The 58768-nt window shown below is 35.9% G+C and overlaps 4 protein-coding genes and 1 long non-coding RNA gene across 5 annotated transcripts in view; all 5 read left to right on the forward strand.

The window, feature by feature from the left end:
* LOC121406086 (macrophage mannose receptor 1-like) overlaps positions 1-6670 on the forward strand; it is a 13848-nt gene extending 7178 nt beyond the window's left edge. Inside the window, exons 4-8 of the mRNA XM_041597096.1 lie at positions 2330-2454; positions 3594-3730; positions 4513-4628; positions 5438-5589; positions 6398-6670. Coding sequence (XP_041453030.1) covers positions 2330-2454; positions 3594-3730; positions 4513-4628; positions 5438-5589; positions 6398-6564 — 697 coding nt within the window. The 3' untranslated portion in view covers positions 6565-6670. The remainder of the gene's footprint in view (positions 1-2329; positions 2455-3593; positions 3731-4512; positions 4629-5437; positions 5590-6397) is intronic.
* A 1829-nt stretch (positions 6671-8499) lies between these two features.
* Positions 8500-19087, forward strand: LOC121406253. The gene is made up of 7 exons (XM_041597272.1): positions 8500-8901; positions 11382-11540; positions 12932-13164; positions 13492-13628; positions 15669-15762; positions 17613-17957; positions 18785-19087. Exons 1-7 carry the CDS (start codon positions 8805-8807, stop codon positions 19085-19087), a joined length of 1368 nt encoding a protein of 455 aa, XP_041453206.1. The 5' UTR covers positions 8500-8804.
* A 2580-nt stretch (positions 19088-21667) lies between these two features.
* On the forward strand, positions 21668-26782 carry LOC121405958. Its single transcript, XM_041596957.1, has 2 exons — positions 21668-21783; positions 22520-26782. Exon 2 carries the CDS (start codon positions 22892-22894, stop codon positions 25376-25378), a length of 2487 nt encoding a protein of 828 aa, XP_041452891.1. The 5' UTR covers positions 21668-21783; positions 22520-22891; the 3' UTR covers positions 25379-26782.
* Positions 26783-29292: 2510 nt separating this feature from the next.
* On the forward strand, positions 29293-31866 carry LOC121405960. The gene is made up of 3 exons (XR_005968734.1): positions 29293-29509; positions 30476-30542; positions 31452-31866. It is a non-coding gene; the product is annotated as an uncharacterized LOC121405960 (long non-coding RNA).
* Positions 31867-44691: 12825 nt separating this feature from the next.
* On the forward strand, positions 44692-52959 carry LOC121406254. Its single transcript, XM_041597273.1, has 3 exons — positions 44692-44803; positions 47772-47908; positions 52613-52959. Exons 1-3 carry the CDS (start codon positions 44712-44714, stop codon positions 52957-52959), a joined length of 576 nt encoding a protein of 191 aa, XP_041453207.1. The 5' UTR covers positions 44692-44711.
* The last annotated feature ends 5809 nt before the right edge of the window (positions 52960-58768 follow it).

The following is a 58768-nucleotide window of genomic DNA, read 5'->3' on the forward strand; positions in this document are numbered from 1 at the left end:
ATGGAAATAATTAATAAAGCGCGGTGTTCAAATACGCGATTGCCGCCCAAATGCTGCCTTTCTACTAATATCAGAGTCTGCACTGTAAGGGTGTTTTCAGTGGTGGTGGTGGTGGTGGTGATAGGAGATATGGTTTTCGTGCCCCTACGTATTATATGTAACGTATACACGTGATCAGATGTATACGTTGCATAATTATAGTACGTAAGGGGCACGAGATTTTCACATTCCCAAAACACAATGAATCTAAACATTGAATTATAAATAAGAATCTTTTCGAAGTTCGTGTAAATCTACAACCCCCCCCCCAAAAAAAAAAGATATCGTAGTATTTTGCATGGATTTTTAAAGCATATCTTGTTTGAATGTTGGTCAAAGGCCTGCACATTTTGGTAAATTTACCAACTTGTGTCGTAACATAGTTATGGCACATTTTTGCAACTTTAACAAAATTTACAAATTACTAAAATGTACCACAACAAGCTTTAAAATAAATCGCCATTCCTCCGCAAATAACAAAATTAGCGTTCGGCTCTTTCCCTGCCCCTCCCGTCCTCTGTAGAATTCCTGGTCACACGCCGGACCTTAGTCGTTAGTATATTTGTTAATGAATGAATGTACTTATAACTAGAATTTCAATTCGTCATGAGGACGAATTAGGTGATCTGTCTCTGATTTTAATGATCATGAATACAATCACCATGTTAAATGAGATCAATACGATGCTCATATTTAAAACTAAACTTTTATTACGAAAAGAATATGTTGAATACTCTAAAAAAAGAGGGAAATGAGGATATGTGAAATACATTTAGCTGTAGGCGATACACATTGTACATGTTATAGGCCTATTAAAAACGATTTTAACCTACTTTATTGTGCGATATTTGAACTAATATACCTTGTAATGGTGATTAAGGAACATTTGCGAAATGTTGAAACGAAAAAAAAAGAAAAAAAATTATGTTCACTTTTGGGTTCGAACCCTCGACCTTAAGGATGCAAGTCTGGTGCCTTACCCATTGAGCTACACACCTCCCATAGACTTTACACATAAGCAAATCAAGAGGATCTGAAATCCAACTTCTGATCGGAAAACGAAGACCACATTTTCGATAGCTTACAATCTCAGCTACAACACACTCCAAGCTCAGAGAAAACCAACAAATAGAAATGGAGATATGGCTCGCGAAATAGAGGAATGTAAAATCCAGTTTTGAGAAAAAGTCATTTCCCATAGAGATTGCACACAAAATGAGCGAAAATGACATGCCTCTATAACTTGCCATTTTTCAGGTTGATTCGATCCTTAAAATGTTAATATACCCATCACAATAGAAAAATTATGTCCTCAGCTACAACGTAGAAAAAAAACTGAGCAAAAATTGACCAATATTAACAGAGTTAGCGTCAAATTTGCATAATTACGATGACGTCATAAGTAGCAAAATGGGAATTTTTAGTTCCGACGCCATTTTGATGACGTCATCATAAAATTTCGGGTAAAATGTGACATGAAATCACATCTCCCATCCATACTCTTTTCCAATATGAAAAAAAATGGGGGTCAACGGACTACCTTCAGAGCTATAATGAATTTTGTATAGGCATGTTTTTGCACATATATTGTCTATGGTTAGTGCGCGCGCGCGTGCTGTAAACTTTGATGGAGGCTAATTCCGTTATTTATTGTCGTAGAAGGTTGATCAAGGTATCAAATTGTACAGAATTATATTATCGGTGCATTGATATAAAAAAAATGGCAATCCTATGTTTTAAAGTACGGTTACGCGCGAGAACGCGCGCGTAACCGTGCGCGCGCGCAACTTTTTTAAATGATTAAAATAACCTGATTCGTACTCTGTGTTTGTCAAAAAGTGATTTTGAGCATTTTAAAATTTTGACGCGCGCGTACGCGCACGTCGTGACCTTTACATGACCTTTGATGACATGGGCAGTTGCCCCTTGACCTGAAGTTAATGTGATGTAAATATTGTTAATTTTTGATAATTGATAATAAAAATATGATTAATGATGTGATTTTACGAAATGGCGTCTAGATGACGTCATGATGACCTTTTGATCTTGAACTTGCTTTATACACATCACATGATAAGTCCCCATATCTGATGATATTTTGAAGATAATTGATGATGTAGATTTGGAGATTTTGTGCTCACAAGAAGAGGTGGGAAAATAAAAATAGATGATTAAAAAATAAAATTCGTACGAAATTAATAGTTGATTTGTCGATTGACAGATCACCTAAATATGTAATTATATCTAAAAAAAATTATCAGCTATACCGTTTTTGTTTACCTCTACACAGGTTTTCAAACTTAAGACCTCAGGGCGAACAAGGAGGATGTGTTCGGCTCACGACGACTCACTCAGGACAATGGGAGGGCAGCGACTGTGCAATATCACGTGTTCATATTTGCCAGCGTGATTCAGGTGATCTAACGTAAAAATGAATATTCTACACATAATCACGGTGGTAAGGGGTTTTCCTTTATTTTTTTTTGGGGGGGTGAGTTCAAAGCAATTTGAACTCAAATATTTTGAACTTGTGGTCGTCTTCGCCAGCCTGGGGAGTCCCCCCCCCCCCCTCCCAAGTCTCCGGCGCACTGCCCGTGGTCAAGAATGTCAACTATAACATTTCCCTTATAATTATATTATAATGACTGGCCATGAGGGCAACAACAAATATATTCCCCGCAATAGAAGCATATTAGCCTGAGTCTTTAGACGAGGGCAATATGATTCCTTTAACGGCAATACATTTGATGTTTCCCGAAAGAAGACCCAGTCATTATTTGTATTATTATCCAAATGAGACATCGACAGCAAAATCGTCAAAAATTTGACATTTTACCGATTAACAATGTGATTTCATTTTATTCATGTTGAGGATATTGTGCTTTTAAGCTAAATAATTGTGACTTATTTAAAATGTCGCTGTATCAATCAGATTTCATTTCATTTTCATTTAGGTTTTATTTCCACAAATCCGTTATGTTACAAAACTTTGATATCTTGCATAACTAAGCTGAACAACCATTACACACGTAGGTTATATAAGTATAAATAGCAAGCATTCTTAATCAATACATATTAATACATGTTTAAGTATACATAAAACGGAAAAGTGGAGGAAACCTTAGAAGCAGAATGCTTGTAGATAAGGTTCCCTTTTTATACATTATGACATTATGACGAATATTGTGCTTCGCGGATCAACATGACACGTATTTCTGTCTTCCCCAGATGCCCGGATGTAAGACACAGGTACAAAGGTATATTTTACGTAGTCCTTTCATGCAAAGTCAGTACGTGCAGACAGACCGAGGAAAATACGAATAATATACCTATCTCCTCCGATATTCATAAGATCTTGAGCAACAGGGTTTCGTGTGTGTCTGAGGTGTCTGATACGGTAAAATGAACTTTTATGTATTTCATAGTTTGTTTAATTGCTTGAGAAAACAATTTTAAGATATCGAAATATTTTGCTTAGATGCATAGATATTTTTTTTTTCTAATTCAATGGACAGGTTTCTCAGTTGAAATAAACATCAATTTTCGTTTTGCAGATCCTCGTTGTTCTTGGCACCAGTACGGGCAATCATTCTATCGCTTCATGGGAGATGGGAGGAGTTTTGATTCAGCACAGACTGAATGCGCGAATATCGGAGGAAGATTGGCGGTTATCAGATCAACAGAAATTAATGTAAGTGCGATGAAGGTTTTGACGGGGCATGATGTTCTATATAATCTATGATTTTCTTGAAACTATAATATTCGTGTTTGCCCTTTTAAATGAAATAAAGTTGCGTTATGTCAACTCAATTAAGTATTTATCCCAACACTGTCTAAAGAGCAGTCACATGTATTCAGTGAAATTTGTGAATGCCTTGGAGTTTACTCTGATAACGGGTCCTAAAAAATGACCAATAATAATAATAAATAACAAATATAGCGACTGGTGTTCTCACTTCCATTACTTTTGTTTACTTCACCGATAATCATGATAATATATCTCCCATATAAAAACGGAGATTGGTTAACATTCTATAATTATAATTATATTTTTTGTGAGACTTTTCTCTCATAGAAGTACGGGTGCATGTTGCATTATATTTTTATGCAGTACCGTGATTGTGGTGAAAAGGATATAAAGTAAAATAGTTACTGTACTTTATTAAAAATTACCAATTTTACATCTGAATTTTATTCGATAGCGTGCATGATCAGAATGAATATCTGCGCAATTTTGTCGTGTTTATATAACACTTTTTATCTCTGTCAGTAGCTTAATAATATCTAATTTATAAATATGTAAAGTAAGTGCTAAAACAGCCATTTAAAACATAAAGAAGAACATGACCAGGGATAATGTCTTGAAGGGTGATTTATTTTACAATTTAGACCAATATGTATTTATTTTACAATTTAGACCAATATGTATTTGTTTTCCTTGTTAATTACACAATTTGTTTCTTAATTTCTCAGACATTTCTAGAATCGTTTCTTACACCAGCTCTTTCCTCTCCTCATTGTTACTGGATTGGTTTAAGTCGAAGTTCAGATAGTGAGCCATTTAGCTGGAATGATGGTATTAACTTGAAGTGAGTGTATTCCTTTTATTTTTCCACATGATTACTAAATTCTTGACGTATGATTTGGAAAAGGGTCATCGTGTTGAGCTTAAATTGATCTGTACCAATGCTAAAATGTGGAAAATCTTGAGGATAGTACAAATGTATAACTTTAAAAGTGTAAACTTTTTGATACGCACTGTATAATCACCAGCAATATGAATCGTACACTGTTTTAGATAAACTCGCTGCTTGTAAACTTTCTAGGATCAAAGTTTGGTGTAGGCATGCCAATGCGCATCGTTTACATTAGAAAAAAAGCTTATGGAACTGTACACTGAATGGAGAACACTGTCTCATAATGGAATTCTTTATACTTTCAAAACATTGGAATGGGTTGATATAATTACGAATGTAAAATTCACCACACCCCGGTACATTCATGAGGCGTACGTATCTTATAGCATGTATAGGACAACTCCCTTTTTAGGACGAAACAGGCAAGGGGTATGTTTTGTGGTATTTCGATATATTATAATGGATCGGAAATTGGTAAGTCCTAATTTCTTCGAATTTAGAAGACAGTGCATAAGCCCACAGTGTATTTGTACGCTCTGCGTTTCATTCTGAGACTAACCATTAAGTTTATGATGCCGTAGCAAAGCGGAGTCCCCTCGCCTCTCGAAATGGGATACATTGTGCGGTGCATTTTAGATTGTTTCTGTTTGAAAAAAGTAGAAACACATTCAGATGTACTCTTCCATTTTTCCTTAGCCAGACAACCATCACCAAGATCTTTTTTTCAAAATCAATTCTGTTTTTCCTACCTTTATACTTAGTGACTCTCAATGGGCTCCTGGAGAGCCACTGAGTTCGACAGAACGGTCCTGTGGATGTTTATGGTCTGATGGAAACAATGCTGACAATAACGGTCGATGGGACAGTCGGACTTGTGGAGACACACTGCCTTACATCTGTGAAAGACCGCAAAGTAAATTATGATTTTTTTTTTCTTCGAGTACTGTATAATATAGTGTACAGTTAATACATACCATAATAAGGTTTAACTAAGAAATACACGCATGAGATACTTATGGAATAGTTCTAAGGATAACGGGTGTCTGTAATTGTTCTAATGGCAGAGAAGACTATAATTATGTCTTTTGAATTTCATAGGATAAGACGATCATCCTCATTTATAAACCATCCTCGTCTCAAAACCATGACCGATTGACAGAAAAATGTCGTCATTAAAAAAATGATAATACTATAGGATTTATATAGCGCACGTATCTACCTTGTAAGGTGATCAAGGCGCTCCTATATATTACCCCGGCTAAGCTAGTCTACATATTCCGGTGCTCACAGCTTTTTGCGGAATTACTCCCCGTCCGTCTGTACCCATTTTCCTCACCCGGGTGGAGTGCAGTACAATGTGAGTAAATTTCCTGCTGAAGGAAAAAACGTCATGGCTGGGAATCGAACCTACGTCCATCAGAATGAAAGACGAGAGCCTTAACCACAAGACCACAGGGCCACCGGTACCACTCATTTGTTATTTTTTCGGTAGGCTAAGATAAGAGACTGGTAGCTGATAGATTTTTGGAAAAGCATTTGAATAGGTGTATACATATTACCATTATATAAAAGAATGTCGAAAAATAAACTATGAACTCGCAGATCAATGATGAAATTAATGTTTAGACTGATATTTAATTCAATGAAGTTTCATGATGCAGCAAGACAACCAAAACGTTTTAAAATGAACCCCTCTCATAAAATATCATTCTCTTACGCAGTCCCACTTGATGGAAAATGGATAGAAATTGCAGCAGTGAATGATGTGCAGTATTACTTCTCAACATTTTCGTCGAATTATTTCACTGCAAACGAGTATTGTCAGCAAATAGGTGGACATCTGGCGCAAATGAAAACATCAACCATTTATGTAAGTTATTTCACATGAGTGTAATTAGAATAATTATATGAATCCAATATATTGCAAGACATTGCGTGGTAATTCTTATTTATCACGTGTTCTTCCTTCAAAGGGTCTGTTTTATGCATGCACTTTGGGCCCAATGAGAAAAAAAGTAGTTTAGATACTCAGTGACGGTAATAATGATAACGATGATGATGATGACGATAAGATTATTAATAATAATTATTTTATCGACTTAATTATCGTTTAATTTGTCAGAAACTGGATATAATTACATCGTGGAATATGACTTACAGTTGGCAACAGTAATGCACGTAAGCGCATGCATGCATGGCCAAATAATGAACGATGTGCGAGAAGAGCCAATGGATATACCGCACCGAGGTCCGCAGGACCGAGTGCGGTATATTCATTTGGCGAATCGAGCACAGTGTTCATTATTTAGGTCCTCTAGGCACAAGAATGAGTGCATTGTTTGTTTTATACAACTCCCCTTCTTCCCCATGTTACTGAATATTTTGATCTAAATTCTAGAAAATTCCAGACATCGCACTTTCCTGCACTCTGACGTAAAACAACATGAAAATCATATTAAAAATAAATTCATTAACGAAATTGTGTAACATAAAGACAATAACAGGTAAAGGTAAATGGGTACCCATGTGAGGTAAAAGGGTACCTGGCATTTATTTTATTCCTTGAAACGCAGCGCGCGTTACAGCTGCACTGCTAAGGCCAGGGTAATTATGTTGCATATACTGTAATAATTATACTTGCTTATATAGCGCTTAATACTTACTTTGTCAGAAGTCTCTAAGCGCTCTACATTATATGCAGCATAATTACCCTGGCTTTAAAAGTGCAGCTGTTACGCGTAGCGCGCTTAGAGACTTCTGACAAAGTAAGTATTAAGCGCTATATAAGCGGCCCCACCTCATCCCACCCTACAGTAAAAACAGAGTACCTAACCCCTCCCACCACCCACGCAAAAGTACCCCAAATTATATGTTTGAACTTTGGTTTAAAGGGAAATGGTATTCAAGATTTGGTCATTAAGTGTCCTAATGAATGTATTATAATTGGGAGATAATTTTATAGGAGATAAAGAATTAAATTGCCAGGCCCCAGGGTATGAAAACATTCGACGACACGATTCAGTACGTGGCTTAGGTAAAGATAAGTTTCCACTTGAGCGTAAGGAATAGTTGTAATAAATAGTATTAAATAATCTTTTAAGTAGGGGGCACTGAGATCATGAATGATTTTGAAAACCATGGAGTTTATATGTTTTTGTCGACGACATTCCAAAGATTCCCAATTTAACATTTGGTGAATATTACAGTTTGATATATGTTTGAATGGACTTATCCGAAGTATTATTCTTCCAGCTCGCTCTGTTTTGCAACTTTTGCTATTGTGTAACACATTTTTTGTTACTAGAATCGTACACTACATCAGCATAGTCAAAATACGAAGAATAATTGATTGGTAGATACATTTCAAGCTAGCCTCATTGAAACTGTGTCGAAGCCGGCCCCAAAAACATACGAGTTTGCTAACCTTTTCAGTCAGGTATTCAATATGTTTGTCCCATTTTAACTGCTGATCAATAACCACTCCAAGATATTTAGCACTTGTTTTCGGTTGAATCAACTTTCCCTGTATACTTATTTAAAGTGGGGAACACTTATTTAATATAGTGCGGGATCCAATCAACAAACATTCTGTTTTATCAAAGTTTAAATTCAACATATTAGAACACATCCATTTATAAATATGGTTTAACTGTGTGAGTTCAGTATATTTTCGATATTTCTTACATTTTTATTGGAAAAATAAAGGACAGTATAATCAGCGTAAAGATGGATAGTACATCGATCGACATTCTTTATGATGTCGTTTATATATACAGTAAAGAGAAATGGCCCTAACATTGAGCCCTGAGGCACACCTTACACTGCAAAAACTACGGTGTCAAATCGTTACACGAAACGGGTGTTAAACTACAGGTGTTAAACGTGGTGTTAGAACGGCACTGGCCGACACCAACTGGTGTAAGATCCACTTCACTTTTGTAATATTCGTTGGTGTTAACTGCGTGCTAATAAAATGAATCACTTTTTAACACCGGCTGGTGTCAATCCCATAAAAAAGAGATCACGTGTGTGCAATCCGATGTTCCAATTGGTTGAAAGTTTACAGAAAATTCTCGCGCGAATTTGATCGCGATCGCGTCGGATTCGCCATCTTGATTCTTGGACAACATGATTGTTCGTGTGGTAAAGCGTCACCCACCAGGGGTTAAAAATCAGAAAAAAATTGTTATTTTTGATGGCGACCACGACAAGTTCGTAAATAGTGGTAAGTATAGTTTAGAAGTGTTGCAATTGTGTATTTTTTCAGTCGTTGTTATGCAAGATGTTTGTGATTTTTAGTGATTTGATGCATCGCCTAAATCGTCTCACTGTAAAAAAAAAAAAAAAAGTTAGACTCTGACTATGTCATGTGTTACACACCGCTTTGCTAGCTAAGTTAGCTTGGGGTGTTTCACAAGTTTCAAGTTTATTTTATTCAAAACCTTCTAGAAACAAAGGTACATGAACTCAGGACAGCAACGAGTGACTCTTCTCCTTTGCAAGCATACCAAAAACAATAAATTTCATCAACACATAGACTCTAGACTAGAGTAGAAATGATTAAATGAAAAGAGGCACTTTGATCCGCTTCTGTAGCTCATTGGATATGCAGAGCTGCCTGAGCCATGCATATTGGTTGGATGAAAGAAACAGCTTTTTGAGCACTTGCCGGTTGACTGGTTCGTTTTACTTTTAGCAGTTTATTGTGTTTAATTTGCACATATTTTGGCCCAATTTTTGACCTAGGGAGTAGGGTCTAGATCTAGGCCTAGACTGTATGGCTCCAAAAGTGTAGGATCTAGAAACTTTATCAACAATAACAACACAGTTAAATGTCAGTCTATGTTAAATAGAGCTAAGAAAAGTTTGTCTAGGAACGAGCTTGGCTCCATCGCATAGATCTCTCAGTAACAACCATGCTTGCATGCCCGGGGCTGCCCCGGGACGCTATCCCGCTAGCGGGAGTGAGCGGGCTAGTACGTAGTAGTATGATGGGGGGACCTAAAGCTACGCACTTTGTTTACAAACGATAGAAACTATGCCAATTTTAATATTTGAACAAATTATCTGTCGCTAACTTGTGGCAAATATTCTAAAGATCATTAAGCAAGAACAAAATATCACAAAACTCACTAATACGAAAATCCCGCCGTGTTTTCCGAACACCTCTTGAATTCGCCGCCCGATGTTAGAAGGGGTCCTAAAGCTACGCACTCGATTTATCATGCAGAAAAATAGAATTTCCTGTGCCTCAATTTCTAAAATATGTTCATACTATCATAGGATAATATGAAATTAAAGAGAATATAGCTCAAAAATTCAAAACAGTTGTGGGTGTTCTCTGCATTTAGAGATTTACTGCAGCCTCTGTAGAAAAAATTGAATAGGAATCGTTCGTCACTCTGCAGTCACAATTCCACACAAAGTGCGCATTTGCCATTAAAAATTGCATGCGCGATGAGTGGTGCGTAGCTTTAGGACCCGCACAGCTTTAGGACCCCCTACCATACGTTGAGTTAGCAACTTAGCATGACATTAAAACCCACATGATGACTGTTTTAATATCAAAAGATTTCAAAGTCTAGATCTAGTCTAGATCTGCCCTCAAGCCTCAAGGTCGAAAATGTGTAGACTCTAGACTCATTCCATCCCTGCATTCAAACCTGAACCAGGGCCATATCATGGCATCTAGTTGTGACTAGACTGAAAAATCTGTCTGGAGGAGTTTACAACATTTTTGGACTTTCGAGGTTCTCCTCCAAAGACAGACGGAAGCCTACCCTATACGTAGTAGTGCTGCACGCGACGCTTAACAACTGACACTTGCTAAGCTATGGGAGAATCTGGTGAGGTACCTCACCCGGCACGATTATGACAAAAATTAGATAGGAAATGATCAAATCAGAGTCAGGATCTTTAAATAGATATCTAATAAATACGGTGGTCCTACCACATTTCTTCAATTTTGACTGGCCAAAACTGTCAGCTGTTTTCCACTTAAAATATGGCACAAAAGTGGACACAGTTTTTACGGCAAATGCATTTTTCGAATTGCGTTTAAAATGTGATCCCATTGACACTTCAAAATAAATTTGGTGTCATATGAAAAGCAATTTTCCACTTCATCTTTTGATGCTAAGGGGAATTTGTTTTATTAGCCCCTTCACTAAGAAAAATGACATGTCCCCCCTAGTTTTTTTTGCTGGGGGGACCGTTCCCCCCCCCCCCTCGTCAGCCTCGAATTTCAAAGCTTATTATTATTGTACTGTGTTTCAATGATTTTGATCATTCAAGGTAACTGTGATGGAGATACATGTAAATTATTATAACATGACTTTACATGCAAGCTAACTAATGGGAACAGTTTCAATTTGTTTTTACTGCCTTTTGTCTCTGTCTCCCCCCCCCCCCACTCGTTTCATGAAATCGCCACTCATGGAAGGTGTTAACGACTATTACTATCAGTTACTTGAGCAATTGCATGAAAATATGTAAAAACATTCTGGGATTCGTTCTAAAATGTTTGCGTTTGTTCAGCTGTGGGCTGTGAAAGATGAAGTCCTGCTAAATCCTGACATTCCTGACCACAGATTTCCATGAAATTTGATGGTTCATGTTCATTGAATGTTGAAGCAAGATTGATAGTTCTCCAGTATTGATTTTGTATCTTCTGTATTTTAATTCAATTCAATTTCTTTCTTGCAGTGCGTACTAAATTTGGATTTTCTTCAGACCAGTCTGTAAGATTTGTTGATAACAGTGATGGGGCAGAAGTAGAAGAAGATGTGATGGCAGAACTTCTTACGGCAACAGGAGGAACAGTTGAACTCATGGTCCTTTTAGAAAATGAAGATTGGGAAGTTGGTAAGTTGCCAAAAAATTATTTTTGTAAAATTACCAAATTATGCCACAACAATCTTAAATTTTATTATTGTGCAGTTCCGGAAAAGTATCAACCCAAGAGCAAATATTTCGAACTGCATAAGAAATTTGAAGGACAATACATACAAAGAGAAAACATCGGCATATGATATGTCTTTATTTTTATGTTTAATACAATACATATAGAGTATAATCATGAGTAAGATGTGAAGAAAATTATAACAGTTTTGTACTCCATATGTTTAATACATGTACGTCCATCACAGATAAATTGTACGTCCAACCGTGTACGTCCGTTACGACAATAAAAACATCTAATACCTAAACACAAAATATAAAAGCAACACTATTTTACTTGGCAATTAACTGTCATTTGACATCTACTTCATACGACCATTACTGAATTTGAAGAAAAATGTGCAAGAATTCACAGAGTTTTTATAATTTATATGAGACGTCAGAAAAAAAATAATATCCCTGCGTATGTCCATCTGGACAGTGTTTTTCATTATTTCAAGGTCACTGCAGTGTTGCCCAGTGGCGGCACCAGGATTGTTAAAGTGGGGGGGGGGGGCAAATGGAGGGCAAAAGAAAATGGTGGGGGGGGGGGCAGGGCCGGGCAGTCAATTTTTTTTGCGTCCTCTTACACACATTTTAACATCAATTTTGTGAGCGAGCGAACAAAAAATAGCCGCTTTTTCGGTTTTTAATCGCATTTTCGAATAAATATTTTGAAATATGACGAGCGAAGCGAGCGAGCCAAAATGGCTACTTTTCTTGTTTTTAATTGCATTTTAGAAAAGAAATTTTAGAATATGATGGGTGAGCGAAGCGAGCGAGCCAAAAATAACCACTTTTTTGTTTTCAATCGAAGTTTTGAAGAGCGGAGAATGGTATTTTAGAGCACTTCACAGCTTGAATATGATGTTTATGACAACATCTACTTATTTACAAATTACAGTATAATTTTTCTTTTCAGTCCTCAAAATTTCTGGGGGGGGGGGGCAAAGCTTCTGAGTGGGGGGGGCAAATGCCCCCCCTTGGTGCCGCCACTGGTGTTGCCCCTAATCATGTGTGATTGTTTTCTACTCACTGAAACACACTGCTTGGTTAAAAAAAAAATCAAATGATCAACCCAAATTTTTGTTTGTATGGCCTATTATAGTGTGTGAAATGTACGTCCAAATTTACGGAATCACCTTATTCGTAAATTATTGATCGACAGTTTTACAAAAAAAATGCATCCTGGATCATTGTTTATTGTTGGTAAAATTTATGTTACAAACAATTTTGCACCATAATGGATTGTGAGGAAGGGATGTGAAAAAATTGGTTGTAAATTGTGTTATACATTATTGACTTTCCCCTTTCAGAGACTGCAAATGCTAGAAGTGCAGTACCAGCATCTGCATTGCCTTCAGAGGCCCCGCCATCATCATTAGACGATCCATCAGTCTGTGCTTTAAGAAGTCTAGCACCTGGTGCATCGGCAGTATCACCCTCTGCACTACCTTCATCATTGGAGTGTCCTCCAGGGAGTCAAGCATCTGATGCCCCTGCAGTATCAGCCTCATCGTTAACTTCGTCCATGGAAGATTCAGCTACGGTATATATTCTCACTTATTAAATCCAAGTCCAACTCTTCCATACAATGTACATTTAAACAAGGTACAGCCGTATAGGGTTAATAGCTAGTGAAAACTTGGTGCCACTTACATGTATGTGAGAATTAACTTTATGCCACAAAGAGATGATCAGTATTAACTTTCTACCCGTTTGCTGTTGTCAGTGCTTGGAATATGGGTTATGGTAAAAACATGGCTGACCTCTAAATACTGTACTTAATTGGTTTGAAAAAAAGACTAAAGAGATGGCAAAATGTCCAGTTTTTGCTTACAGCTGTATAATTTTCACCTCATGTATTTTCTTTCAGTTAATAGAGAGAATCTTGCAAGCAACGCCAGCCGGTGAAGCAGTTCTTTCAGAATACAAAGCGAAAAACAAGTTCAGAGATACTACCCGAAAAATCCTGGTGAATCTGCTTGTGCACCACATGATGGAAATGCATGGGTAAGTTGCATCCTTTAAATTTTGCTGTTTTTGTGTTTTTCTACCTGGGCTTGGCTTTTGCCACGTATGGTTGAGGGGTCCAGATATCGCGCACCAAAATTTTTGTCTGGCTAATAAATGACAAAATATTCCACGATTTCACCTGTCTATCTCCACAAATTTGTTGAAAAAATTCAGAAGAATCAAGTCCCGCAATTTCACTATGATACGTGAACTGCGCGCTGCGTATCGCCATTCCAAAGAGCTTAGATATTATATTACTAGAGGCTCAACTCGCTGCGTCACTTCCGGGAAAATTGAAGCAAATTTTCGAGGGTCAAAAGTGCACGCTGCTCCATCATCGCCCATTAACTTTGTACACACAATGAAAAATTTGTCTGATGCAGCGAAAATGGCAATTTGGGGGCGCGCTGTCTGTACGCGCATTGCGCGTTGTTAAATTTTGTGCGCTTTATATGTTATTGTTCATGTCAATTCACTACAGAATGTGATTGGCCAAAGTAATCAATTTAACCGACGTCACTGTATTGATATGCAAATAAACCCTCGAAAAACGTCTTTAAAAATTCCAAGCTACCCATAGTCCTCAGCGTATTTTGCATGCAAAACTCCATAGGGATTTTTACGCGCATTTGGAGTTGAGGCCCCTTGCGCCATTCATGCGCGAGGTGATTTTTCTTGCTCCATTTTAGCTCGCGGGATGCAAACATTGCGCACCTGATATCTGTGTACAGTTTCAATGTGAATTCAATATATTTTTTGTTATCCATAATAATATGTACAAAAACATGTTCTGTCGAAGTCGGCTCTGTACAAAACAAACGGAGCGAAGAAGTGAGGTGAATTCAGGCTTGTTTATTCTATGTGCGCATTGGCAACTTTTGCGCTTAGTTCCACGCGTACTGTTGTTTGCTATACGCAGTTAGGCACCCGCGCGATAATTCAGTCCCTGTGCGATATCTAGGGTCATACCAAAATTCACGTATAGTCTAGTGACAAAATAAAAAAAAGACGTCTAGATAGTGAAATATGCAGCAAAAATTTGTAGAGCATAGCCATCCAGCGTCAGTCAGCCAGCGTGCGCCAGGCTGATAATGAATGAATTACGTGCTGCCGTTTCATTGGCTGGTGCACAGTTGCCTGCGTTCTCATGAGGCAAGTCATCTAGTCCCGGACTATGCGTTCACACCTCAAAGCTTAGCACCGAAATTGCGGGGTTAGCACACCAATTGGTGTGCTAACCCTGCTTTTGACCAGGACCAGGTAGTCCCGGACTAAATGCTGTGCTAACCCACCTCCGTAAAAAAAGGTGTGAATCCGAGAGATAGTCCTGGACTAAAATGTGGTGCTAACCCACCTTTTTAAAAAGAGGTGTGAATCCGAGGTGGGCTAGGATTTAGTCCCGGACTAATGGTGGTACTAAAAATGCCTTAGTACCACCAATTTTGAGGTGTGAAAAGCCTAATAATGTCATGATTTCTCTTCAAAGAAGAGCAGATGCACTTTTGCCTGCTCATATACATGTAGAAGTTATAACTTGTACAAATGTAAAGGTGGAAAAATGCTAACAAAAATGGGGATTGCGTTACCATTTGTAAACTCATGACAATACGAAAGGTAACAAAATCATGTTGTTTATTGGCATTATATCGCCTTTACGTTGCAATAAGTTACAAGTGGGAGAAACTGCATCCGTTCAGACTTTTCTGACATGGTTCCAACATGGAGGACTCAGTAGTAATGGTAATTTGTCTTGAATTAAAACAATCTAATTCAATATCCATGAAAAAAGTTGAAAACATAATCAAATATGTCAGAACTTAAACAAAAAACTTAGAAAGAATCGAAGCATATTTATATGCCTAAATTAACTACAATGCAAAATGTGCTTATTTACAAGTTTTACTCTAACAATCATTTCCAATGCCGGTAGAATTTTGGTTTATTTCATTCTACAAACGCAATTTTCAAGTGGGTAGGCAGTATCAGTAGTTATGTTTTGCCTATAATGCCATAATTTTTCTTTTAATTGGTAAACAGGAAAACACCCAGCTCTGAAGTAAAAACAAAGTATGCCCGTGGAGTCGTAAACTTGTTCCCGTCTCTTAAAGATCCACACACCATAGGAGGCCATGTAAGTACTTTATTCAAATTCAAGCAAATTTATATTTAAAACTAATTCACAGAAATGTCGGCCTTCAGGGAAAATAATGTCCTGATTACAATAATTCCCTCTCGGCTCCCTATAGTACTAAGGAAAATAAAAGTTTACATTTTCTGATATAAGGGAATTTTGTGGCTATTTTACGAATTTTAACTGGAAAAAGAGACTTGTCTTGAGGGAAACTTGACCCCAAGACTGTCGCATTAAGAGGTATGTATTCCTTGGGCACTCGATCATTATCATTATCATCATCATTATTATTATTATTATACCCCTGCCAAACAAAGTTTGAAGGGGGTATATGGGTCATTTCATGCTAAGTGTACACTTTTAGTCTCACTGGGGGTCAAAAATGAAAGTTGTAGCTGGAGAAACTTCACAGATTCTGAAACCTTAGGGTATATACCATTAATATCTAAAATTACAGAGCATCAAGTCCACCCCCATATTTTTTTTTTTCAAAAGTCAATATTACTTTTTGGCTAATTTCAAAATTAATGTATCTATTTAATACATTAGACAAAAGAGATTCACTCATGCACATAAATGTAGGCTTGTCTTGGCTGCTTATTATTTCATATTCATGAGAGCTAGTATACATTTACACAAATATCACAAACAGCTGAGTGGTTGTAAACTACATGTACTAGTTTTGCTGCAAGACAACAAGAAATTGTGTCGGTGTAAATTAATGGAATTCATGCTTAATATTGAATGAGGCAAATTCTTAAAACATTTGACTAGTGGGAGATAATTTTATTAGCCCTATTAACCGAATTTGACATTCGCTGTGTTTTGATAACTAAAGTTCAAGCTTTGATAAGAAATTAGCCATTTCCGTTTCAACTGCTAGCTAGTCAGGGCTTGGCAACGGATGCCGATGTTGCTATTTTTAGCATGGCCAGCACAACGTAGAAACGGTAGAATAGTGCATGTGGGGTATGGGTATTTTTTGGAAATGCCGTAATGCAGGGAAGTTTGCATTACGTGAGCTACCTGAGAAACTGGAATGGGCAGAACTTTTCCCCATTCAAAATGACCGCGCAAAATTACGTCATCTGAGTCAGCCAATCAGATGCCGAGTTGGGGCTGGGCATTCAGTAGACGAGAGAAGAGAATTTTTAGGTTTTGTGCACTTCATTCTGTGCCTAGTTTGAAAAGGGAACGGACTGTTTCTTTCTTGGCTGTACACTGTTGTACACCAGCTCTTGTTGTCTCTTGTTACATCAAAAGTAAAAGAATCTAATAAGGTTGTAAATTAATAGGATGAAGAGAATATAGCTACCAAAATGCCTTATTTATGTTACGTGTTTATATTATTTTTTAGGAGCGAAAATTAGATGTCAAAAACTTTTTTAATTTGATATTCTGTTAGTTTATTTTTGGGATCTGGCATAGCTACAATACACAGTAGCTGAGAAATAGTCCAATTCCAAACTAATTTTTCTGAGTTTGGAATAAGGAGTTGAAAAATACATTATTGCATTGTTTGAGATGAGCTATTTATGGAAATTTTTAGATTTGTATTTTTGTGTCTTGAAACATTGTGATTCTTCTTGATAATTTTGGTAAATCATATGATTTGTGGATATATGTCCTTAATTCTTAACATGTGTTATATGGTGCTGCTGCCCATGCCATACGTTATAGTCTTAGGGTGACTTTTGCATAAGCTGAGCGATTAGCCTACAAAAGAAAAGGGGAGCAATAAAACAAAATTGATTTTCCTACTTTTTTGTCATGAATTTGCTACTCTTATGAGTGGCGTGATTTCAAGGACACATTAAAATGGTTATGATCTGTATTGTAATTATTTGTAGGAAGCTTTCTATGATGAGAAAAGGAACATGGGCTTCCTGGTCTATCGAATCAAGAATTTGAACAGAGGAACGTCGCGTACATCAAAACGCAGTGCCAATGAAGGAGCAACAGGTGGTCCATTATGCAAGAGGGCAACACAGGTACCAGATGAAGACTTGCATGATAAAACAACAGATGTCAACTGGTTGAAGCACACTCCAGCAGCTGATGATCCAGCTGTCATGAAGCAGATAAAGGAGAAGTGGAAAACAACAGCTGCTTTAAGACGGCAAATGGTTGACGAATCAAAAACAGCTGGAAAGATCATCATGGAATTTCCAAAATTCTTGAAGGTACCTGGGTTGGTAAGTATTACTTTTTATCTCATCACATGAAAAAATGGAAAACAATTGGATGATAAAAAAAAATGCACAGAATTGAATTTATTGTCCATCCCCCGCTTTCGTGACAGCGAGGGGACATTAACAGAGATGCCAAACCTCCCGATGAAATCGGGAGGCTTCCGAAAATTCACCCCAACTCTCGCCCTTACGATCAGTTTTCTTATCCTCCCAAAATAGATTGCTTTCATATCTCGTATTTCTATGACTTGTAGCAAGATCTTTCACAGCTTACCAGAAAGCGGGGACCACAATACTCTGAATTTGCTTGTTACTGTACATCTTGATCTAGATATGTTCTCTAAACAATATCCTACTGGAGTAAAACGAAAGGGTGTGCTGCTAACTGCTGAATAACAGTTCTAGTCTCTTTGGATGGCTTAGGTGCGTGTTGTAGTGCCAGTAATGCTGTCTGGAATTTGGTAGAACATTTTATGGTAACTTTATTTCTAAATAATGATTATAGAATCATAATGTTGTGGTAGGCTGTACCAGTTTAGTGAATCGAGTGGGGAGAATGATGTAAGGAATGTGTCACATCTGTCATTGATTCTGGCGTAGGTTCTGCTGTAGTTGAGGCATGAGGAGGTGGGTGTTTGAACCAGGTACACAAAATAAAATAATAATAATAAAAACCTCTGTTAATGATCCACCTCCTCACAATCAAGTAAATGTTGTAAAAGTGATTTTGCCAGGATTTATCAAGGTTTGAAAAATTTAACTTTAAATAAATCCAAATTCCTGAAATGTTTTATTCATAGTGCATGATATGTGTTATTTTGCCACTGCAGGTGGAGATAGATTTTGGTCTCCTGCTGCCCAACAACACTAACAAGTTTCTGGAACAGTGGCCAAGCATGGTGAAGCCTATTGTTGAGTTAGCAAGAGAGGCACCAGCTGAAACTACAGCATCATTGTTGAAGTTAATGGATGGGAAGCTGAAAGAGATTGATTCAGAGGATTCAGACGAGGATCAGGTCATGGAATCAGAGGACGAGTTGGACGTAAAATCCAAATCCCCACTTGCTGATAGTCAAGGTACATGCATGTTAATGTACACTTTTCATTTAACCCAAATAGAGCCTGTTATTTAGACCCATCACAACTGGGAGGGGGGGGGGGATTCTGCCACCCAGATAGAATGCAGGATTGTAACAAAAATGGGCATGCACCTCGCTTGCCTCTTACTCTTGTCAAAATGTTAATTTCTCTGAAAAAATTAATATATTTTATATATATATGAAAATGTATGTATTATGCAAAGTTATGTGTAAAATAAGGGGATGGGGGCTTAGAATCACTAATTAAAGCTCCCATTAGGCTGATTTTTTTTTCAAATATTCCTTTTAATATTCTTGACAAATGTAAATTGAATAATTTGGTATCTAAATTAATTTCTTATATATTTTATTTTTTATGAATTTCCTATGAATTTTTATGCCTCCGCCCACCGTAGGTGGTTGCCGGAGGCATTATGTTTTCGGGTCGTCCGTCCGTCCCGTTTTCGTTCTCGCGATAATTTAAGAACCGTATGACGGATCAACTTCAAACTTGGCTCGTGTATGCATATGGGAGGGACAATGATCTGATTAGATTTTGGAGTCTCAAGGTCAAAGGTCAAGGTCATAGAGGTAATAATACACATAAAAATGGCTCGTTCTCGCGATAACTTAAGAACCATTTGACAGATTGGCTTCAAACTTGGCTCATGTATGCACATGGAAGGGACAATGATCTGATTAGATTTTGGGGTCACAAGGTCAAAGGTCAAAGGTCATAGAGGTCATTATGTACATAGAAATGGTTCGTTTTCACCATAACTCAACAACCATTTGACCGATCAACCTCAAACTTGGCACAGGTATGCACATGGGAGAGACAATTATCTGATTAGATTTTGGAGTCTCAAGGTCAAAGGTCAAGGTCATAGAGGTAATAATACACTTAAAAATGGCTCGTTCTCGCGATAACTTAAGAACCATTTGACAGATTGGCTTCAAACTTGGCTCATGTATGCACATGGAAGGGACAATGATCTGATTAGATTTTGGGGTCACAAGGTCAAAGGTCCAAGGTCATAGAGGTCATTATGTACATAGAAATGGTTCGTTATCACCATAACTCAACAACCATTTGACCGATCAACCTCAAACATGGCACAGGTATGCATATGGAAGGGACAATGATCTGATTAGATTTTGGGGTCTCAAGGTCAAAGGTCATAGAGGTCATTATGTGCATAGAAATGGTTCGTTCTTGTGATAACTCAGTAACCATTTGATGGTTGAACAAACTTGGCTCATGTATGCATATGGAAAGGGCAATACTCTCATTAGATTTGGGGGTCACAAGGTCAAAGGTCAAGGTCAAAGATGTCATTGTATAAATGAAAATAAAGCAACATGAAGTGCCATTTATTTCTGATCTGGTAATGGCGGAGGCATAAAGTTCGACCACGCGTGGTCGAAGATTCATCTAGTTTTTTTTTTTTTTTGGGGGGGGGCGGGGGGGGGGAATGTTTGAACTTTTGTTGTTTTTAATGCCTCTGCCCCAAAGGGTGCTAGAGGCATTATGTTTTCGGGGTTGTCCTCCGTACGCCCTACCTCGTTCCGGCAATATCTAAAGAACGCCCTAATGGATTTTCATCAAACTTGCCTCGGGGATACTCCATGACATGTAGATGAACTGATTAGATTTTAGACCAGATCAGCTTGGGGTCAAAGGTCAATGGTCAATAAACTACCAAAAAATGACATTTTTACCCATAACTCTAGCTAGGAGGGCCCAACATAAAATTTGGTAGGAAAGTTCAAAGTTATATGGCAACAAATTTGGCAAGGTAGAAGATGTCAGAGGTCAAAGCTCAGGGTCAGAGGTCAATGAACTTAGTCAAAATCCACACTTTCTAGTCCGTACACCCTACCTCATTACAGCGATTATAGTTATAATCTAAAGAATGCCCTAATGGATTTTCATCAAACCTGCCTCAGAGATACTCCATGACATATAAATGAACTGATTAGATTTTGGACCAGATTTGCCCAGGGTCAAAGGTCAATGAACTTTAAAAAAAAATGCAATTTTACCCATAACTCTACTTACTCTAGGAAGGAAGATCCAATTGTAATGAATTTTGACTGTGTGGCAGTCAAATTTCTCTAGTTTTATGATTTTTTGGTTTTTATTTTCATTTTGCTTAAATAAATCAATTTTAGCCATTTAAAGTAGAAATCTGAGATTTTCTTTGAATTAATTGAAAAACACAATTTTGATTAGATTTGTACCCAAAATGACATATTGGACTCTGGAACAATTTTGGCAATTGACAAATTCTTTTCAAGGGTTGGGCTGCAAAGTGATGCACATACAGTAGGCATGACAAATTTGGTCTCAAAAGTGGCGCGATACTTGAAAAAAAAAAGGTCATGAAACATCGTGTTGTGATTATATCGCATAAAAGGAGTTGGCGGATTCAAAGTAATGTGGGTTTGACTTATGGTTAAAGTTATCACATTAATGAGAATCCAAATTATACCATTTAATGTAGGCTCGATCGTAGGTCTGGATATAGGATTAAGTCCACAATTTGCAATGGGAACACTCCTTTATAATTGTGAGTTTTATTTGTTGTTACTCCATGCACTCTTTGATTTCTCAGACAGGTCCGTATGCCAGTACGCTAGAGATTCTCATACTGCTTTGTTTACTTCCACCAGTCAATCAGGGGAGGAAGGGCTTGTCAAAGGTTTCAGTGCTCTCAGCAATCGACCACCTACTACAATTCCAAAAGGTATGTAGTTGCTATTGAATTATTTTGACATGTTCCTTTAATTTATTACAGAGACTAAAATGCAGAGTGAATAAGCGGGCATGCCGGGCAGTGAATTCCTTGATTGTGACTGCAATGGATAATTTCTGAAATTGAAAATCTAATATTACCTTTTGGTTGGTCAGATTCATTGATGCATGCCCTTAATGGAGAAGTTCAATGTGCAGATACAGTATGCATGTTTAGTGAGGTCATTGTTAAAAAGAAGTCATCATGATGTGATTCAAATTAATTTGTTCAGATTGAGCATGAAGGTAGTCTTCTCTGTGTAGCAATTCAAATAATGCTGGTCCATTTGCTTGGAATATGCGGGGGAGGGGGTTTTGATTAACCTGTGTAACAGTAACACTAATAGAAATTCCACTATCTTGTTTCATGGTATGGTTGTGTTGGTATAGAACTTTCAGATTTTTCTTGGCTACTGATGATTCTTAATTACAACTCCAAAAGGGGTGCATTAGACATGTTTCATAAAGGCAGTAAGCACCTGCGATATTAAAGAGATGCCATAAACAGCCTTTTTGCTTTTGTTAAATTGTTAATTTGTACATGTATTTAGAATTTCACCCTAAATATTTCACCAGCATTTTTATCCTCAATGCAAAGGTTCACTTTTAGTGCCAATACCCAGCAGTCCATGGTTTGATACAGTATGATAAGACCCTTGTCTAATTTGTACATTTAATTCTTCTTTCAGAGTGGTGCCAGTCTTGAACATTTTCTGGAGAGTAGGAAGAATAAGCAGATGCAGCCATACTTGCTTGCAAGAGGAATGTCCCAGGAGAGGATAGATCAATTCTTTGTTATTGTGGATCACCTCGCAATTCCCTGCTCCGACATTAGCCCCATCAGTGCTTTTGACACGCTCTTCAAGACGCATTACGTATTCGGGTTACATTATGCAAGGCCACTGCATAATTTCTGGACCTTCATTCAAACCACTATCTACAATATCGACCCCAAGACCACCAATGAATCACCAAGGGTACGGGAGCTGAGGTCCAAATTATCAAACTTTGGCAAGTAGAAGAACAGAAGTGGAAGAAGGATCAACACTTAACCAAAGAAAATGTTGCGCTGCATTAATTGTAAAACTCGTAGTCAGTTTCCCAGCATACATCATCTTTTTCGCCATTTGCGGTATATACATGGAATAGCAGATCATAATGGAAAAACAATAATTTGTGGTCAAGGGGCTTGCGCAAGAACTTTTAACACATTCAGTGGGTTTAGAAAGCACTTGAAAAAATTTCATCAAGAAAATGAAAATGGCAATGATCAAGGAGTGGACTTGGCGAATGAGGAAGACGAGTCTTTTGATGTTAATGATACTAGTATTGAAGAAGGTTTTGTTGATAACATTGATCAAGATGACAATGACAACAATGATGAAGTGTTTGATATTTTAAGTCAAGAGGACATAGAACAACATGCTTTCACATTTATAGCAAATCTCTCTAGTAGACCTACTATATCTGGAGCATGTATGAATGAAATTGTAAATTCTGCAAGTGATATAATTGAAGGTGTAGTTAAAAGTGCATCTGCAGCAGTTAAATCAGCATTTTCACATCATGGACAGCCAGAATCACTTGTTTTAGCAGAGATACAGGAGCATTTGACAACTCTTAAACATCCATTTGAAAACTTAAATACTGAGTATAAACGTGAAAAAACATTCAGTAGGATGGGAATGGTTAAACCTTGTGAAATAGACTTGGGTGTTCCCCGACTTGAGAACCAACATAATCAGGCAGTACCAATAGAGGACAAATTTGTGTACATTGATATTAATAAGACTCTTGAAAAGCTTGTTCAGCATCCAGAGATTTTGTCCTATGTCAAACGCGATCACATCAGCAATGACGGCGTATTAAGGGATTTCTGTGATGGACAACTTTACAGGGAAACTGATCTTTTCAAGGAGGATCCTAATGCTTTGCAGCTACATTTTTTTTATGACGATTTCCAAACGGTGAATCCGTTAGGCTCCAAGACAGTTCACAAGTTAGGGGCATTTTATTTTGTATTAAAGAACCTTCCGCCAAAATTTAACTCGTCTCTTCGCAACATCAATCTTGTTGCATTGTGTTATGCACAAGATACAAAAACATATGGCTATGATGAAATACTGCAACACTTTGTTGCAGATATTAATAAACTGGCAACAGAGGGGATCTCTCTTCCAGATGGTGAAAGAAAGAAAGGAACATTAACCCAATTCAGCGCTGACAATTTGGGTGCAAACTCTCTGTTTGGTTTTGTTGAAAGTTTTTCAGCTGCCTTCTACTGCCGTCTTTGCTTAATAAGCAAAGATGATGCGCAAAACATTTTTCAGGACCCAGATACCTTACTGAGAACAAAAGATGACTACAATCTTCATGTACAACAGGCTGAAGCTGCAGGCCAGCATGTTTATGGAATAAAGAACAGTAGTGTGTTGAATGACTGCAAGTTCTTTCATATATTGTCAAACTTTTCTCTTGACATTATGCACGATATCTTGGAGGGTGTAGCACAATATGAAATGAAATTGGTGTTACAATATTTCATTTTCGAGTGTCGGCCTCCAGTACTGTCACTTGGAGAATTGAATAAGCACTTGGAAAGTCATGACTATGGTGTTACAGAAACGAAAAATAAACCATCTCCTGTAAAGCTAGACTCTCAAGGAAATGCACTTGGACAAAAAGCAATGCAAGCTTGGACTCTAATTAGGCATTTGCCATTTATCATTGGATCCAAAGTAGGAGCAAATGATGCAAAGTGGGAATTGTTGCTGAAGTTGTTGGATTGCATGGACATCATATTTTCGCCACAGCTGACTCCTGGCCTTATTGCAGAACTGTCAATATTGATTGCAGAGCATCATGCTTATTTCAAGGAAGTATTTCCTGAGCGCAGGTTGCTACCCAAACATCACTTCATGGTACATTATCCAAGATGCTTACGAATGATAGGCCCTCTTGTACATGTGTGGGGCATGAGGTACGAGGCCAAACATGAGTATTTTGGAAGAGTTGCAGACTGTGTTCGCAATTATAAGAATATATGCATTTCATTGGCAAAGCGGCATCAGTCAATGCATGCATACAATCTAATTGCAAAAGCACCTTTGGAAGCTAGGGAGATTGGACCTGGAAGAGAAGTGGAGGTGATAACTCTCACTGAAGACTGTATCCATCTTGTAATGGAGAAACTTCAAGTGAATGATTTCTCCACAAGATTATATGAAGCAAAGTGGATAAAACTTTGTGGTACGCTGTATCAACCATCATTATATGTGTGTCATGACATTGATGAACTTCCAGTATTTGGAAATATCATACACATTCTGGTATATGAAAGCCAGGTGTATTTTGTGCTGCATGTGTGCGAGACAAGTTATTACAATAAGCACTACCATGCATATGTTACAACAAGTAAAAGTCCAGACAGCTATGTTGTCGTAACTAAATCTGAACTGGTTGATTACCAGCCTCTGGATATAATCACTGATGTATCTGAGCACTCTCAAAACAGGTACATATCCCCAAGACATGTACTGTTCAAGTAAGGTGTACCCAAGAAGTTGCAGAATTGTTGTTTTGAAGAATGTTAACAGCAAAGTATTGTTACTGCTATCAAGTCTGACTTGATCACAGGAACAATATCATATTTGGCACTGTGGTCATATTTCTAAAATAATGACCCTCAGTTGACCAGACTGGAGAGTGTGCATTAGCTAAATTAGAAATTAGTAATTAATGTGCAGATTTGTTTTATGAGTGTTTCACCTCTAAATTGGTCTCGTACATCTGAATCAATTGGTGTCCTACAGCTGAATTAATTTTTCTCTTACAGCTGAATTAATTTGGTACAAAGAAAGCAATCTAGACGGGCAAAGCAAGGAAAGCAAACTAGACGTGTTAATTATTGATGGAACGAGAATGTGAAAAATATATACAAGGGGTATTGAAAAAAGTTCAAGACCTGACTAAGGAGGAATTCTGCTATAACAGTGAAACAACATGTATAGGCATACATTGAATTGGATAATCTTTTCTGATACTTAGTTCATTTTTTTCCTTTTCAAATGTATTTGCATTTTAAAACAAAGATCCAGAAACTACTGGGGTAGTTGGAGGGTGACAAAGTCTTGCAGTTGACTTTCCTGAACATTCAACTGCAAGACTTTGTCACCCAAAATACCAGAGGACTATTCGATAATTTTGGGGATTCTGCTGACTCTTTTTATCGTGATCCAGAAATCTTGACTAGCAGAGATGACTATATGAAATGGGAGGAAATAATCAAGAATATAAGAGTGACTAATGACCATTCAGAGCATGCATTAGCACTATTTCAGGAGTTACAGGCATATCACGCCTGTTGCAGTTCCTGTTGAAAGTTGCATCTGAATAGTAAACATCAATGTCAGTTTCCTGATAGCAAAAAGTCAACCTTGGCAGCAACTTTATGAGCTTTATTTGAGTCAGCAAATATGTATCTTTGGTAGATATTTTCAATGTCAAGACTCGGCATCAAGAGACAATGGGATTTTAACCAAATATTTTGGCTCGAAATTGGTACCAAAGAGCAGGTGCTATGCTAGGTGCTAGAATTTTATAGTTATCATGGCCCCAAATGCTATATTTGGTAGATTTTAAAGCCACAATGCAATTAAAGAAACGTAATCTCTTTTCATAAATGTACTAATCTCATTACTGTTATTGCCTTTTCAAACATATAGCATCCAGTAATGCTCGTTTTTTTTAAATGTATCCCTTTAAAGGCTGTTTTTGCCTAACTTTAGCACGTCCTCGAAATAATTCCTGAAACAATGATCTTCTATATACCCCACCTCTACTCATTTGTGTCAAATTTCATATTGTTTAGAATAAGCTGGTGTGTACACTGTAAGTTGAATTGAATTAGTTGATGCATTGTATACCTGTAAATTTCAATGTTTCAGAATTGATGGCTTTGTTTGGACTATCAAATTGAAATTAATGTAATTTCTAGAAAGATTGTTGCAAGTGTTTGTCAATTTTATATTCTGCAGAATAAGCTGGTGTTGTACACTATAAGTTGAATTGAATTTGCTACACAGTCCTAAACGGCATCCCCAAACAAACCAATGAGGATATTTACAAGACCACATCTTTTGCATTGGGCAAGTTACTGGAAATTCCCGTTGAGGAGGCAGACCAAATTCAAATCATCAATGCTCATCGTCTACCTACGAAGAGGACCCACAACGGAGCCAGCGGAACCCCGGCCCCCGAAGCTCCTGATCCCATTATAGTCCGTTTTGCAAAGATGTACGACCGGGACCGAATTCTTCGCGCCTTCGAGCAGCCAAGGCAACCCCGGGCTACTGACGGCAACCGTAGGGATGGCGACCGTGTAACCGTCCGAACTGACCTACCCCCATCTATGAAACGCGAGCGTGGTCATCTAGCATCAGTTGCATATAACATTCGCAGAACCAAGCAATTGAAAACCAGGATAAGGATTCAAGGAACCAAAGTACTGCTGCAGACTAAAAACCCTAATGCACCTTCTTCACAGTGGTCAACTTGGACTGAGTAGATTTACTTATCACATGCAACATCATGACTATGGTAATTATGAATATCATTGGAGACCGAGTCAAATTCAATCCCCATAACTTTGCAAGGACGAATGGAGTAGGCCTGATCCATCTTCTATACAGGTATTATATACCCCATCATGTTCTATCCCCATTTGGATAATTGCTAAATAATTAAATATTCCATTTTCATCCATTAAAATGACCCCTTCATGATGAATTGAAACTTGGAGAGATGCCTTTTGACTTCTAATTCTGACTGCAAGTTTGAACATATATTCTACATAATACTACATTTTGTTTGCAAAATGCAGAATTCTTCGAATAGTCGTGACTATAATTTGAGTTAAAACCTTCCACCCAAAAGGACTCTAGCCGTGGTAATCAATGTGCCAAAACACCTTCGCCAGTTCCCGTAACTGTTTCCAACAAGCCCCCCTAACTCGTGGCCAACCTGCCTACAGCCGTACCCCCCGGAGCCATGGCAGCCCATCAAGCTGACCCTCCTACTTCTACTCCCGCTTCAGACCCCTACACGCCTAAGGACCCTAAAGATGACTACTTGCTACTTGAAATGCGGAAAATGTTCACGGATTTCCAGCGTGATTTTGATATCAAATTGGATCACGTAATTTCGGATCTTAATGCTGTTAAATCAGACATCAGGATGGTGAATTCCGCTGTACATGACTTTGAAATTTCTTCAGCGGATACTTCAGCGAGAATATCTACCGTAGAAGCGGATAAACTACCTGGTATAGAACGTTTTATCGCCAAAGTTGGAGCTGATTTCGACGACAAGCTACTGAACCTAGAAATACACCACAAAAAAAAATTGTTGTTCTACGGCATCCCCAAACAAACCAATGAGGATATTTACAAGACCACATCTTTTGCATTGGACAAGTTACTGGAAATTCCCGTTGAAGAGGCAGACCAAATTCAAATCATCAATACAAATCGTCTACCTACGAAGAGGACCCACAACGGAGCCAGCGGAACCCCGGCCCCCGAAGCTCCTGATCCCATCATAGTCTGTTTTGTAAAGATGTACGACCGGGACCGAATTCTTCGCGCCTTCGAGCAGCCAAGGCAACCCCGGGCTACTGACGGCAACCGTAGGGATGGCGACCGTGTAACCGTCCGAACTGACCTACCCCCATCTATGAAACGCGAGCGTGGTCATCTAGCATCAGTTACATATAACATTCGCAGAACCAAGCAATTGAAAACCAGGATAAGGATTCAAGGAACCAAAGTACTGCTGCAGACTAAAAACCCTAATGCACCTTCTTCACAGTGGTCAACTTGGACTGAGTAGATTTGCTTATCACATGCAACATCATGACTATGGTAATTATGAATATCATTGGAGACCGAGTCAAATTCAATCCCCATAACTTTGCAAGGACGAATGGAGCAGGCCTGATCCATCTTCTATACAGGTATTATATACCCCATCATGTTCTATCCCCATTTGGATAATTGCTAAATAATTAATTATCCCATTTTCATCCATTAAAATGACCCCCTTCATTATGAATTGAAACTTTAGTAATTATGTAAGCCAAAATTAAAACAAATTTAAACGATTTATATTATCATGATTACTACATGTATGTCTATGTAATACAGTTAATACAACTGCATTTTCTCTGATTATTACTGGATCCTAGATTGTTGGATCCTAGATTGCACAACCCTTTCAAGGAATAATTGATGTCATTTTCATTTTTCATGCATAGTAATTTGAATTTTATGTTTTCTTAAAAGAATAGGCCTACATTATTTCCATTTTACAATTTGACTAGACTTTTGGGCATAGCCCTGAATCACCATAGGTTTTGTTGACTGGTAAATTGAAACAATAACCTCTATTGCTATGATTATAGACATGTTTAGCTAATCAATAACTGCATTTCTTTATTTTTACTGGATTCTAGATTGTTTGACCCTTTCCAATAATTAATGTCATTTCATTTTACAAATTGTTGGTAATTTTATGTCATTAATGAATACATTATTGCATTTCCCCTTTATATTTAGATTAAGATTTTGTGCTTAGTCCAGAAAGCCATAGTAGGTTACGTAGACTGTACTTTACAGCTACATGTAAGTAATATTGACTATTGAATGTATGTTCCTCTAGTCATGTCATGCATGCTTCCTTTATTTCAATTTTATTTTTTTCACCAATATCATCCAAATGGTAATGTTATTTAATTGGTACAGTAACTGTCGTTTATCATTACAATGCATGACTGTCTTGTCTTAATCCTTATTTTTTATTTACGACACCTTTTTTCACCACTATTTGCTATGCTAATCATTTCCTTGTTGGCATCACAAATTATTGAAGTGAATCAAACCAGAATGAAATGAAGCAAATCGAAGCAAAAAGACATACAATTATTATTCTATTTTTTCTTCATCAAAATGAGAGAAAACTATGCTATCACTATTCAGCCGATCATGGATACGACTTTGACTGGTACACTGATTGGACAGGTTTTATGATGGACCTATTCTAATAATGAAATTACTTGTCCTTTTCTTCATCCATTAAGATGAGTATAATGACCTCTTCATTATGAATTGAAACTTGATGTAATCATGTAAGCCAAAATTGAAACAAATTCAAACAATTTATATTGTCATGATTACTACGACTATGTAATACAGTCAATACAACTGCATTTTCTCTCATTATTACTGGATCCTATACTGTTTGACCCTTTCCAGTAATAATTAATGTCATTTTTTTTTTCATGCATAACAATTGGAATTTTATGTTTTCTGAAATGAATACATTATTTCCCTTTTACAATTTGACTATACTTATTGGGCATAGCACTGAAAGCCACAGTAGGTTATGTTGACTGATATATTGAAACAATAACCTCTATTGCTATGATTATAGTACATGTTTAGCTTGTCAATACAACTGCATTTCTTTATTTTTACTGAATTCTAGTTTCGTTTGACCCTCTCCAATAATTAATGTCATTTCATTTTACAAATTATTGGAATTTTATGTCTTTAATGAATACATTATTGCATTTCCCCTTTTATATTTAGATAAAGATTTTGTGCTTAGTCCAGAAAGCCATAGTAGGTTATGTAGACTGGTAGTTTACAGTTACATGTAAGTAATATTGACTATTCAATGTATGTTCCTCTGGTCATATCATGCATGCTTCCTTTATTTCATCATATTTATTTATCTATTTTCTCTTCAATATCATCCAAATGGTGATGTTGTTTAATGGTACAGTAACTGTTATTACGATGCATGGCTATTTAATTTGTTTTAATCCTTATTTTTAATTTATTACAACACCCTTTTATTCACCATTATTTGCTATGCTAATCATATGAAATACAATTATTTTTTTAGTTTTTCTTCATCAAAATGAGAGAAAACTTTGCTATCGCTATTGATTTTGACTTGATAACCGATTGGACAGGTTTTATGATGGAGCTATTCCAATAATGAAATTAAACTTGTCCCATTTTTCATCCATTAAGATGAGAATAATGACCCCTTCATTATGATTTGAAACTTGAGTAATCATGTCAGCCGAAATTGAAACAAATTCTAAAAATTTATGTTGTCATGATTACTATACATGTTTACCTACATGTATAAAACAGTCAATACAACTGCATTTCCTCTCATTATTACAGGATCCTAGATTGTTTGGCTCTTTCCAGTAATGATTGATGGGTTTTTTTTTTTTTTTTTCATTTTTCATGCATAATTGCTGGAATTTTGTTTTCTGAAATAAACACATTATTTCCCTACTAGGCATTGCTCTGAAAGCTATAGCAGGTTATGTTGACTGGTAAATTGTAAAACCTCTACTGCTATGATTTCAGTACATGTTTCGCTAGTCAATACAACTGCTTTTCTTTATTCTTACTGGATTCTAGATTTTTTGACCGGGGACCGTTTGACCCTTTCCAATAATTAATGTTTTTTCGTTTTGCAATTCATTGGAATTTTATGTCTGCTTTAATGAATATATTATTGCATTTCCCCTTTTATTTTTAGATAAGATTTTGTGCTTAGTCCAAAAAGCCATAGTAGGTTATGTAGACTGATACTTTACAGCTACATGTAAGTAATATTGACGATTTAATGTACTAGTACTAGTATGTTCCTCTGGCCATGTCATGCATACTTCCTTTATTTCATCAGATTTATTTATTTATTTTTTTTTCACCAATATTATCCAAATGGTAATGTTGTTTAATGGTACAGTAACTGCTTATTAATTATTATTATTATTATTACTATTACAATTCATGGCTATTTATTTTGTTTTAATCCTTATTTTCATTACAACACCCTTTTCTTCACCATTATTTGCTTCGCTAATTATATCCTGTTCGGCATCACAAATTATATATTGGTACCTTAATCTTTTGTCTAACGGACATTATGAAGCACCTTATACCATGCATACATTATTCTCTTTATTAGTTTTGCATTATCTTTTTTTATATACAAAATTACAATAATTCCTCAAATGGATAGGTAATAATGTGCTGGCTTTTGTACACTTTCATACAAGCATGCATTATTCTGAGTAGCTAGTGAATACAACAGCATTTTCTCATTATTACTGGATCCTAAATTGTTTGACCCTTTTCAGTAGGTAATTAGTGCCATTTTTATTGTTTTTTTTTTTTGTATTTTGTTAATTATCTCCATGAACACTTATTTCATTTTCCCTTTTACATTTAGATTAGATTTTGTGCATAGCTCTAATAGCCATAGTAAGTTATGGGACTGGTACATGTACATTTAGAGGTAAGCAACATTGACAAATTCATGTATGTTCCTCTGTCATGTCATGCATGCCCTTTTTATTTCATTTTATTCATTTTTTCCACCAATATCATTATCTAAATGGTAACGTTATTTGTAACTGTTATTACTCATTACAATGCTTGATTAAGTTTTTTATTATTTTATTTTCTTTTTAATTCTTATCTTATTTCAACACCCTTTTATTGACCATTTCTCGCTATGCTAATCATATCCTGGCTGGTATCACAAATTTTATATTGCTACCTTATTATTTTGTCCTAATTAACATAATGAATTTGTTCACACCATGCTTACATTCTTTTATTTTAGTATTTAGCATCATATTATTGAACGTTCAAATATCATTGCCTCAAACGGATGAATATCTTCATGCATCTATTATTCATCTATCTGTAATATCTAGTGATCTACTCTAGTTATTTACATAAGTTCCTCTTCGTGTGGCCGAAACCTGGCTTGGTATCATTGCATATATTTTTCACCTTCTCTTGAAAGTTGATTCTATCATGCATGCCCTTTTAGTAATTTGAAATCACTGTTTTTGTTTCGTTAATTCTTAATTCTTTTTTTTTCCTCACCTTCATATGCAATACCAATTTTTACCCAAGTTTAAAAACTAGTTTAAGTCCTGTGTTCAGTAGCTCTTGATCATGCCAAGCATGCTTGCATCATTATTTAACATTCCTTGTTCGCCCTTGCAATAACTACATTACCTAATTAGAGAATAAGTAAATATCTGTGTTTAGTTGTGAGCCCGTGGCCATGCTTGCAAAACATGCTCGCATCACTATTTGTCTGTTCTACTATAGATCTCAAGTTGAATAATCGACATCTTGTTTTATTTCTATCGTAATGACCACCCTTTTTTGATATTGGCTTCTAATGACTGGTTTTACCAGAATGGCATTTTTTGTGTTTAAACATTTGGGCATGATCCTTCTTTCAATTCGTTCACTGCCAACCTTTTGTTCGCTCTCGCCGCACCTATAAAATAATTACTGAGAATTTGGTGTTTGGTATTCCTGATTGTCAGAATACAAAAAGGACTTGTGCTTAATAATTATATTCACTTATCATGCCTCGCATGCCACATCCCTCACATATTTTAGTATCTTGCAAGATCATAAAAGAGCGCCAAAGATATGCAAATCATTAATTACAAATGTCTTCAGTTTCGATTAATGTCATTCTTGACTTCTTTATTCTTGTAACTTTAACAATACCCAATTGTTTGAGAGAAGATCTGTGTCATTAGCTCTTGACCATGTCAAGCATGCTGCCTCATTATTCGTCTATTTTACTATCGATTTCCAATTGAATAATTAACACTTTGTTTAAAAAAAATGCTTGATTATATAATGTCTGCCCTTTGTAATAACTTCCAATGGCTGGCTTCACCAAATGGCAATCTTCCTTTTATATTATCCATTTGGTGTTTGAACATGTTGACATGACCCCTTCTTTCAATTCGTTAAGTCCTAACTTTTTGTTAGCTCTTGCCACATCTATTAAATAATTACTGAGAATTTGGTGTTCGGTATTCCTGATTGTTTGTCAGAATACAAAAAGGACTTGTGCTTAAACAATTTTGTTCACTTATCATGCCACGCATGCCATTCCTCACATGTTTTAGTATCTTACAACATCATAAAAGAGCGCCAAAGATACGCAAATCATTTACTACAAATGTCTTCAGTTTCGATTAATGCCATGCTTGACTTACTCTTTTATTCTTGTAACATTAACATTACCCAATTTTATGAGTAAAGATCTGTGCTATTAGCTTTGACCATGTCAAGCATGCTGCCTCATTATTCGTCTATGTTACTATCGATTTCCAATTGAATAATCAACACTTTGTTTAAAAAATGCTTGGTAATTGTCTGCCCTTTGTGATAACTTCCAATGGCTGCTTCACCAAATGGCAATCTTCCTTTTATATTATCTATTTGGTATTTGAACATGTCGGACATGACCCCTTCTTTCAATTCGTTAAGTCCTTACTTTTTGTTAGCTCTTGCCATGCACATCTATTAAATAATTACTGAGTATTTGGTGTTTGGTATTCCTGATTGTTTATCAGAATACAAAAAGGACTTGTGCTTAAACAATTATGTTCACTTATCATGCCTCGCATGCCATTCCTCACATGTTTAGTATCTTGCAAGATCATATAAGATCGCCAAAGATAAACAAATCATTTACTACAAATGTCTTCAGTTTCGATTAATGCCATGCTTGACTTACTCTTTTATTCTTGTAACATTAACATTACCCAATTTTATGAGTAAAGATCTTTGTTATTTGCTCTTGACCATGTCAAGCATGCTGCCTCATTATTCGTCTATTATACTATCGTTTTCCAATTGAATAATCAACACCTTGTTTAAAAAAATGCTTGATTATTGTAATGTCTGCACTTTGTGATAATTTCCAATGGCTGTTTCACCAATGGCAATATTCCTTTAATATTATCCATTTGGTGTTTGAACATGCTGGGCATGACCTCTCCTTCAATTGTTATAACTCCATGGTCCCATCCACGGGGGATTTTTCTGTTTTTGCTTAGCATTGTCTCAGCGCCCCCCCCCCCCCCCCTCCCTCGTAGCAATGGATGATCCTGCGTGGATGGGTCCATGGTGAACTCCTAACTTTTTGTTCACTCTTGCCACATCTTTAAAATAATTACTGTGAATTTGGTATTCCTGATTGTTTCTCAGAATACATAAAGGACCTGTTTGATTACGTTAATTTATCATGCCATGCATGTTATATCCCTCACATGTTTCAGTATCTTGCAAGATCATAAAACAGCGTCTGAGTTATGCAAATCATGAACTACAATGTCTTCAGTCTCGATTAATGCCAATTTTGACTTCCATATTTTTGTAACATTAGCATTACCCAATTATATATATAAAAAAAATAATCTGTGTTTACTTGCTCTTGATCATGCCAGGCATGCTTGCATCACTTTTTGTTGTCGGTTTTACTATGGATTACAAGTTGAATAATCCACATTTTGTTTACACAATACTTGAAAAGGAAATATCTGCCTCTTGTTAATAATTACTTTATTAACATTAAATGACAATCTTCCTTTTCTATTATCCATTTGACATTTCAACATGTTGGGCATGTCCCCTTCTTTCAACTCATTGACTTTGTTTTTGTTCGCTCTTGCCACAACTATGAAATAATTTCTGAGTATTTGGTGATTGGTACTCTTGTTCAATTATTAGAATGCAAAGATTATTAGAAGACTTGTGCTCAAATATGTTCAATTATCATGCCATGTATGTCGTATTCCTTTATTCTTTACTCACTATACGTATTTGAAATTATATCTTGATATTTGAATGTACTATTTTATAGGTGTATCTCACTACATTTTATTTTATTTTGGAGCTTCTCACTTTATCTCCTCCGCCAATGTCTGTTTCGATAATCGTTCCGTTCTCACTGACTTTGCATCGTTCACACTTAGAGGTCTTTGCCCTACGTTCTCGTTTTTGCGTAAGAATCCTTTGTGTTGCGCCTTCTCGTCCTTCTTCATGTTCTATATGTGTTTTGTGTTCTTTGCCTTCTCCCCTCACTTTGTTACTTTGCTTTACTGCCTCTTATATGACCTTGACAGACACTTTATTGGACATAACACAACACTTTCGGATATGTACTGACTTCTTAGCATAGACAATACACCTCAGTTTCCATTTACATCATTGGATAATGATGACCTCTTCAGCGAATTGAGACCTCAGGATACTGTACTTAACAACCCAATGAATCCTTCATTTTATGATAATTTTGTTACTAATAATATAAATTTAGCTTCGGAAGAATTAGATCTCGATTTTGAACAGGATCATAACATATTGCAAAATCCTTCTTCTGAGTATATTACGCAACATCAGGTAAATAATCTTACAAAAAATTTTAACGACGATACATTCAGCATAATGCATGCTAATATAAGAAGTTTGAATAAACATTTTGATGAACTTCAGTTACTTTTGAATAACACTTCAAATTCTAAAAAATGCCCCTTTTCTTTAATTGGCCTTACTGAGACATGGATATCGTGTGATTCTAACCATCAATTTTCTCTTAACGGATATGATTTCGTAATGAATAACCGAGAAGACAGACCTGGGGGTGGGGTAGCGTTCTATATTTCACATGACTACGAGTATACGGTTTGTGATTATCTTAACTCCATGAACGCCACTGTAGAATCTCTATTTATTGAAATTAATATTCCTGGTAGTAAAAATATGATTATTGGTGTAGTTTATAGACCCCCAAACTCAAATACAAATGACTTTCTAACTTACCTTTCCCAAACAACAAATAATCCAGCTCTCGTTAATAAGGATGTAATATTTTTAGGTGATTTTAACATTGATTTATTGAAACACAACAATATATCTCAAGATTTTCTTGAAACTTTTTTTTCGGCCTCCTTGCCTCTGATTTCTAAACCAACTCGTGTAGTTAATGAAACTGCTACACTTATTGACAATATTTTCTGCAACATTCTCCCTCCTCCCGATTCTTTTATAATACTTTCTGACATGACGGACCATTTCCCGATTCTTACTCATTTTTCATTAAGACGACCAATTAGACCGATACACTCCCAACAACGAAGACGTAGACCTACGCACGAAAATACAGCCAGTCTAGGTGCTTCTTTGGATAATGTCGACTGGTCAGTTGTATACAATTCTGTAGATGTTAATGCGTCCTTTAACCTTTTTATGAATATAATAAATGAGAAATTAGACCTGCATATATACCCTTAAAAAAAGATAAGCGTAATACATACAAAACGATTTCTAAGTCACCATGGATATCGCCATCTATCTTACGTTCGATTAATAGAAAAAATAACTTATTTTATAAATTCAAAATGAAAGGTACAGAACAATCAAAAATAAAATACACATCTTATAAGAATACACTTACTAAAATATTACGCATTGAAAAGAAAAATTACTTTGCGAGGCAGTTGGCTCTATATAAACACGACATGCAAAACACATGGAAGGTTCTAAAACAGACCATGAATCTCTCCAATAATAAATCAAGTATTTCCAAAATTAGATTTAATAATGTCATTGTTGATGATGGTGACGACCTTTCAAATATTTTTAATAACCATTTCTCTTCCATTGGCGTGAATCTAGCTAAAGATATTCCTCCCGCGACGAAAAGTTTTTCGGACTTTCTCGGCCCGCCTAATCCAAATTCAATATTTTTTGCTCCAACATATAATCAAGAAGTTATTGATATAGTATCTGGTTTGAAAATTAAAAAAAGCCCTGGCTTTGATGAAATTAATAATTTTATTTTAAAATCCGTAATAGATTCTATTGTTTCCCCGCTGGTGCATATATTCAACCTTTCCTTAGAAAATGGTACAGTACCAAATCAAATGAAGATAGCCAAGGTAATTCCTTTATTTAAAAAAGGTGATAAGTTGGATGTTGGTAATTACCGACCTATTTCTCTTTTGTCCACATTTTCTAAGATCCTTGAAAGAATAGTATACGTCAGAACAGAAAAATTTTTGTCAATGCATAATATTTTATCTGATGTTCAATTTGGGTTTCGCGACAAGCACAACACCACTCATGCCCTGATGAATTTTGTCAACAAAGTAGTCAATGCTCTAGACAAATCTAGTCACCTTGTGGGTATTTTCCTGGACTACTCCAAGGCCTTCGATACCATTAATCATGAAATCCTACTTAAAAAAATATCTCACTATGGTGTGCGAGGGAAGGCCTTGGAGTGGTTCAGGAGCTACCTACTTAACAGACAACAATACGTGTTTGTTAAAGATCATTACTCCAATTTGAAATATGTTAACTGTGGAGTCCCCCAGGGTAGCTTAATGGGCCCACTTCTTTTCACAATTTATATAAATGATTTCTGTAGATCATCCAAAATATTATCCCTTATCTTGTTTGCAGATGATTCGACCTTATTTTTTTCTCATCAGAATCCACAAACTTTAGTTGATGTTATTAATTCTGAACTTAATAATGTTACTGAGTGGATAAGAGCCAATCGATTATCTTTGAACCTTAACAAAACAAAATACATGTTATTTAGTAATTCCATAGACAAGTTACCGATGAACATTATATTTGATAATACCCCATTAGAAATGGTACCTTACACCAAATTTCTTGGAATAACAGTTGACAGTAAACTTTCTTGGAAAAATCATATTGAAAATATATCCAAAATAATTTCACGAAATATTGGTATTATTAATAGGCTAAAATTTTGCATTCCCTCCACATCATTAATCATGCTCTACTCATCCTTAATCTTGCCTTATTTGAACTATGGGATTCTTATTTGGGGTGATACCCATCAATATTTATTAGATAAATTGTTGCTTTTGCAAAAGAAAGCACTTCGTATTATTCATAGTACATGTTTCCGTTCTCATACGGACCCACTTTTTCTAGAAAGTAAACTGTTGAAAGTCAAAGACCTGTATTTACTACAGTTAGGGCACTTCATGTATAGTTATAATAATAATGCACTTCCCCATATTTTTGATGCCATGTTCCCTAAAAATCAATTTTATCATAACTACCCCACGAGACACTCTGACGAACTTCACATCCCACTTTACAGAACTTTACTGGCCAAAAATACATTCTTATTCAACGGTCCTAAATTCTGGAACTCACTCGCTAATAATGTTAAAGACAGTGTCTCCTTGAATTCATTCAAACGTAAACTCAAACGTATCCTGCTTAATTCCTATAATTCTTCTCAACGGAACTAACACTTCATTATCTTGATTATAATCCTTACATTTTTCACTTTTATTTTATCTTTTTTCATCTATATTGTCCAGTCCTTTGTTATTTCACCAGATCAAGCTGGTTCATGGTCAGCCCTTTCCCATTCTTAGTTTTACTCCTTTTTAAAAACTAGTTGTCTTGTACTGTCCTGTCTCTTGTTTTGTCTTGTCTTCTACGTCTTGTCATCCCCTCTCTCTGTTTTTTCCTGTCTTGCGCAACATATCCTTTACAACGAAGACCTCTTTGTGTGAAAAGCTTTGCATTTGTTCAGTTTTTATGTTTCCGTCAATATGATTTCTTTTTCTCTTTTTCTTTCCTGTAATACATGCATGTACGCATATAGTAAGTCGACTATAATTTCTTCTTTTCCAAGGGGGATCCACAATTTTACAAGCTTTGCTTTTTAGTGGATCCCCCTCATTTCCATATCCATTTATGCTCTATATTATACTGTGTTTTTTTTTTACGAAGTAAGAATGCCCTTCTGTAAAATTGTATTTGATTTATATTGTTTTATATTACTTTGTATTATGTTTTGAATGGAAATGAAATAAAAAGAATTGAATTGAAAAAAATTGAATTGAATGCTGGGCGCTAGAATTGTATAGTATAACAATGCAATTAAAGAAAGATAATCTCTTTTCATAAATGTACTAATCTAATAACTGTTATTGCCTTTCCAAACTTATAGCATCCAGTAATGCTCGTTTTTTGAAAATGTACCCCTTTAGAGGCTGTTTTTGCATAACTTTAGCACGTCCTCAAAGAATCCCTGAAACAATGATCTTCTATACAGGGTGGCCCAGAAAGAACGGAACACCTACGATCCTAAATTTCAGCAACTAAGGTTATTGAAAAAATGTCATAATCGTTCATTTAGTGTGATAGACAATTCTTTTTCCAATAGAATGACACCAAGATCTTCAATTTTAGCTGATGCGTTGTGATTTTAGAGCTGTTTTTGAAAACCCTTGCAATTTTCAAAATGTGACCATTTTGCACTCTCAGAGGTACTGAAACCGGAGAGAATGCCTTGCCTTCCGGCCTGACATAGAACCCGTCGCATTCACAAAGTGTGGAATGTAGACAATTACGCAACCATGCGCTCTTAGCTCTTTACTGTGAATGGACGAGAGAGTGGGAGGGGCAAACGGAGTGATGGTCATTGTCCATTATCACTGTGAATTTTCTAGCTTTTGCATCTCAACAAGCCCAACAGGACGTCTCATTCACAGTGATAACGGACAATGACAATCACTCTGTCTGCCCCTCCCAACCTCTCGTCCATTCACAGTAAAGAGCTAAGAGCGCATGGTTGCGTAATTGTCTACATTCCACACATTGGGAACGCGACAGGTTCTATGGCAGGCTCGTAGGCGAGTAATTCTTGCTGGTTTCAGTATCTCTGAGAGTGCAAAATGATCACATTTTGGAAATTGAAAGGTTTTACAAAATGGTCCCAAAATCATAACGCATCAACCAAAATTAAAGATCGTGGTGTCATTCTCTTGGAAAAAGAATGGTCTATCCATGAGTAGGCAAGATAATCTCATATTGGCAGTAATATTGCTACTAAAAATTAAGGATCATAGGTGTTCCGTTCTTTCTGGGCCACCCTGTATAGCCCACCTCTACTAATTTGTGTCAAATTTCATATTGTGTAGAATAGGTCGGTGTTGTACACCATAAGTTGAATTGAATTAGTTAATGCATTGTATACCTGTAAATTTCAATGTTTCAGAATTGATGGCTTTGTTGGGACTATCAAATTGAAATTAATGTAATTCTAGAAAGATTGTTGCTAGTGTTTGTCAATTTTATATAAGCCAGTTCGCAGTTACAATTTGCGCATGAGCAGATAAAGGTCATTTGTACCAAAATGTATGCTTGATTTAAAAATTACTGAGATACGCGTTCATGATTAGAGAATTGAATTATTATTCATGTGTGCATATACAATACAAGAAAGGCTTTCACAAAGTTGTACTGATCAATACATTAAGTTACAATTGAATGGATGCTTCTCTAACTTAGTCTTGGAGACGGGTTATTGTAGTAAGGTTTAGTCAATCATATTTTTACTCAGGTTCAAATTCCAGGAATTGCTATGGCAGGCAAGCTTGCCCCGGTAAGCAAGCTTGCCCGGTAAGCAGTTGAGGCGCCTGTCAAAGTGAAAAACATGCGGGGTCAAACGTAGCAAGGTGCTCATGAGCTAACTACGAACTGGCTTATTCTGCAGAAGTGGCCGGTGTCGTACACTGTAAGTTAAGTTCAATTTGATGCATTGTATAAGTTTGAATATTTCAGAATTGATGGATTTGTTGGGACTATTGAATGGAAATTAATGTAAGTTATAGAAAGTTTGTTGCAAGTGCAGTATGTTACATTGTGCAGAATAGGCTGGTGTTGTACAATATAAGTTGAATAGAATTTGTTACATAGTGTTTAAATTAGAATACATGTATATTTGTGGGACTATTAAATTTGGAAGTTTCAAAAGAAGTTTATTTCTGTCTTTCCTCCTTTGTAAAATTGTATGCATGTAAGATATAACAGAAATTGCTTGTGTTTTCAAATAACATGTCTTTACCACAAAAGGTATATATTTTGAAACTGCATGAAGGTCGTGCTCGGTTCATGAAGAATTCCGGGTTTGCATTTGCTCCAGACTACCAGAGGAGTTTGCAGTCCAACCACAAAAAATCAAGCAGCCTACAGTTTTTGAATTGGAAACACCTTTTTCTGTTATCAACACTACTAAAAATGAAGATAACACTCACAGGTGTATAAAACTAACACCTGTGGGTGTTATTCTACATCACCTACAAATTTACAACCTATACGTGTAATTATAACACCTATAGGTGTTGTAAATTAACACCTGTGGGTGTGAATTAACATGCCCAGGTGTTAATTTACAACACCTATAGGTGTAATAATGACACCTGTGGGTGTAGTGTTCGATTATTGAATCCAGGATGGTGTTGTTTTAACACCAAATAGTGTAAACTGGTAACACTTTCCGAGGTGTTAAACCAACACTGCTCTGGTGTTGGCAAAGGATAACACCCAGTGGTGTTACATTTAACACCGATACTCTAACACCAGTGATGGTGTCGTTTTAACACCAGGTGGTGTGGACCTATAGTGAATCCAAGCTGGTGTTAAATTTAACACCCGTGGTGTTGAATTTAACACCATAGTTTTTGCAGTGTATTGTATATCTATTAAGTTAGAGACAGTATAATTTATACAAGTACATATTTTACGGTAGTTCATATAATTTCTAAATCATGTAAGACTAGACTCTGAATCTGCATGAGATTTGAGTTTATCAAACAGAATACAATGGTTAACGGTAACAAAGGCCTTACACTTATGCAGGTCTATGAAAACCACTCCAGTGAAGAGCGTGAAGCCATTCACCAGTGACTTTTATAAGACAAGTGATGGTTGAGTGCGTTTCTCTGAAGCCAGATTGATGTGAAGAAAGTTAAATTGTTCACTTTCAAGTGATAAGCAAGTTGAATTTGAACAAGTTTTTTTAATGATTTTGGAAGCCGATGAAAGAATCGCAATTGGCCGATAGTTCGAGGGATCTGTTTTGTTCACCTGATTTACAAATCGGCACAACTTTGGCCTGTTTCCAACGTGACGGCATTATCCCACTCGATAATGAATCATCTACTAGTATACTATGAGAGACGGTATTATTACTGGAGCAGACAATTTTAAGATGTACATATGTATTCCATCCGTGCCGATGGATTTCTCATTTTTCATACTACATAATACTTTAAGAACTTCATTTTCAGAGACTGGCTTAAGAGAAAAGGACTCAAAGTTCATGTTTCCATGAGCACAAGAAAGAGGAACATGAGGTATACTAGCTGCTAATTCTTCACCAATCTTTGCAAAATTGTTAAAATTTCCAGCTTTAAATTTGTCCTGCGAGGTTTCAGAACATTCTGACAGCATAGATTTGTTTATATACATAACAGATTTAATAACATCCCATACATCAGAGGATGAGTTCGCAGAAGATAGTTTATCAGAGTAATGTCTACGCTTACACTTTCTCACTTTAGACGTAATCCTATTTCGAAGTTTTTTGTAACGGGTCCGTAATTGATCATATAATTTTTCTTTTGAATTCATTAAAGATACATTCTTTTCTTCAAGTATTAATCTTGAAGAATTCCTTGTAGAATTATAATTATTCTTAACTTAAAGGGATGGTCCGGGCTGAAAATATTTATATCTGAATACATAGGGTAGAAATCACTGAACAAAATGCCGAAAATTTCATCAAAATCGCATAACAAATAATAAAGTTATTGAAGTTTAAAGTTTAGCAATATTTTGTGAAAACAGTCATCATGAATATCAATCAGGTGGGCTGATGGTGTTACATCTCCACTTTCCGTTTTCTTATGTAATTACATGAAATCATATTTTTCTCATTATTTCACACTTGTGTGAATAATACTGTATGTCTCCGTTATAATGACATAAGTTGCAGCAATAAATATAAAATGCACTATTACCAGTCGTCAATCCAATTTTTCTAGTTCTTGAAGGGAAAAATTTGAATAAACCTAATTTCATATTATACATTCAAAAGAACAGGTGCAGATGTGACATCATCAGTCCACCTAATGAATATTCATGACGACTTTTTCCACAAAATATTGCTTAACTTTAAAATTCAATAACTTTGTTATTTTTTATCCGATTTTGATGGAATTTTCGGCATTTTGCTCAGTGAATCTACTCTATGTATTAAGCTATGCATACTTTCAGCCCGGACCATCCATTTAAGGAATAAAGTTTAAAACCCTTTTCTTATTTTCGAAGAACCACTGATAAAAGTTTCAGTTCGTATTAAAAAATAGGAGAGTTTTGAAAAGTCTTTAAAAAAAACATGTTTCAAAATTATGATGTCTATATTTGATGTTCATAGAGATGCTCTGAAGTCTTTTTAACATACATGTACGCAATAGATTCCAGGGGGTGCTACATATGATGACTAATGCATGCATCACCCCCAGGGAAATCCAAGGGCCATGGTGCATGATAGGGCAATATCAATTCTTACAGGAAGAGATTAATGTCTTTCAAATGCAGCATAACCTTTGTAGCAAGGATTTGACGAAGAATATATATAACCTCTTCCAATGTTATGTAAATCCCTTTACCTGGGTTGAAAATAAATTATAATTCATGAAGGAATAGTAAAAAATATATATAACACAATTCAAGTGAATCAGTTATTTGTAAATGGATAATTAAAACCTAATTCAAAGACTGTTGCAAAGGTAAGGGCTTAGGAGGTCTGGAGATCTGTTGATTACCAAAATATCTGAACGTTATCTTTTCTCATTTTCTGCTATGTTTTAGCTCCTGACAAAGCGTTGCGTGTGCTCAAGTATGAACGAAATTATTTTTTTTTCAAATAGCAGTCAAAAGTTAGGACAAAGCAATATACATATCATATATGAAACAAAATTTTCATCAAAACTTTTCCACACTATCCTGGTTTTTTTTATACGCACTGTATACGGAACTGCTATCCTTCCAAAAAGGTAATATTGGTTGCTATTTCTGTTTAATACGATAGTCAGCAGTGAGAAGTCACTTTTCAAGTATGGAAGTCAACAGTTTTTTCTTCGGGCTTGATGATCTAATGAAGGAAGGTGAATTCCGATGGGCTGATGGCACGTTATTGAGCGAAACGGGGTAAGATAAATCATTTTTCTTCCTTAAATCTTCAAAAACTTCTCAATAATACATGTACTACATTATTAACAATAATGAAAGTTGTAGTGGCGGTAGTAGAAGCAGAAGGAGAAAAAGAACAAGTAGTAGTAATAGTGGAAGTTCAATATTTAGTAATAATTTCAAAAATAAAAGTGGTATTAGCACTTGTAGTAGTTGTAGTAGAAGAAGAAGTAGTAGTTGTTGTAGTAGTACCAGTAGTAGTAGTACCAGTAGTAGAAGTGATAGGAGTAGTAGTATAGTAGTAGTAGTAGTAGTAGTAGTAGTAGAAGTAGTAGTAGTAGTAGTAGTAGTGGTAGTAGTAATGGTAGTAAGGCGGTAGAGGGTCTATAAGCCAGTGAAAGTTTGTCCTGTTGGAAGACGACCTGCAGGCGAAATCTACTGTACACAACCTTTGTTACTCACGATAAGCAAATAATCACCGTTGGTGAAGGTGATGGGCAAACTATCACCTCAGAGGCAAGCTGGATATAGCAATCTTTTCGAAACGAAGCTGAGGAAAGATAGCGTAAACATCCAGCTCGACGAGGAGGTGATATTTTGCCTCGTCACCCAAAACCAAGAAATTACCATAAACTTTATATTCCACATCTATAATCCACATTTAAAACCTTTCAATAGGAGGGGAAACAATAATTTCATACAAAATCCAAGGTTTCCTTAAAAAATAAAATCATTCAATTCGTCTACGCTTGAGTGTGAGTATGATAGACGCAAAACAATTTAAGTGCGCGAGATATGCTGCGTGTGCCAAACTTGGCTAGTGTTGTCACAAATGTGATGAAGAAAAATGGGGAATGATGGACCAGGGGCGGATTCAGCATTTTCCAAAAGGAGGGGGCAACTTTTTCGGTCAGCAATTTTTACAAGCCTCCCCCCAAAAAAAAAAGTGTTTTTCAACCACAGATTAGGGATATTTCGTACCCGGAAAAAAATGACAAGCAAATTAAAAATTGTTTCTCAAAGGTGTGTGGGGGGCACGTGCCCCTGTGCCCCTCCCCTGGATGCTCGCCTGCGATGGACCAAAATGCTTAAATGGCTTATTCGGCCCCTACACATTTATTTTATTTCACGTATGCTACACAAGGCATATCGCACGAAAAATACATGTACATTGTGAACTGAGTTCGATTTAGATCTAAATCTCGTAGATAACTAGATCTGCTCGCTCTAGGTATTAATACCATAAATGTTCCTAATTCTGGCATTTATTTAGCCCCGAACTCTAACCTTACAGTTCCTCCATAGATCTAGATATTAAAATTATTTAGACATGATCGTTCTCAAGTTAGGTATTAGAGGTTCTTGTTCTAAAGTTAACGTGTCATGTTGAATGATCCAAAATCAAATTCATTAGAAAGCAAGATAATCCATTTGATTCAATGTAATCATAGCTTATGATCCAATTGGCAAAGATCCCCCAAAGACTAGTTTTATATGATCGCTCAAAGAGTCACTGCAATTAGTCTAACACGGTTAATTAGGTTACCAGTAAGCCTATACACTCGGAGATGAAGAAAAAATAACACATTCACAACAATACGTATAAGAACAAAATTCAAAACAACATATCTACAGAGAGGGCCTAATTGTAAATTTTGACCACACAATTATTAAACTGAAAAGTTGCACTTCTATGCGGACTGTGCACAAGGTCTACGTTTTTGTTTTCTATGGCGGAGGCTAGAGACGGAGGCTGAGCGACCGTCATTCGTTTGATTTGACTATTTGAAATGTCTATGAAGTCGTCAATGTCATCAACAAATTCAGTTTTTAGGCCAAGTGCATAGACAAATAAATACAGGTGAGGTGTACCGTTAGACTCATCAGAGATGGACCTGGCGTCGCTAGTGGCAGTAGATCTAGAGCCAATGGGTGAGATGGCTGTTCTAAATCTGGGTTTTTACTTTGCTGACCAAGACCAAGAGCAGAATAGATTGTTTCATTTATTTTCATCTTCTGCTGGTCATTCCTTTGTGCGTTATATTTAAGGTTTGTTTCTAATTTATGCCCCGAACACTATATAGTGCTGATACATCTCGCTCACCGAGCTGCGGCGCCCCTACAGGCCGGCCAAATGTTATCAACTCAAAGAGATTGTGACGTAAGGAATGAACATGGAAAATGAATGAACGAAAAAGCATGTGGCAATTTGTTGTTTTTTCGTGCGTACACAAAATAATTGAAAACGCATCAAAAAAGCTTCATTGACCGCTGAACAGATCAGCGAAACTCAAAAGTTCCATCACCACTAGTGATGGTTGATCATGGGGGAAACTACCATTTATCACGTGATTGGCTTTTGACCAATCCTTTTGCAAGATTCTTAGTATGTGGAGATACGAAAGTATTACAATGATCGTTGACTGCATTTTCTTGAAGGAATATGTTTTCATGCAAGTAATTTCAGTGTTGCATTGCATCAACACAATGACTTTCAGTCGAATCATGAAGAAACACCTATAATGTAAAAAGACATGTACCTATTGAAGTTATTCAAAACAAATTACCAATTCACGAGATAGCAGAACATATTTTCTTATTGCATTCTCTCCTGTGTCAGCATTTTCGAAACTGGTGATTGCATTTTTTTTAAATGAATTATAATATTTCATGTCAATCAATCATAACTGTCACTATGATGCAGATTATTTTGGGTATTTTTTGTTTTTTGTTTTTTTTAGGGGGGACACTTTGCTATATAGGCTCTATGCACAATGAAATATTGTTTTTTAGTATTCATTTTGAAAAAGGGAAATGGGGAAGAGAGATATTATCATCCAACTTGTCGCATATGCAGCAAACGTGCATATAAATGTTTCAAGAACTAGTATTATTTTGTTATTTTCAACTATCTATCCAAATGCTTAGGAGTAATCAATGTTATCATTAATCGAAATGATTTTATTATGATTGCATCAACTTTCAGATATTTTCAATGGATTCCCGGTAACCCGGATAATAATTTAGGGAGCGAACATTGTGTGGAAAGGAATGTTTACCATGATGATTGGAATGATCGATCTTGCAGCGTTAAACAGAGATTTGTCTGCGAGAAATCAAAAGGTAGGCCGACATTCATGATATTATTCAGGTATTAATGAAACAAACACATTTCTCTTCTTTATATTCTTAATACCTGCATGGATTATCAATTTATAATTTAACACCCCGATGGAGTGACATTTTTTCTCCGGGGGTGTGGGCACGTCCATTGACAAGGGAATACCATGCGTGACCATGGGGTTTCGAAAAGGGTAAATGCCAATTCGTCTACTGCCAACTCGTCCACTCACCACATGGTCTACCTTCATTTAGTCTAATGCCATTCAGTCCATCACAATTTCGTCTAACAACCATTTGGCCCAATCATCACTTTATCTAATCACCATTTCATCTGTTACCATTTCGTCTATTAACCAATTGGTCTAATACCCATTTTCTTTTCATTCATTTTGCACAATTAAAACTTTCAATTTAATGAGAGAAAATGGTATATGGACTAAATAGCTATTGGACCACTGGTCATTAGACGGAATGGCATGAGACTAAATGAAAGTAGACCACTTGGTGAATAGACGAACTGATGGTGGTGGTATACGAGTTGGCAATGGGACGAATTGGCATTGGACGAATTGGAAAGAGTATCTTAAACAAGTATATTCCATGTTCTCAACATGCAACCCTTAACAAGGATTGGCGAGTGAAACGCTACCCTTAAAGGTCAAGTCCACCCCAGAAAATGTTGATTTCAATCAATGGAGAAAAATCAAACAAGCATAACCCTGAACATTTCATCAAAATCAGATTAAAACAAGAAAGTTTCGCTTATTTTTCACAAAACAGATTCACAACTCGATGTCACGCGAATGAGAAAGTTCATGATGTCCATCACTCACTATTTCGGTTTTTTTTAATTATACAATATTTCATTTTTTTCATATAGATTTGACATTAAAAGGAATGAAACATTTGGAACAAGTAGGCTTGTGTCGAAACAGAAAAATCAAAGAATATGAACACACGAAGTTTGAGAAAATTGGACAAATAATGAGAAAGTTATGAGCATTTGAATATTGCAATCACTAATGCAATCGAGATGATGAGATCCTCCCATTGGCAATGCGACAAGGATGTGAGATGTCACGTGTTAACAACTTTCCCTTTGATGGACTTTAAAATACCCCCCCCCCCCTCATACCACGCGCCGTACGCGCGTTTCCGTTTTACACCCTGGCGAAGGCAATCTCTGTAAAAATAGCTATAAAGCGACTAGTGAAGAGTCTAGACACGTCGCTGGATAGATATGCAAGTCATAAAAGTACAACTGCACCGCATGCAATCTGCACAGCCACTGTGATAGCACAGAGTTCATGTACAGAGAGCAGTCATATGAATTAAATCCGGACATATTTTGCAGTGGCGTTTGTACATGTATCCCGATACACAAGGAGGTGAAAAATCCACAATTCGGGTAATTGATATCCTAAATTAATTCAATAAGCAGTAATGACTATGATAAGGCAAGAATGATAGCAATAGTACAAAACAAAGGAGAATCTACGGCATGCAGAAGTCCAGTGTTTCAAAATGATTCTAAACGATGAATTAAAATGTAGGTCTATACTATACTTCTGCTACTACTATACTACTACTACTTCTTCTACTACTACTTCTACTACTACTACTACTACTACTACTAATAATAATAATATTAGTAATCGTATATGTAAATGATAATAATGATAAGAAGAAGACTGAAGAAGAAGAAGAGGAAAGTCGGAGTTATAAATAACTTACAACTCTACTATACTACTACTTTACTACTACTACTACTACTACTACTACTACTGCTGCTGCTGCTACTTCTACTGCTACTAATACTAATACTGTTCATAACAATGACGCTAATAATAATGATGATAATGATAACAATAATAATAATGATAATAATAAATGATAGTGATAATAAAAATAGTAATCATGATAATGTTGACAACAAACTAAGTAATTCATAATCATATAACAATGATGCTAATGTAATGAAGTACTGAAATACTAATAATATTATCACCACTACAAAACAAAGTAAAAACTACTTGTAGCAATTTATGATCAACAAAGTATTGTCCATTTAGTTTCCCTTTAAAAATCTTTCTTTTTTAGTATTTTTTAATGATGTATATTACTTTGTATGGTAAATGTAGGACCCCAAGGAAGAACAGCAGTATTTTGCAAATACAACAAATAATGAAGTTCCTAGTTTCATCAATATAGCTGTTGTCGCGATAATGAGAACTGGTACAGATGGACAGACAAACGGTGCACAAACAGACGGAAAACATGATGCTTCCAGCAACTTAATTCACTGTGGTAATAGCAAGGATATTGAATATCGTATTGCCAAGAAAAATAATAAACTTACAAGCCATTTTCGGAAATAGAGATTTAAGTTGTAAGATATTCTATCATCAATTTTTGTAACTGAAGAAAATCTTAATATGCCTTCTGCGGAGGGAATTCTATTAATCTTTAATAAATGGGGATGAAGAATACATAGAAGAGACAAAGTGACTGCTTTTACTACAAGTTTATCAAGTATTATCTGTAGATAATGTGTATGCTGCCCTTTTTCTTCTCTTATTTATTTATTCTGTTATATTTTAAATTACTTTTAATAATGTGATTTGTTATACAAAATTATGAAATCCAAATAAAACTTTTAAAATAATTCACTGTGGTAAAAGATCCAATCACTGTTATTGCAGTAACATTTACGGTAAGACAGACAGACCTGATGACATGGTTATCAGGTGTTCGTGATAAAAAGCACTGCTTAATTTTAGCGGATATCTCCATTTTCTCAGATTTTTTTTTTTTATAATGGTTATGATATTCTGCTTATATATAAAATACTCTGATTGCTTTTCTTTCATCCAAAAATTAAAAAAAGGTCTATTTTACATCCTACCCCATCCTACTCATATAAGAATGCAATGTCATACCAACAACGGTTACAGAATATGTTATTCTTCCATGACAGTTAGAGGGCTAATTTCCATACCAGCAATTCGGCAAAGGCAAACATTCATGTTGGACATGCATTTTGCACATATGTTCTACAGATAGCTTCGGTACGGACTTTCAATTTTAGCGGATATCTCCATTTTCTCAGAATTTTTTTTATAATGGTTATGATATTCTACTTATATATAATACTCTGCATGATTGCTTTTCTTTCATCCAAAAATTAAAAAAGGTCTATTTTACATCCTACCCCATCCTACTCATATAAGAATGCAATGTCATGCCAACAACGGTTACAGAATATGTTATTCTTCCATGACAGTTAGAGGGCTAATTTCCATACCAGCAATTCGGCAAAGGCAAACATTCATGTTGGACATACATTTTGCACATGTTCTGCAGATAGCTTCGGTGCGGACTTTCACATCTCGCGCCCAGTTGATAATGTACACAAGCGTAGACTCTTCACTAGTCGCTTTTTAGCCAGTTTTGCGAAGATTGCCTTCACCAGGGTGTAAAACGGAAACGCGGCAGTCGCGCTGAGGAAGGGGAATCAAATGTTATTTATTGAAATTGCATGAACTCTTTCAGTGCCATTGACAGGTATAGTTGCCCATAACCGTGTCGTGCCATTGGCAGCTATAGTTGCCCAAATAACTTTTTAAAACCAATTTTACAGCCAGAAAATCAACACCATATTCTTTGTTTTTCATGTTATACTGCCAAGGAATCCACAATTGATTTATCATACAAAAAATAGTGGTTTACATAGACATTTTATTAGTAAATGGTATTTTTGCATCAGTATTTTGAAGAGTTGATTTCGGAAATTGCCGCGATCTGAATCAAGATTTCCCCCATAGACACGAGTGATATAACGGTTGTGTGTAGCAATACACGTACTTCCATGGGTAGAGCAAAGGCGAGTGTGCGAAGGCATTCAGCTCGGAATTGACCAATAATAGAGCGGGCTCTCACCCAACGCTACTCGCCAATTCGCTATTGTTATATGAATATTTATGAGCTATCGATCGGGTCTTTTGCAGGCCGGTACGGTATTATTCTCGCGTCAAGGTTTTTTTCTGCATGCAAATATGCAGCGGTTTAGGAATGGCTTTTTGGGGGAGAGGTCTTATACTTTGGAGGGGGGTAGCATTCTCACAAAATTGTTTTCGTTATAAGTATATGAGTAAAGAAGGCTGTCATTTCCAACTCTCGTCGCACTGCAACATCATACTCATCATTTATTTATTCATTTATTATTGTTATTATTATTATCATTATTAGTATTACTATGATCATAATCATTATCATTATTATTATCATTATTCTTCTCCTTCACCTTCTTCTTATTAATGTTATTGCCATCAGAATCATCATCATCATCATTATGATTATTTAAAAATAATTGTTGTAATCATATCAATTGCATTTCTTCTGCAGCCAAACTCTCTCTTCATAAACTTAAGATCAGGTAAATAACGGTTCATATTCGTTCGTCTTGTTATAACGAAAACCAATATTTAAAAAAATATATTCAAATTTCTCACACAAATATTAATCGTTAAGTATTCTTCTCGATTATTGGGTCGAGTTTAGCACATTGCGGATGAATTCCTTGCTGAAGGAAATTACGCCATGGCTGGGAATTAAACCCACGACCCTCTGTTTCAAATTCCAGAGACTAATCCTCTAGGCCACGATGCTCCACTATGCCATATTTGTATGATCTTTTCTCTGCAGTACCTCCACTTCATCTGATGGCGATGACGTCAACACCTTTCGGGAGTACCGGGAACACTCCAAGTTTCTCCTGCATTGTCTCATCTGACAACACACATGATTACATAACCTACACAGAAAGAGCAGTTAGACCAAGCCTCACGACAAATGGGTACACACTGAACGTACCGGGCATAGAAGCACCTCAGACTGGTGGATTTACGCAGAACCTTCCTAATGGGGCGACGTCTGTTGGTGTTTATGAGTGTTCCAGTACATATACAATTACTGGTTCTTCAACATCAGCAGATGTGACTATACTGTCGCAATATAGTACGTATAATAAATATGAACTTAGAATAGTCTGACATAATAGGAATAAGAAAGTAAAATAGAAAATTAGCCGGAATGCTCCCCATCCCTCCTATCACAAAAAAAACTATTCCATATGCTAACCTGAAGCAGAAACAGTTTTCAAATTGTTTTTAAACGATTTACAACAGAAATCAAACCCAACGTGATTTTTAAATTCCAAATATAGCACGAATTAAAGACTTGTGGTTGATGATTGAGGTTGCGGTTTCTGCACCGAAGCCCTTTTATACCTAATACCTGAAGCGTGACTGAAAAGATGGACACAATCATCAAAATATTTCAAAGGCTATATATAGCATTTCGGATGTCAAAGTTTCAGATTTGTCATCCAACCTTCCTCCTTCCAACAATAACTCACTAGGAAAAGTTTTCTGTAACTTCAATAATTTGGTCCTTGAAAAATAAAGATTTGAAAAGTTAAAAGAACATTTCTTTCTCGTAATACAGTCAAATTTTAAAATGTTAAATGTTTTATAGGAGTTTTTTTGACATCCTTTATTTGCAAAATGCTCAAGAGTTCCATTGTGATTGCACAGTTGTGCACATCTTGTGCCTGAGTGAACACAAAACTTTAAACAATTTTTAAAATCCCTTTTTAGCTACATATTGTTGGTTCTAGGGTGGCAAGTCACATTTGAAGATGCACTTTTTTATCGCCAGTTACTGAAGTTATTGTTGGGAGGTATATTACACATGTTTGATGCTATTTACTAATCCATATACCGTACGTAAAACACAAGAATTCACTTGATCTCTCAGATTAAGGCCGATACCATTTGATTGTTATGTTATCAATGTTTTCTACCAATGGTCAATCGGTTTCTAGGACATTTTCAACCAAGTGACGGTCGCCTCACCAAAACAGTTTTTCCCGGTGATAACATCACGCTCTCAGTGTCTACCACTGATAGCTACGTATCAGGGACGGATGAGATCCGGTGGAGCGCCTTCTCAAATTTTGCCGAAGGATCTTTATCTCCAAGTGGAGATGGAGCTCTGACCTATACTATTCGTTCAGCATCTAAGAGCAATGCAGAAATCTACGGAACATTCCAAAACAGTATGGAGGATAATCGTCTATATAGTTTTATTAGAGTCATAGTTACTGGTAAGTTAATTGAATATTCTCTGTTTATTATTTTTTGTGGCAATAGTGCAAAAGAAGCTATTGCATGTATTAGGAAAATCACTGCAACGATAAATAAATGTTGACAATGTCACCACACATGCGCACATACCCAGCCAACATCCTCACCTACACCCACACACACACACACACACATATATATATATATATATATATATATATATATATATATATATATATATATATAACTTAAAACAGAAGCAAATGATATCTTATGTTAATAGTATGTTCTTGTATTAATATATCATTCTTGATTGATTAGTCCGAACAAACTTTCCAACGCTAGATTCTTTTAAAAATATCTCATTCTAAAAACATGAAAATGTGGTGTCTTACCATAATATAGAAATTCACATTAAAGTACATTTTAGAATTCAAATGCACTTGTAATATATTCTCTGACATTAGTCCAGGATAGAAGAGGCATAACCTTTTTTTTAATATATACAATATTTTTTGATGGTTTCTTGTCAATTGGAGGGTGCTGATTCCGAATCTGAATGATGCCACTTGTGTAACCTTGAGCATTTCCGCAAATCGGCAAAATCCAATATGGCTGCCAAAATATGCAAATTACCCATGAAACTCATAAAATTGTCCGCACATTGCATGGCTGTGAAATGCATGAAATTGTGTGGCAGGAGTGAAATACAATCTTAAAAAATAATTTTTGACAAAAAAAATATTTTCCTGATATTCAAAATGGCCGCCATAGGCCATTGTATACACTATCATGTACAATATGAATAGGGAAAACTAATTTTCACAAAAATGAGCACTAAACTGCAAAAATCGCGATGTATGAACGAAGTAATATATGCAAATCACCATTACTAATGAGATATATCATTTGTAATGTCATATATGGGAAAATTGCAGTATTTTGATATCTAAAATAGCCGCCACTGGCCCAAACAGTATTGCGTACAATGGCAATGGGGGCCAAAAAATTCTCAAGAGTGATCACTAAAATGCTTATTATGAAGATTAAACAGTTGGAATACTGACTATAAACACAATCATTAACGAAATATATTATCAATATGCCATGTATGTGGTAAATATTGTATTCTGATATTCAAAATGGCTGCCAAAGGCCCTAAAAATATTATACACAATGAGAAATGGGAGAAAAGAAATCACAAGAGTGAGCGCTAAAATGCATATATATGTGATAAATTAATTGGATACTGTCTAAAAATGTATTTCCTAACGAAATATATCATTCAGGTTTCAAGTTTGTGTTAAATACGGTATTTCGACTTTCAAAATGGCCGCCATCGATATTAACCGTATTATGTACAATGCAAAGTGGGAAACCAATATTCACAGGAGTGTGCACCATAAATGCACGTAATAGTGATCTATGAGTAAAATATTGTCTGAAAGCATCATTTCTATTAAGATATATCATTTATTCTGCCATTTAGGTGATAAATACGGTTATTTTTAAGTCAAAATGGTTGCTACACTCCCTTACGGTATTATACACAATATGAATGGGAACAAATCATTTGAACAGAATTTGGCTTTGGTTGGAAATGGTGATGTATGAGTGGAATGTTGTCTGAAAACATGATTTATAACAAAATATATCATATCTTATGTAATTTAGGTGATAAATACTGTATTTCAACATTCAAAATGGCTGTCATATGCTCTTTTTGTGAACATCATTTTGTCTCCACCCAAATTGTATATTATACGATAAGTGCCTATGGTGGCCATTTTCAATTTAAAAATGCAGCATTTATCACCTTAATTACACAACATTATGATATATCTAGTTAGAAACCATGGTTTTAGACAATAATTCACCTTTACATCACAATTCACAATTATATGCAATATTTAGAGTCAAGCAAAGCCAAATTCTGTCAAAATTATATGTCCCATGTTACAATGTACACAATACTTTTAGGACCTATGGCAGCCATTTTGGATTTCAAAATACAGCATTTATTACCTCCACCATATCCATGACCCATATGTGATGTATTTAGTTAGAAATAATGTTTAAGACAATATCTTTACCCGTACATCACAGTTATATGCATTTTATGATTCTCACTCTTGTGAAAATTAGTTTCCCTGTTCGCATGTTACATAATTTAGTTAGGGCTTGTAGAGGTTATTTTGAATGTCAAAATACAGTATTTATCAGCTAAATGAATAAAAAAAATTGTTTTCAAACAACGTTTTACTCATACAACAGGATTATATGGATGTCATAGTCAAGCAAATCCAAATTCTTACAAATTATATGTCCCAATTCACATTATAGATAATACTGTCAGGGCCTATAGGGGCCATTTTGAATTTCATAATACAGTATTTATCTCATGCATGACAAAAGAAATGATATGTCTTGCTATAAAACATGTTGTCAGACAATAATTTACTCATAGATCTCAATTACATGCATTTTATGTTTCTTACTCGTGTGAAAATTAGTTTCTCCATTCGCATTGTACATGATGAATATAGGGGCTATGGCGGCCATTTTGAATTTCAAAATACAGCATTTACCACATAAATGGCATATTTACAATTGTGTTTTTAGTCAGTATTCCACTCGTTTATCTTAATAATATGCATTTTAATGCTCAATCTTCTCATTTTTTGGCCCCGGCAATTGCCATTGTACGCAATACTGTTTGGGCCAGTGGCGGCTATTTTAGATATCGAAATACAGCAATGTTTCCATATTTGACATAATAAATAATATATCTCATTAGTAATGATGATTTGCATGTATTACTTCGTTCATACATCGCGATTTTTGCAGTTTAGTGCTCATTTTTGTGAAAATTAGTTTTCACTATTCATATTGTACATGATAGTGTATACAATGGCCTATGGCGGCCATTTTGAATATCAGAAAGATAAATATTTTGTCAAAAATTATTTTTTAAGATTGTATTTCACTCCTGCCACACAATTTCATGCATTTCACAGCCAATGTGCGGACAATTTTATGAGTTTCATGGGTAATTTGCATATTTTGGCGGCCATATTGGATTTTGCCAATTTGCGGAAAATGCTCAAGGTTACACGAGTGGCATCATTCAGATTCGTAATCAGCACCCTCGAATTGACAAGAAACCATAAAAAATATTGTATATATAAAAAAACAAGGTTTGGTCAATTTTCTATGGGGCCTATCCTGGACTACATAGCTTTGGAAAAGATTGACAGTGGTGTAGATCCAAAAATAATAACTAGATTTTAATTCGTCATGCGGACGAATTAGGTGGTCTGTCTTTATTATTGCCATCATGATCACTATTACCATGTTCATGCAGATCAATATGATCTTCATGATGACAACGGAATGCTCATTATGGATGGAATACTTGTGAAAGACGGGAGATGATAAAGCACTGTGAAAAGGGTCTCTTTGATGTATGACAATACATGTGATATGAAAAAAGTAATTATAATCTGTTTTATCTTGCTAAATTTTAATTTTTATACCTTTTCATTATCATAAAGGATCATGTAAAGGGTGGTAAAAAGAAAAAAAATGGAAAAAAAATCATGTTTACCCCAGGACTCGAACCTGCGCCCCGAGAAAGCAAGTCAAATGCGTTATCCATTGAGCCACGATATTCCCCATAGAGATTACACGTAAGCAATTTTGAGAATTACAAGTCCAATTTTGCAAGCGAAATACGGGCATGATCCCGGCATCTGATCAAAAAATGGAGGGAACACTTCCGAAAGCTTAGAATCTCAGCTACAACATACTAAAAGCTCAGGGAAAACTGACAAGAAAAAATGGAGATATGGCTCACGAAATTGAGGAATGTCGAATCTAGTTTTGAGAAAAAGTCATGTCCCATAGAGATTACACGCAAAATGAGTAAAAATGACATGCCTTTATTTTTTTTATTTTTTGTGGATGATCCATTTATCAAAATGAAAAATAAAGGCAATAAGTCATTAAAAAGAAGACCTAAGCTACATCATATCGAAAATTGAACGAAAATTTACCAATATTCACGGAGTTAGAGCCTAATTTGCATAATTATTATGACGTCATAACAAGGAAAATGGATATTTTGACTTCCGACGCCATTTTGATGACGTCATGATCAAATTGAGGGACAATGGTGACATGAAATCAAATCTACAACTCATACTCTATTGATATATGAAAAAAAAATTGGGGGTCAATGGACTATTTAAAGAGCTACAGTGAATTTTCAATAGGCATGTTTTTGCCCATATATGGCCTATAGTGAGAGCTCGCGCGCACACGTGCTGCAAACTTTAACGGGTGTTAATTTCGTTATTATTGGTCATAGAGAGCTAAATAGGGTATCAAATTGCTCAGAATTATATTGTCAATGCAATGATGTAAAAAAAACGGTGTTTTTGCACTGCGTGTGCACGCGCAAATTTTTGAAATTCTTAGAATGACCTTAATCGTACTGTACTTTGGTCAAAAAGTGATTTTGAGAATTTTGAGATTTTGACGCGCGCGCACGCGCGCGTCGTGACCTCCAGGTGACCTTTGATGACATGATCTGATGACGTTTTGTTAATTGATAGTGAAGATATGATTGATAATGTGATTTTACAAAATGGCGCCTAGATGACGTCATCATGACCTGATGACCTTGAAAAGCTTATTTTGACGTGTCCATTAC

The sequence above is a fragment of the Lytechinus variegatus genome, chromosome 19, assembly GCF_018143015.1.
Source record: "Lytechinus variegatus isolate NC3 chromosome 19, Lvar_3.0, whole genome shotgun sequence".
Taxonomy (NCBI): domain Eukaryota; kingdom Metazoa; phylum Echinodermata; class Echinoidea; order Temnopleuroida; family Toxopneustidae; genus Lytechinus; species Lytechinus variegatus.

Bases quoted from the DNA above. Each gene is read 5' to 3' on its own strand.
- LOC121406253 (XM_041597272.1), top strand. From the start codon at position 8,805: ATGATTGTTCGTGTGGTAAAGCGTCACCCACCAGGGGTTAAAAATCAG. The intron at 11,541-12,931 runs GTAAGTTGCCAA...TTCCCCTTTCAG, and splicing joins AAATGAAGATTGGGAAGTTG to AGACTGCAAATGCTAGAAGT. The intron at 17,958-18,784 runs GTAAGTATTACT...TTGCCACTGCAG, and splicing joins TCTTGAAGGTACCTGGGTTG to GTGGAGATAGATTTTGGTCT.
- LOC121405958 (XM_041596957.1), top strand. From the start codon at position 22,892: ATGTTGCGCTGCATTAATTGTAAAACTCGTAGTCAGTTTCCCAGCATA.
- LOC121406254 (XM_041597273.1), top strand. From the start codon at position 44,712: ATGGAAGTCAACAGTTTTTTCTTCGGGCTTGATGATCTAATGAAGGAA. The intron at 44,804-47,771 runs GTAAGATAAATC...ATCAACTTTCAG, and splicing joins ACGTTATTGAGCGAAACGGG to ATATTTTCAATGGATTCCCG. The intron at 47,909-52,612 runs GTAGGCCGACAT...TTTTCTCTGCAG, and splicing joins TGTCTGCGAGAAATCAAAAG to TACCTCCACTTCATCTGATG.